At 42.0% G+C, this 72,089-nt stretch overlaps 2 protein-coding genes and 1 long non-coding RNA gene across 3 annotated transcripts; all 3 read left to right on the forward strand.

Annotated features, from left to right (window-relative positions):
• Positions 1-22,631: 22,631 nt before the first annotated feature.
• LOC133777695 (uncharacterized) lies at positions 22,632-28,587 on the forward strand. The gene is made up of 3 exons (XR_009868775.1): positions 22,632-22,861; positions 22,951-23,010; positions 23,203-28,587. It is a non-coding gene; the product is annotated as an uncharacterized LOC133777695 (long non-coding RNA).
• Positions 28,588-43,029: 14,442 nt separating this feature from the next.
• On the forward strand, positions 43,030-43,460 carry LOC133779534 (uncharacterized). The gene is made up of 2 exons (XM_062219487.1): positions 43,030-43,235; positions 43,292-43,460. The coding sequence occupies exons 1-2, from the start codon at positions 43,030-43,032 to the stop codon at positions 43,458-43,460; spliced, it is 375 nt and encodes a 124-aa protein (XP_062075471.1).
• Positions 43,461-55,304: 11,844 nt separating this feature from the next.
• LOC133780640 (uncharacterized) lies at positions 55,305-56,315 on the forward strand. Its single transcript, XM_062220255.1, has 2 exons — positions 55,305-55,695; positions 55,774-56,315. Exons 1-2 carry the CDS (start codon positions 55,315-55,317, stop codon positions 56,305-56,307), a joined length of 915 nt encoding a protein of 304 aa, XP_062076239.1. The 5' UTR covers positions 55,305-55,314; the 3' UTR covers positions 56,308-56,315.
• The last annotated feature ends 15,774 nt before the right edge of the window (positions 56,316-72,089 follow it).

Here is a 72,089-nt window from a genome sequence, read left to right on the forward strand (position 1 = left end):
AAATTCTGGATTTTTAAAATAACCCTTTAGACAACCATGTTTGTGAATGTTTTTCACTAAGTAAAAATTATCCAAATGACTTAATTTTGCGTATGGACAATGTTCACTTACCTTAATATAGACCTAATAAATTTCAAACATAAATAATGAACCAATTAGATGTTATCATCTCTCAAAATTTAAGAAAAATGTTAAATTTTTTCCTGGGCAATTTTAAAAGATTAACTTTGAAAATAATTTTCACCAAGTAAAAAGGATTATTTTTGTATACAATTTTGCAAGGGACTTTTTGGAATAACCAAGTTTAATATTCAAATTTTTGGAATTTTTAGAGTAATGGTTTTCAAAATATAATTTTCTAAAGTTGGCAACTTAGAAACTATAATGACAAGTTTCATACTTAGTAGAAAAATGGGTGTTTTTCTAAAATTTTAGATTTAATCTAAATAATTATAGATTTAAATTTAGGACACTAAATAATTATAAAGGTTAATTTGGATACTATAAATTTATAATTTTATTAATAAAATTTTTTTTAAAGAAATTAAAAAGGGGTCCAAAGCCCTAATTTGTAAGAAAGTGGAATATATTACCTTTTTAATAAAATCAACTTTATCCTAACTGTTATCCAGATTTCCGGATAGCGTTTAGATTGATGACCTCGGGGAAGCAGAATTATCGATGTCTTTCACGGTAGGTGACCAGAGCTCGCGGATGAACAGAAAGGCTTCGCCTCTCCCGTTTAGTGTCCGGATTACTCTTCCAAGCAAACATAATACGGAAACTCGTCAACTCTCCCGGACTCCCGAAGGGGTATCCTTCGGGGAAGCTCCTTCCAGGAGAAGCTCTTCGAGTGGTCTCCCCGGAAGCAGTTCCGTGCCTCGCACGGAACAAAGCCAAACGGTCGAGTCCTGGAGGAGGCATATTTGGAATGATATCCGCCTGACACAGGATCCCGCCTGACACGCCCGTCAGGTCAAAGCCGCACACATCCCAGCACGCCTAAGGGTACCTTTTCGCCTACTGTTCCGCTGACAACTTGGAAAAGACGGCTGACTTTGTGTGTTCCCCATACTTTCACGTAAATATACCCACATAGAGTCTTGTAGCCATGCTACTACAGTAATTGTATCCCTATTTATGGCTGGTGTAATTAAGACTCATGTACGTAGAGAAAAACCCTAATCCAAAACCCTAGCTATAAAGACCCCTTCATTTTACAAGAAGAGGGACGAACAAATGATATAGCGAAAACTCTACTAAAATCTCTCTAGCTTCATCTTCTTCAAGAGAACCCGAGAGAAACACTATGAGTGTGTGAAGTTCTTGTGCACCAGCCATCTTACTGTAACCTTTTCCAAGTATAATAACATCGACTCGTGGACTAGGGCTTGTTAACGCCTGAACCACGTAAAAACACTGTTTGTTTAGTTACATTTCAGCATTTCTACAGTTCTTATCTTTTTATTATTCTGTTAGTTATTCGTTTCCGAAAAACTCGGTAAACATTTTGGTGCTTTCATTGAGAGCTGTAGGAAGTTGTTAGTCAGCTCTTTTTCTGTGTACGTTTTTTGTATTCACTTCGTGCTAAAGAGATGGTGACTACGAGAAAATCCGCTGTTGACAAAAATGCTACGGTCAACCCCGATACCGTGATGGAAGATGTGGTGCAAAGCGAACCCTTGAACTACCAAGGTGAAGACCCGACATCCCGCCAGGATTGGGTCAGTACCGAAGATACAACATACTTAGAAGACGAAGAAGAGTATGTCCAAGATGGTTATTACAAGGACGGCTGCTACTACGAGAAGGACCCAGAACTGGTCCAAGTAGCCGAAGAACTGGTGGCCACCAAGGCCAAGCTTGCTGAGCAGGAGCGCGTCTCCAAAAGAATGCAACGCATGATGGAGCGCCTCCAAAGTAAGTTCGGAGACCTAGGCGACTCGGACGAGGATGCCTCTGTTCTAGGTGGTGCTGATGCCCCCATGACGGATCCAGCCGCTGTTGGACCATCCAAAGCCGCCCCTAACAAGGGCAAAGGAAAAGTTGGAGAGCCTGTGCGCGCTGACGCCCCTGCACCTCCTAAAGGCGTGAATCACCAGGCCGACTGCCCCCCCCCCCCGCGCGTAGAAGGTCTCTGGCGCTCCTAAGCCCAGACGTCCTTCAGCCCCAAGGGGGCACTCTGTGCCTAAAGGGCCCGGTGCTAAGGCACCCAGGCCTAGGGGAAGGAACAACCGCCCCAGTGATTCCGTCAACCAGGACGGTCGGGCTGCGAACTCGCACTCCGAGGATAGCTGGTCCACGGTGGACCTAAGAAGAAGGTTGGAGGCCAAGTATGAAAAGGCCAAAGGAGAAAAGGCCCGGCCTCGCGGAGATGACCTCCGAAATCATATTAATGACAAGCTCCGGGGACGTGACCTCCCGGAGAGTGATACGAAGAGGCTCGAGGAACAGATTGCTGCCTTGACCAAGCTGGTCCGGAAGCAAAGTGGGGCCCTGTCAGACTCTGAGGAGGAAGACCCGGAACCATGTATTCGGAGGATCGCAGAAACGTCCCTCCCGGATAACTTCAAAATGCCTCACATAGAATTATATGATGGGAGGACAGACCCGCGTACCCACCTAGCTAAATACAATAAAATGATGCAAGTGGCGCGTGTCAGTGAGGACGCCAAATGCATGTGCTTCTCACTCACCCTTACCAAGTCCGCGGAGGACTGGTGGAAAAGATTAGCTCCCGGATCAATCCACAGTTGGAAGGAGCTACAATCCGCGTTTAGGAGGCAGTTTATTGCTGCCCGCGACCACGACATGGAGGTTGGTTCCTTAACCAACATCAAGCAGCAACCCACTGAGAACCTCAAAGCTTTCATTCAGAGAATGATGGAAGCTGCTGCAAAAACCAAGGTCAGCGATGACATGAACCTCAAATCATTGGTTGCTTAAAAGATTGAACAAAGTATTCCTTACAATAATACTAGTGATACCCCACACCTCCACTAGATCTTTCGTTTTCCCACTTTTCTCTCTTAGCACTCATATGGTCATGTGCTCATCCCTTCATGAACTTTCCAAGGAGAAACTCAAACTCCCATGAGAGGTGACACCACCTCTAAGTTCACATAGGTGAAGTTCTTACAACATTTTTGTTACCTTTATAGATTTTTGTTCAATTTAACTTCATTAAAAGCCCTAGGCTTAACCCTCACTCGGTTGCAACCAACACTAAACATTTTGGAAGGAGCTCACAAAAGTTTGAAGGTTGAAACCATTCACTTATCAATGATTGGTTCTTACCCATTGAACTTTTTACCTTGATGTTATCAAGGTTGGCGTTGGGTTGCCATCATTGGTGAATCTCTTATTCTAAGAGTTTAAATCCCATCCCTTTTGAAATATAACTTAATAACCTTCTACAAGAGGTATTGTAAATGGATTTGTTAAGTTCTCATTTGTCTTAACATATGAGATTGATATGATACCATCTTAAATCAATTGTATCACATATTCATGTCTTAGACTAATATATCTATACTTCCCATTGTACACACTATTATATGCTATAGCAAGAGTGGATTGACTATCACAATGTATCGAGATCATCGATACCATATCCACAGTAAAAGGGATATCCAACATGAGATCCCTAAGCCACTGAGCCTCTTTGCCAGTTACCGCTAGAGCTATAAATTCCTCTTACATTGTTGAGTGTGATATACAAGTTTGCTTCTTAGAACTCCAAGAGATAACACCTCCTCTACGAGTAAACACCCAACCGGTGGTGGAGAGATTATTTCCCACTCCCGATATCCAACTAGCATCGAAATATCCTTCAAGTATCCTTGGAAAATTTGAATAGTGAATGCTATATTCTTTGGTACTATTAATGTATCCTAGAATCTTTTCAATAGTCTTCCAATGTTTGATACTTAGATTGCTAGTAAACCTACTAAGCTTACTAACCGCATAAGCAATATTCACTCTTGTGCAATGAGCGGCGTACATTAGGCTCTCTTTTGCACTTGCATATTCCAATTGAGCCACCGCCCTTCCTTCATTCTTTTCAAGCATCATGTTTGAATCAAATGGTGTATTTTCCTAATTGATTTTGAGATTATTATAATTGTCAAACACTTTCTCGACATAATGGTTCTGACGCAATACAAAACCCCCACTATTTCTTCTAACTTTGATGCCTAGAATGATATCTACCTCTCCAAGGTCCTTCATCTTGAAGTTAGAAGATAGAAACCTCTTTGTTTCTATTATACCTCTCGTGTCATTACTCAAAATCAACATATCATCTACATAAAGACACACTAATATGACATAGTCACCACAAGTCTTAGAGTATAAGCACTTGTCCGCATTGTTGTGTCTAAATCCATTTAAAACAATGACTTTATCAAACTTATCATGACATTTTTTGGAGCTTGTTTCAAACCATATAATGATTTTACAAGTCTACAAACTTTATGTTCATTTCCTTGAAGAACAAAACCCTCCAGTTTTTCCATATAGACGTCCTACTCGAGATCTCCATTTAGGAATGTTATTTTAACATCCATTTGGTGAACATAAAGGTTATATAAAGATGATAAGGAAAATAACAATATAATAGATGTAGTTCTTGTTACTAGTGAATAAGTGTCAAAGTAATATGTTCCCTTCTTTTGTTTGAATACATTGCTACTAATCGAGCCTTAAAGGTTTGTATGGGGCCATTGGTATGGTACTTTCTTCTAAATACCCATTCGCACCCAATTGGTTTAGACCTCTTTGGAAGGCTAACCAATTCCCAAGTGTGGTTAGACATAATTGAATCCATTTCATCATTCATTGCCTCCTTCCAAAAAGTGGAGTCCCTTGAGGACATAGCTTCTTTTAAAATTTTTGGATCATCCTCTAATTGAAGTACTATTGGATATTGCCAAGTAACTTCCTCATATTTCCCTCTATAAGGTATAGTGTTTCTATTTGAGAACAATTACCACTTGATCCTAACTCTTTGAGCCTTTGGCTTCTTCTAGGATATAGAGGTTATTCACCAACCCTTTTAGGAGTCTCCTCTTGAGGCTCTCTAATTTGAGTTGGTTTTATCAATTTGTTGTCATCTCATGGCATGTTATCAAAGAACTCAACCTCTCTTGATTAAATTATCAAATTAGACTCCAAGTCTAATAATCTATAAACTTTGCTATATGAGGCATAGCCCACAAATACACATTTTATAGCCCTTAAACCCAACTTGATCCTTTTCGGATTTGTGTTCTTGTAATAAGAAAGACATCCTCACACTTTAAGATAACCAATGTTTGGTTTCTTTCCTTTTCATAACTAATATGGAGATATTTTTTTTTTCTTCATGGGAATACGATTCAAAATATGACATGCGAATAGCAAGGCTTCACCCCGCAAATTAAAACTCAATTTTGAATGTAATAGCATTGCATTAATCATCTCAAGAAATGTTCTATTTTTCCTTTCCGCTATACCATTTTGTTGTGGAGTATAAGGGGCGGTACATTCATGTATTATTCCATGCTCTTCACAAAAAAAAGTTAAAATCATTTGAAAAATATTCACTACCCTATTACTTCTAAGCACTTTTGTTTTCATTTCTAATTGATTTTCAATTTCCGCTTTATATGCTTTGAACACATCAAATGCTTCATCTTTGTTCTTAAGAAAATATACATATGTGAACTTAGAGAAATCATCTATGAAAGTAATAAAGTATCTACTTCCTCCTCTAGTCAACTTTCCATTTAGTTCACATAAATCACTATGTATAATATCCAACAAGTTAGAATTTCTTTCAACACTAGGAGAATGTTTCTTTACCATTTTAGATTTAACACATAGTTCACATTTATCATGCTCAACATTATCACAACCAATCAATCAACATTTAATTGTTCTTTTAATTGTGCTAAATCCTATATGTGCAAGCCTAACATGCCACAAAGTAATAGAATTTGAGTCAATCATATAACAAGAAGAACAAGAAGATTTATTGTTCATATTATCAATAAGGGTACAAAGTTTGACCATGCCATCACAAGCATATCTTTCCCAACAAATCCATTCCCCTTTGACAATGTAAGCTTGTCGGAATCTATCGCAACATTGATTTCCAGTTTACCAAGAAAATTACCACTCACAAGGTTTCTACTCATTTCGGTACATAGAAAATATTAGTGAGTAGAACCTTCTTGCTGGGTGTGAAGAATAAGTCAATTGATCCCTTTCCTTCAAATTTTGACCTTTTCTCATTGCCCATTTGAGTCTCACGCCATTCCTTTGAAGCTTCAAAGGTCTTGAATAAAGATCTATCATAGGTAACATGGATGGTAGCACAAGTATCATACCACCACCCATTTACCTTTCCATGTATGACATTTATTTCGCTTAGTGTTGCCGCTGGCTCTTCTTTGGTTAAACTGACTCTTGCTTCATTGTAGTGATTCCTCTTGAACCTACATTCTCTTGCAAAGTGGCAATTCTTGCCACATACAAAGCAAGGAATTTTGGAAGTTTTGAATTGTCCCTCATTCTTCTTAGGCCTCAAAGGTTTTTGACCCTTGCCTTTATTCTTGCCAATTCCTTTACTTTTGTTGGGAGGATTAGCCACCACATTAGCCTTAGATGTCTCACCATTAGACTCCTCCTCATTCTTATCTCTAGAACAGGATTCCTCATGTTGACCCAGATTTTGGACAACTGACACGGATTCAAAATATGCTTGATGTGAATGAATTTGTTGAAAAGAACGTAATGACAAAAAGTAATAAGAACACGATATTTTATAGTGGTTTGGCCCCAGGATCTGGTAATGACCTACGTCCACTTAGATTGTTATTGATATGAGAATCAAAGGAGTGATCAATGAACAAGGGTTCAATGGGTTTCACTAACCTCTGAAGAACAATACAATATTTCAAGTAGAATTACTCTAGTCTCCAATAATTCAAAAGCCAGAAGTCCCATCCTTGAGCTATCTATCTCTATTTATAGGCTCAAGGGGGGATTACACGAGATTGTTACAGATATTCTCTCCTGAATAATTAGATACTCAGGAGATTGTGCGAGTTAATTTCGGGATTTACAAAGATCTTTATTGTAACATTATGTTGTATGTGGAACCATCGACCAGACTGGTCGCAGGAAAGACTGGGCCGCCTCCTACCTATAATGTATCTTCTAGTCGATACACTAGCAGAGTTCCTCCAGGTGTCAGCCACGTGTCCAGGGATCACTTGCCACGTCACCAATGCCAATTTTTTGGATAACATTTGCCCCCCAAGTTTATTTATTACGAGCAATAAATAAACTTTTGAGCGAACGACTCTTCGGTAACCCCACCATACGTGTCAGAACCCTTCGTGTGTTCTTGGAAAAAGCAACCTACTCCTGTCTAATCATGACTTTTCGGTTCCCCAGTAATAATTCGACGGCTATTCCGCTTCCCCATACTTCGAAAAAGAGAAACTGATGATTACACCTTTTTAATGCCACAGACAAACTTATATAACATCTCCGAAGTTTTCTTTTTCTTTTTACGCACGCCATTACTCATTCCAGAAACCCTAAAACCAGAGCTTTCGTCTTCTCTCAGAGACCGTTCTTCTGTACTCTCAAGATTCAGCTCGAGAGCTCCTTGTCCTCCGAAGACTTTTTATCATTCTCCACGATCTTCTTTCTGGTAAGTCTTCGAATCTTTATGTTTTGTATTTTCGTAATGCATGCTTCTGTATGTCGACTGTTTGAGTTCATCTTCTTCTGGTTTGAGATGCTTGTCAATAGAATGTCTTGTAGGTGAAAAAGGTTACAAGTTAGTTTAATAGTTGGGATCATACTTTTAGGACGTAAAATCGAAGTAAAAATTTGATCTTTAGGCTAGTTGGAAAATAGGTTTTTCCCGCCCTAAGGGGAGTTGAAAAAGCTTTTTTGAAAAACTTTTTACTTTCACCCTTTGATCCATTTCTCAAACTGTTCGTGTGGAAAAATTTAGCTTTTTGTTAGAATGCTGCTGTATAAAAGCTTGACTTTTATACTCGATCAGCGTTATTCTAAAAAGCCTTTAAAAATTCTTTATCCTCACCTCCCCATTCTTCTGTTTGCAGACTTGGATGCCAGATTTGTGGGGAGGTGAACGGCCCATCGACGACGACCTTCTCGCCCAGCTGCTCGAAGGCGAAGAACGACCGAATTCACGAGATTCCCTTTTCATGATCATCCTCCAGACCTCATCCTTCTCCTCCTCAAATGGCTCGTTCCAAATCTTTAGGCAAGAAAAGACCTGAATCCGACAATAGTCCAAACCCTCCTGCCCAGCCTGATTCACAGGCTAGGGTTCCTTCGACCAGTGGCCGAAACAATCCTGCTCCTGACCCTAACATCCAAACTAGAGCCCTCCTTCGCCATCAGAATCTGCCTGATGTCGAGTGGTATTTCTCCCCGACCAGCCTGGTGACTCCCAGGATGCTTGCCAACTATCTCAGGAAGTATCCTCTCACAGGGGTCAACCTCAAAATTCATTCTGCAGACCAAAGGGCTAACCTCCCCGGAGGTGTATACAGTGCTTGGTCTCGGTATCACATAGAGGCGGGGGCTAGCCTCCTTCTACATCCTTTTTATCAGGGGGTGGCCAATTATTTCGATGTCGCCCCCTTCCAAATTACTCCAAATGGATATAGAATGCTGGCCGCACTCTATATCTTGTACAAACTTAAAAAGTGGCCAGAACCTACCCCCCATGAGGTCAATTTTCTCTTCGACCTCAAGTCCAACCCTCAACAGTATAGGACGGGCTTCTTCCATCTTTGTCACCAGGAAACCAACCGGACCTTCCTGACCGACACTACGCACATATCCAACGTGGGGCAGTACATCAAGGAGTACTTCCTTACGCCGGACATGACCAGCAACAACCTGGACTTTACTCGAGGAGGTAAGTGTTATTTTACTGGTCGATACTCTTCAATCAACGAAATTTCCTTCATCTTTCTTAAAGTGTACTTAGTCCTTCAGGCCCATGGTTACGTCCGACCCCAACACCAGACATGGTGTTGAGGTCCAATGCATTGGCCAGGATGACAAACGTAGAAAAAAGCGTCAAGTCCCTGGTTACTGATGAAAACCTGAGGCTGTCTGGCCTCCTGGCTCCTCGCCATGAAACAAGAGGACCCGTGGTAGCCGATGCTGCTGCCGAGGAGGTTCCCAGCAGCAACCTCCCGCCTCCCCTCCACGAAGGAGGCCAACGGGGGTTACAATCAGGGAACCCACGGGCGATCCTTCTGCAGAAAGGCCCTCTGCTCCCCAAGGCAAAGGGAAACAAAAGGCAAAAGAGCCAATTGTAGACTTGGGGGAATCCTCCGATGAAAACGGTACAGTAATTTCGCTTTTAAATAGCTTGCCAATTCCCTGTCACTTGTTTGACGGGGAGGGCAACTTTACATATACTCCAAATCTAGGGCCAGACTTCTTCGTGCCAGATAGTGAGTGTGTGAATAATAGAGTCAATAGTATAGCGACCAGTAGTTGTAGCTCGGGTATAAACTTTGTGACCTCTTTTCTGTTTTATCGAGAGTCTTTATCTGCCTTTATCTTATCATTTGCATGTGTTTACTCGTGTGCAGATATGGCCACTCCCAACGTCTTCGACTTATACCAAGCTGAGGAGGAAGTAGAAGTTCCTCTGTTTCGGAGAAAGTCGTCTAGGAAACACAACGGAGAAACAAGCCAGGGACCCCCTGCCAAGAAGGGTCTAACAGAAGGTCCTTCCAAGGACGTGCCAACTGGGCAAACTTCTGCTCAGCCTTCGGCTCCTGCTGAAAAGGAAACAGAATGTTGAGGACGCGGCTAATCAGAATGTTGATAAAGACCCTCCTGCTCCCAATGCCTCTTGAGCTTTTTTATTATTTTTTCTTTCTTTTGATTACACGACCCACGGGTCGTGATTTGAAGACAATATCTTTTTTAAATTTGCTGCATGGGCAGCAAACTTTTCCTTTTATTTGAACAGTTACATCCAAGCAGTGATGCTTGCGGTGTAAAAGATTGCTTTATAATGTTATAATATTTTCATCTACTATAACATCTGTCCGCATGACCGAACTTAGCATAGTACTTTGGCTTGATTTAACAAAATATAAATTTTGAAAAATACTCTAAGTACCTTAGCATGCTTTCACTCATTTTGTTCATGTGTTTACATACCTCATGGTATGCTTTGCTATCGATGTGCCTTATATGCCCCCCAAGTGATCGAGGAGCTTTAGTTCCTTGGTCACTTGTCTTGACCATGACCTGTTCGAACATTTCTGCTCGGGTGAAAGAGTAATACTTGTAATACAGCAAAACAACACACGTAATGAACAAATACTTGTAAATATAAATTTACAAAGGTTGGCAAGAATGACTGGCTGCGCACAGTCCCTTATAATCTCGTATTAAAAATGGACTAAACATGTCTTTACGAGTGATTCTAAAATAGAATCTTACATATACAAGCGATTAGCCATACAGCGTGGCTAACCCTCTTTGCTAAACTTGTAAAAAAAAAATTAATACAAGCCAGTCCTTTAAAAAGGATTGTTTACTGATAGTACTTGCGCAGGTGTTCTCCATTCCAATAACGTGGAACGAGATCTCCGTTTAGGCGTGCAAGTTTGTAGGTGCCTGGATGAAGGACTTCTTCAATCTGGTAAGGTCCTTCCCAATTAGGTCCGAGTACTCCAGCAGTGGGGTCGCGGGTATTTAAGAAAACTCGTCGTAGCACCAAGTCACCGACGTTGAATTTTCTTTCTTTAACTTTGGAGTTAAAGTACCGGGCAACTTTTTGCTGGTAAGCAGCAACTCGGAGTTGGACCTTCTCCCGTATTTCGTCAATTGAGTCTAGGGACTCCATCATTAGTTGGTTGTTCTGGTCCTGGTCGTATGTTAGGTGTCGATGTGAGGGGGGAACTAATTCGACAGGTAACATAGCCTCATATCCGTAAGCTAAGGAGAATGGGATATGACCTGTCGCTGTTCGGTGAGACGTTCTATATGACCAAAGGACTTCAAGCAGCTGCTCTGGCCATGCTCCTTTAGCATCTTCAAGCCTCTTCTTCAGGGTATCTTTAAGAGTTTTATTCACGGCTTCGACTTGCCCGTTTTCTTGGGGATGCGCAACTGAAGAAAAGCTTTTAATAATTCCATGCCTTTCGCAGAAGTCGGTGAATAAGTCACTATCAAATTGGGTTCCGTTGTCTGAAACGATCTTTCGGGGCAAACCATACCGGCAAATAATGTTCTTGATGACAAAGTCAAGAACTTTCTTGGTCGTGATTGTAGCGAGCGGTTCAGCTTCGGCCCATTTGGTGAAGTAATCAACTGCCATGACTGCGTACTTTACTCCTCCTTTCCCTGTAGGTAGGGATCTAATCAAATCTATCCCCCAGACCGCAAAAGGCCATAGGCTTTGCATCTGTTTCAATTCGTTTGGAGTTGCTCATGGAATCTTGGAAAACCTTTGACATTTATCGCATCTTCGTACAAACTCCATCGATTCTTCGTTCATAGTCGGCTAGAAGTAGCCTTGCCTCAGAATCTTCTTTGCCAAACTCTGCCCCCCATCGTGATCCCCGTAGAAGCCTTCATGCACCTCTTTCATGAGTTCCTTAGCTTTTTCTGGTGTAACGCATCTGAGTAGTGGCATTGAATATCCTCTTCGGTACATAACACCATCGACCAGTATGTATCTAGCGGCTCGCCTTTGTAGAGTTCTGGCTTTGTTTCTATCTGCTGGTAGCACACCGTTCGTCAGATACTCCAAGTAAGGTGCCATCCATGTATCCTCCATTCGAATCTCCATATTGGTCTCAACCGCTTGTATGCTTGGCTTACTCAGTCTTTCTACTGGCACAATGTTCAAAGTGTCAGCATCCTTCGCGCTCGCGAGTTTGGCTAAGGCGTCTGCGTTTGAATTCTGATCTCGCGGATTTTGCTGGAGGGTGTACTCCGTGAACTGGGCTAGCAGTTCTTTTGTTTTATTCAAGTAGGCCACCATTTTTAAGCCCCGCGCTTGATATTCTCCTAGAACTTGGTTCACCACCAGCTGGGAATCACTGTAAATATCAAGCGTCTTTATGCTCATGTCTTTCGCCATTCTCAATCCAGCGAGGAATGCTTCGTATTCGGCTTCATTATTTGATGCGGTGAAGTCAAGCCTAATGGCGCAGTGAAATCAATGCCCTTCCAGCATTATCAATATCACTCCCGCCCCTGCGTGGGATTCGTTGGATGACCCATCTGTGAATAACTTCCACGAAGGATCTTTCTCTTGAGGCTCAGGCGTACTAGGCGATTCGCACTGCTCGCTGTCTGGGAGTTCTGTGAACTCTGCAAGAAGATCGGCCAAGACTTTTCCCTTTAGTGCTGCTCGTGGTGAATAAGTTATATCGAACTGCCCTAGTTCGACTACCCATTTTAATAATCGCCCAGCCGCCTCTGGTCAGTTAAAATTGTGATAGGGTGGGCTTGGAAGTAAGGGCACAACTTCCTAGAAGCCAGGATTAAGCAATATGCTAACCTCTCGATTGGTGGATATCTCAATTCTGCCCCGATCAGTCTCTTGCTAACATAGTAGACTGCTTTTTGTACGCCTTCTTCTTCTCGTACTAGCACCGCGCTAGCAGCAACTTCAGTAATTTCCAGGTAAATAAACAAAGTTTCTCCTTCGATTGGCTTTGATAAGATGGGAGGCTGTGCCATATGAGCTTTCAAGGCCTGGAATGCCTACTCGCAGTCTCCTGTCCATTCAAACTTCTTATTTCCCCTAAGTAGATTGAAGAAAGGGACGCACTTGTATGTTGACTTCGAAATAAATCTACTTAGGGCTGCGATTCTCCCAGTTAAACTTTGTACATCTTTGATCCTTTCTGGCGATTTCATGTCGATCAGGGCCTTTATCTTGTCGGGGTTGGCCTCGATTCCTCTTGAATTTACAATGAACCCCAAAAACTTCCCTGATCCAACTCCGAAGGAACATTTGAGGGGATTTAACTTCATCTGGTATTTTTTTCAATACATCAAAGCACTCTTGTAAATCCCTTACATGTCCTCCTGCATTTTTAGACTTTACCAGCATGCCGTCCACGTATACCTCCATGTTTACTCCGATCAGCTCCTTAAACATGTTGTTGACTAGTCGTTGGTAAGTTGCACTTGCGTTTTTCAGTCCGAAGGGCATTACTTTGTAACAGTATAAGCCTGTATCGGTCCGAAAGCTGGTGTGATCCTCGTCGGGGGGATGCATGCTAATTTGATTGTAGCCCGAACAAGCATCCATGAACGAGAGGATCTCGTGTCCTGCAGTAGCATCGACCAGCTGGTCGATTCTTGGGAGTGGGAAGCAGTCCTTTGGGCAGGCTTTATTGAGGTCTGTGAAATCCACGCAGGTTCGCCATTTTCTGTTAGGCTTGGGAACCAGCACTGGATTGGAGACCCATGATGGATAAAATGCCACCCTGATGAACCCATTCTCCTTTAATTTTTCAACTTCTTCCTTTAAGGCTCTCGATCTATCCTTATCGAGCAACCTTCTTTTTTGTTGCACGGGTGGAAAAGTCTTTTCTATATTCAGGACATGGCTGCTAACTGCACAGTCTATCCCAGCCATGTCTTTGTGTGACCAGGCAAAAACCTCCTGGTTCTTCCGCAAAAATTCCACCAGTGCGTGCTTCGTGGTGGGCTCTAGGTTTTTCCCGACCTTTACAACTCTGGTCGGGTCTTTTTCATCGAGTCGGACCTCTTCCAGGTCCTCGACGGGTCCAACGTTTTCTTCAAAATCCCCAAAGCGAGGATCTAGATCTCTATCCTCACTTTGGGCAACACCCTATTTGGTGACTCCATTACCGGATTGGACTTGTGTATCAACTGCCATCTGCAACCTATCCGAGGTAGTGCCCTTTGGTGTTCCATTCTTTGCTTTTGTGATTGAGGGGTTGTAGCACTCTCTGGCTTCCCTCTGGTTCCCCAATACGCGTCCTACCCCTGCGTCTGTTGGGAACTTCATGGCCAAGTTCCACATAGAGGTGATGGCTCGAAGATCAACCAGTATAGGCCTTCCAATGACGGCATTGTACGCCGAAGGACAATCGACTACTACAAAAGTAGCGAGTAATGTCCTGGTAGCAGGCGCTGTACTTGTCATCACTGGTAGTCTGATCGATCCGGTGGGGGCGAGCCCTTCACCAGAGAAGTCGTATATTGTTTGGTTGCAGGGCTCCAGGTCCTTAACGGACAATTTCATGCGTTCCAATGAAGACTTATACAGGATATTCACTGAACTTCCTGTATCGACCAGCACTCTCTTTACCATCATGTTGGCCATTTGGATATCCATGACCAGCAGATCGGAATGTGGTAACCAGACATGTTGGGCGTCGCCGTCAGAGAAGGTTATTCCGCAATCTTCTGACCGAGCCATTTTTGGTGCACGGTCCTCCACAGTCATCATCTCGATGTCCTGGTCGTGGCGCAGGGTGCGAGCATATCGTTCCCTGGCCTTTCCGCTATTTCCCGCGAGGTGCGGGCCTCCACAAATGGTCAATAATGTGCCAGTCACAGGGGCAGGCTGTAAGGGTGGCGAGCGTTGGCACGTGGGAGCCTGCTCATTGCTACCCAGAGCTTCTCGTTGGGAATTTCCCGAGGCCCGTACGTATCTTCTCAAGTGTCCTTGTCTAATAAGGAACTCGATTTCGTCTTTCAGCTGGTTGCATTCGTTGGTGTCATGTCCGTAGTCGTTCTGATAATGACAGAACTTTGTAGTGTCTCTCTTCGAAATATCCTTTCGAATGGGGCCAGGTTTCTTATAAGGCACACTAGAACTTGTGGCCTGATAAACTTCTCCCCGAGACTCAATGAGGGCAGTGTAGTTAGTGAACCAAGGTTCATAACGGTTACCCTTGGCTCGTTTATTGTCGGAGGTGGAAGGCTCATTGTGTGGCCATTTTCCACCATTCTTCCCATTGCCGTTGCCGTTCCCGCTGCCTTTGCCATTGCCGTTAGGTTTGGACCCATTGGAGGCTTTGGCGGGCTCAGCTGCTTTCTTGTCCTTGCCTGAGGGCTTTCCATCATCGGCAATGGCTTCCTCGAGCTTGATGTAACGATCAGCCCGGTCTAAGAATTCCTGGGTAGTTCTAACTCCATCTTTGCGGAGACTCTTCCAGAGGGGGGAGCGACGCTTAACTCCTGTGGTTATGGCCATCATTTTTCCTTCGTCCCCCACTATTTTCGCTCCAGCCGCTGCTCACATAAAACGCTGGATGTAATCCTTCAGTGATTCTCCATCCTGCTGGCGAATTTCAACCTGCTGGTTTGCTTCGGTCGGATGCACACGACCCGCGTAGAACTTTCTGTAGAACTCCCTTACGAACATTTCCCAGGAAACTATGCTTGTGGGAGGGAACTTAAAAAAACCACTCCTGCGCGGCCTCAGAAAGTGTTGCAGGGAAGATCCTGCATCGAGCGTCTTCGGACACTTTCTGAATATCCATCTGTATCTCAAACTTATTAACGTGAGATACCGGGTCACCGTACCCATCAAAATTCGGTAACGTAGGCATTTTAAATTTGCTAGGAGTCTCTACCATAGCTATCCTCTGAACGAAAGGAGTGTCTTTCCTCCTATCGTGGTCGATGTAAGATGTCCTTCCCCCGACTAGCTGTTGCACCGCCTAGTTGAGGGCATCTATCTGAGCCTGTACAGTGACAGGAATCGCTGTGGCCTCTGTTGTTGGGGGGACGTTCTCGCCATGCTGCTCGCGGCGATCGTTGAGTACGTCTCGCAAATCCTCGTCTCTTCTCTGTTGCTCGCTACCCCCGAGCCGGTTGAAGACACTATTCTGCCTGGGCTGCCCCCCAGCATCCCGTCCATTGGGTTGGTCATCTTGAGGTATCTGGCTGCTGCCTCTACCTCTTTCTTCATTCCTCCTACCAACATTTCTCTTGCCTGAGTCGGCCTCATTATACCCATGGCCATCTCTAAACCTTGATTGGCTGTGGTGGAATCGACTGTTCCCTCGATTTCCATCCCTGGCTTAAACATCCCGAGCGTTAGAGGGTGGCCTGCGCTGGTCATTATGTCCCCGGGCATTGTCATGCTGTGGGGGACCTTGGACCGCAGAGCCTAACTCTGAGTTCCTCCTGTTACCAGGAGGATACTGACCTCTGTTCGGTAGGTTTGGCTCATCGCCCCTACGGCGTCTAGGACTGCAAGGCTGATGCTCGGTCCTATTCTGCCTCTGTTGCAGGGGATTGCCGCGACCTGTTTGGAATGGAGGCTGTGCCTCAGGGTCCAGCGGGACATCGTCATGAGGTACCTGAGGCTGCTCGGGCCTTTACGGACTCGAGGGCTGGATTAGTGGGCTAGGATTAGGACCCCTCTGGGGTGGCCCATTGACAGGTTGGTCAGGCTGCGAGACAGGTGCAGCCTGATTCCTAGCCAGTTGCAAGGCTACCTCGAGGGCTGCCATGGCTTCGCTTTGGTGGCGGTCCATCTCCGCCTGCCTTTCACTTAACTCCGCGCGCTGCCGTTCCATCTCCTGCTGCTGCCGCGCCATAACTTCGGCAGCAGTCTCTTGACTGGCTCTTAGATTAGCCAGCTCTTCCTGCAATGCTCCCAGGGTACTTTTCAGCATTGCATCATCCATCTCTTCCTCCTCAAAGTCTAAATGTGGCTCATCCTCAGCCACGCTTGCAGGGGGAGGAGGAGGTGGGTTTGATGGTGCAGCGGCAGCCGCCTGTCCAGCTTTCCTTGTAGTTTTTGCCATTGGTTTTCTCAACAATGATAAATCAAGCTCTCAATGAAAGCACCAGAATGTTGACCCAGATTTTGGACAACTGACACGGAGTCAAAATATGCTTTATGTGAATGAATTTGTTGAAAAGAACGTAATGACAAAAAGTAATAAGAACACGATATTTTATAGTGGTTCAGCCCCAGGATCTGGTAATGACCTACGTCCACTTAGATTGTTATTGATATGAGAATCAAAAGAGTGATCAAAGAACAAGGGTTCAATGAGTTTCACTAACCTCTGAAGAACAATACAATATTTCAAGTAGAATTACTCTAGTCTCCAATAATTCAAAAGCCAAAAGTCCCATCCTTGAGCTATCTATCTCTATTTATAGGCTCAAGGGGGGATTACACGAGATTGTTACAGATATTCTCTCCTGAATAATCAGATACTTAGGAGATTGTGCGAGTTAATTTTGGGATTTACAAAGATCTTTATTGTAACATTATGTTGTATGTGGAACCATCGACCAGACTGGTCGTAGGAAAGACTGGGCCGCCTCCTGCCTATAATGTATCTTCTAATCGATACACTAGCAGAGTTCCTCCAGGTGTCAGCCACGTGTCCAGGGATCACTTGCCACGTCGCCAATGCCAATTTTTTGGATAACACCTCCTTAATCCTCAAATGTTTGAGAATTTCCTCCAATGAAATCTCCTCACTCTTGAGGAGGATTTTCCTCCTATAACCCCTCCAAGATGAAGGAAACTTAGCTATTATGGAACTAACAAGGAATCACTCTCACAATACAATATTTAGGGTAGGTAGCTTATTCACAATAATTTGTAACTCATGTATTTGGGGAAGAAAAGCTTTCATATAATAAAACTTAAATTCTATATATTGAGTGATAAGGAATTTCTTTGTACCTTCTTCTTTCGCTTTGTACTTTTTCTCTAAAGCTTCCCATATCTCCTTGGCGGTCATTATGTTGGTGTAGAGATCATACAACCGGTCTGATAGCGCATTGAGAATGTGACCCCTACATTTCAACTCATCTTATTCTCGTTTCTTCCTTTGCTTGATGACTTCTTGAGTGTCATCCTCTTTTGCGGGTTCTATAACTTTTAGATCCTTATCAAATACATAGAAAACCTTGAGATTGGTTAGCAAAAACCTAATCTTATCTTGCCAATGAACAAAGTTAGTCCCATCAAATCTATAATCTAACGAAATCTTGAGTCGTGTATTTAAAGGGCAAAAATGAAGAGGATTCTTCCATGATGATGTATCTCAGATAATAGAGAATTAGAATGTTGGGGGAGAGTAAGATTACACCACAAAAATATTACGAATCTACACAATATCCTTGAGAGAGGCCAGCAAAAGATTGAGTTATAGGATGCAAACCCTATTTTGTAGACAAAACTTCTTCTATCTTCTTGAAGCTTCAGAACCTTACTAGAACACCACCTTGAACTTCTTCTTCAACAAAACACAACCAAGGCTTATACACGATAAGTATCGCTATCCTAATTCTCTATTTTCTAGCTCTTGATGGATGCTTGAGGCCTTTCTAAGAGGAAATGGCAATTGGGATTGAACAAGCCTTTAAATTCACAAAGACAAGCACTTTCTTTATGAATTTTCTTAGAGAAAACTTGAGATCTTAAAAGCTAGAGAGAGAGAGAGAGAGAGATTTGATAGAGTGATCAAGTCTATCAAAACTATATGAGTACCCATTTATAGAGTAAGAAACTTCATTAGGTATAACCAATAGGATTATAGTCTCAAAACACAATATTTGGAGCTAAAACACGTGTTTGTACAGACACATCATCTGCTAGTAGGCGAGCATCGCCTGCCAGGCGATGTGTTGTCTACCAGCAAGCAACGCATCACCTGCTGGCATCGCTGACATCCTAGGCTTTCAGGCAATGCTACGCCACAAGGGTGGCAACGCAATGCCACCCTAGCAAATCAAAACGTTCAAAATTGACCTTAAACACCTCGAAATGCTCCCAAATTTTTTGGGCATTCTTAGATACCTCACAATATCACTTTGGACACAAAAACACAATTTTTAAGTGCCTACAATTGAAACTCGAATTGTACATCTTCTTTATGTGAAAGTATTAAGTGTTTTACACCTAGCTTCTGTAATAACACTTAGTTTTTGTATTTTAACCAATCATAACTTGTCTGCATAAGGGCGACACATCGTCTGCATGGCTGCATGCATGCAGGCGATACATCATGTGGGCTATCCATGTGGAACTGTACAGTTACGTGTTTTAGCTTCAAAACTTATTTCAAAATGCTCTAATCTAATTGGATAACACTAATAAAGGTTCCTACACTATTTAAGGGGTTTGTATGAGATTTTAATGATTTGATCACTCTCCACTCTCTTTCTCTCTCTTTAAAACCCTCTCTCTCTAACTCATCAAGATTACTAGTTTTCTCCAAGATCTTTATCAAGAAAGCTTGACTTGTATGAAGACAAGAACTTATTAATCCCAATCTCATTCCACCATTGTAGTAGCTTCAATCAATCTCTTATGGGAGGCTAGGAATATAAATTTTTGGACAACAATTCTAATTGTGTCAAACCTTCTTTCCATCTCCATTGTATCTCACATAAAGCCATCACTTTTATGATTTTATGTAACTAGGGTTTCTCTCTTCAAAAATTTAACTATGTGAATCAATTTAGTGTTTTACACCTAGCTTATGTAAGACCACTTGAGCTTTGTATTTTAACCAATCCTAACAGAAAATACACCATTTGATTCAAGCATAAAGCTTGAAAAGAACAATGGTAGATCAGTGCTCAACTTGAGTATGCAAGTGCATTAAGGAGTCTCATGTACCCCACTCATTGTACAAGAGTAGATTTTGCATATGTAGTTAGTAAAATAAGTAGGTTTACTAGCAATTCATGTATCAAACATTGGAAGGCAATTGAGAGAGTTCTTGGGTATCTTAAGAGCACCAAGAGCTAAGCCTCCAATATTCAAAGTTTCCTAAGATACTTGCGGGATACTCTGATGCAAGTTGGATATCAAGAGTGGGAGACAATCTCTCCACAACCAATAGGCTATTTATGCTGGAAGGAGGAGCATTTTTTTGGGGTCCAAAGAAACAAACATGTATTTCACATTCAACCATGGAGGCCAAGTTTATAGCTCTAGTGGCAACCGATAAAGAGGCAAAGTGGCTTAGGGATCTCATGTTTGATATCACAACTATCGTGGATGAGGTATCGATGATCTCGATACATTGTGATAGTCAAGCCTTTAATGGTATATATAATGTGAAGTATAATGGCATATATAATGGGAAGTCTAAACATACAAGTCTAAGACACGAGTATGTGTGACAATTTATTCAAGATGGAATCATATCGATCTCATATGTGATAACTTAGTGGATCCATTTACAAAACCTCTTGCGAATAGGTTAGTAAGTTCTACATCTAGAAGGATGGGATTGAAACTCCTAGAATAAAGAGATTAACCAATGATGGCAACCCAAATCCAAACTTGTGATCATCAAGGGCAAGAGGTCAATGGGTAAGAACTAGTCATTGATAAGTGAATAGTTTCAACACTACCATAATTGTGAGTCCCATCCAAGGATTGTTAGTGTTGGTTGCTACCAAGTGAAGGCTAAGCCTAGGGCTTTTAATGAAGTTTGGTTGTGTGCAACAAGTATCTTTTAAGGTAGCAAATATGTCGTAAGAACTTCACCTATGTGAACTTAGAGGTGGTGTTGCCTCTCATGGGAGTTGGAGTTTCTCCCTAGAATGTTTATGAAATGGATGAGCACATGACCATGAAAAGTGCTAAGCGAGAAAAATAGAAAAATGAATGCTCAAGTGGAGGCGTGTGAGTTATTACCAGCATTATCACTAATGAGTACTTGGCTCAATCTTTAACACAGTAATGACTTCGATAAGCCTTTATAATGCTTTCACTAAGGTAAAGCTATAATTAAAAGATACTTTACCTTTTGCACTAATACTGTCTGAGCTAAGAAAAGATGATTATATTTATCCAAGTGGGGGAATGTTGAGATTGGTTAACTTGTTTACACAATGCGATGCAAAACACTTAACGATTTCATTTAAGTTGAAGTGAAAAGATGAGATTTTTTTATAGGCATCTATAATTGACTTTTATGGGTCTAAAGTAATACAATGAGGTATCTAAGTATTTTCAAAAAAATTGGGAGCATTTAGAGGTGTTTAGGACACATTTTGAGAATGTAAGTTAGGTCTAGAGGCGACGCATCCCATGGCTGAAAACTTTGAGAAACCGCAACATGCATATCGCCTGTCAGTCGCCTAGTGCCAGGTGATACGTCGCCTAGAATGTCCGTACAAGTCTATATGGTTACGTGATTTTGGCTCCAAATGATGTGTTAAAATCTATAAACCTATTGTTTAGACTTAATGACGATGCCTACAATATTAAAAAAAAGGTTATTAGAGTTGTAAAGTCTTGATCACATTTTTCAACTCTCTCTCGCTCTCTAACTCTCAAAGATCATAAGTTTTCTCCAAGAAACTCACCAAGAATTGATTGAATTTTTTGAGTTTCAAAGGCCTTTAAAATCCCAAATCTCAATCTAATTTGGTGAAGCTTCAAGAAACTAATGGGAAGGCTTGGAATAGAGATTTGGACAGTGATACTCCCCGTGTATAAGCCTTTAGATGTTCCTTAAGTTTGAAGATTCAATTGCTCAATTCAAAGGTTGCATTTCTCTAAACCATAGCTTTTAATTGTGTTTATATTGTTAGTATTTATGATTAAATGTTTTTAAATTCATGTTATAATCATTTAATCACTTAATCTTTGATTAGAAAGATTTTCATTTATACTTTAAATATGGTTATTTAACTATCAATATTTGCATTCATACTTTAAATATGGTTCTTGATTATCATTTATGGTTTGTTATATTGAATTATTCCCATTATTAATTTTTGATTTCGAAAGTGTAAAGCCAAAAGTTCCCAACAAATACATGTAGTAACCGGCTAGATTATTAGACTTCATCTAATCATTATATTTCTCATGTTCATCATAGCCATCTGATAAAGATGGAAACTATTGTAATATCCGAACGCGTATTTTATTTTATTTTAATTGTTGTTGTTATTTATTTTAATGATTGATTTAATGTTTTGAATTAATTGTATGTGATAAAATGTGTGCACATGAGTGTGTGACTAGCCTACTTAGGCTTGTAGTGTGTGAAAAGGATTAAGAGGTGATTACATTAATTTTTGGATAATTAATGAAAAGAAAGAATGACAATCTTGGTGATTCAATTTCAACTGACGAATTAATGTGATTATGATTTTATTAGGAATTTGTTAGTTGGCTTAGAACTTGATTTGGTAACTCAATGTGTCTTTATTAAGCTAATTTTTGAAAATTAATTAAGGGATTATTACCCATTTATGTGTGATTGATATCAAGGCAATAAATGATGATCAAATGGTGATTTTCCTTTCTATTGACAGTGATTTCAAAATTAAGATGATAAAGGAAAGGATTTTGAGAATCATGGTGATTGAAAGTGGATTCATGAACTTGGTGCAACAAGTAGGCTAGGTTCGTAGTCTTTATGATAGTAATTAAGAATGGAATCAAGTGTGTTAATTGGTGATTAGACATTTAAGATCAATTAGCATTCATGGTTGATTTTTAGTTAGTGATTTTGAAATCATGGGGATTGGAAATCAATCAAGAACTTGGCTTTAAAAGAGGACTAGATTCATGAGACAAATTAGAGAAAATCGTGGGAGTGATCCATGCTAGGAAATCAAGCTTTTATGATGATTTGGTAATTATGATCAATTATTATTTAATTTAGAATTGGTGCCTAAGGCATTTGGAGCCTATATAATGAGAAGAATCACTTCTCTTTTTCTCCTTCACATGAACTAGACAAAAAGAGGAAAATAGCAGGCATGAGAAATAAAGAGAAGAGAGAGAGAGAGTGGAGGCCGAGAGGCGGAGCTCAAGATCTAGGGCTCAGGTTTGGACACAAGGTTTAAGGTAAAATATTTATTTTATGGTTTATCTTCAAGTTCGTTCTCTTCTTGTTCTTTTGATGGTTATTGGAGAGGCATGGTTCTTATGGCTAGGATTCGAAATCTCTAAGGTGGTGGTGCTTCATAGTGGTTTGGCCTACACATCAACTTAAGGTATCTTTGTTATTTCCAAAGTTTGATTAGTGTTTGTGTTAGGATAAGTTTTATTTATGGGAATGATATATTATTGATTTATGAAATAAAGCTACGTGTTGCATGGCTCATGAAAATGGGTTTTTGGGCGTGTAACTTAGCTATTTAAGCATGATATTTTCTAAATAATGTTATTATTATTTTTATGGATAGGCTTTGATCGTTAAGCAGGATCACTTTCTTTTTCTAATACTCTACACACACGCCAAGGGAAGAAGGTTAAACATGTTTTCTTGATTACTAATGTTTATAGAATGCATGTTGTATGCCAAATTCTTTAGGACATGTACTTGGGAAGGTAAAAGGTGGACAAAGGTTGCCACAGTGTTGACCATAGTGGTCGTAGAGAGGACCCAGTGCTTCATCATAGTTATCTCTCCCATTAATGTGTGTAGTGCGTGCATAGGTTTCTGTATGGTGATTCTATGTTTTGTTATGATATTTTTATGAGAATGTTATGTGTTTGGTTTACTCTCCTTACTGGGTTGTTTAGCTCATCCCTCTTACCTTTCCCCCTGCAAGAAATTAGTGAATGTCTTGTATGTTGTGTGGTGAGTTGAGATCGATCCAGAATAGAAGTGTGTATCCTGTGGTGAGCTAGATGGACGAACAAAGGTTGAGAATGCCATAGAGTTATAAGCTATTTTTATCATGATTGTAATTTTGTAATGTAAGACCAGTGTATGTCATTTTCTTTAAAGTTCATGAACTACATGTTTGTTTTAAACTCAGATCCGACCTTGTGCATGTTTTGAATAAAAGATCCACTGGATATTTTTATCATATTATTGTAAATTTGTTAGCTTTATTTAAATATTGTTCATATTTAAAAGTTAGTCAATTTAGGGTGTTAGAACAATGGAGGTTCTTGGTTAATAACATCCCTTAGTCCTCTTATTTCAAAAACAATCAACATACCCAAAAGCGAAGCAATTGTTCTGTTTGTTTCAAACCTTATTGTGTGTAGGAATGTATCCATATGGTGATAATTTAAAGAAATTTTATTAACTAGAAGAAAATAATGTATACACTTTTAATTATAATCCAAATAAATATCATAATTTTTTAAAAGTGAATATGAAGCATGAATACAAAAATTAAAACATATAAACATAGCATTTACTATTCTACGATAAAACTACCCATCAATTAAAATCCTGCCTTAAGGTTGGTAAAATTAATTTCAGACAATCTATAAGACAATCTTATCCTTATTAATTTAAAACTTAAAACATCTCATATTTTCCATTTTAAAAATAAGGTACTGTTGGTTTGTTCAAGACATAATGACCCACTGCAAAAGCTTAATTATGTCTTTGTGAGTGTAACCCATTATTTTGGAGTCCACGACTTAACTTAAAAAATGTCATCTTAGGGTTGGTCAAATCTAAAATACATCACTTATCCATATCTATTTAAAGAAGTCAACCATGATATTGATATGGCTCAACACCTTCCTTAGGGGGATGGAAACAAAGCTGCCTCGAGGCCCATACTATATCTTACGGTGTTGTACTAATGATAGAGACCATAGGTCACATTGAGATGTCAACCTTTTTCCACTCTCTATTTTATAATTAAATGTGTTTATTAAACTAATCAATTATTTCCAAATTAATTACTAGTTTATTACAATTCTATGAATGTTACATAATTAATTAATCCAATTAAATAGACCTATGTTCAATTTAATCTTAAGAAAGAACCTAAGTCTATAATTAGGTGAAATTAAAAAATTAATAATACCATTACATTCATCAAACTATGATAAAAGTTGGTTATTTTAATAGATATAGCCTTTAGAGTGGCGTGTTTACCAAATTGGACTAACATAGCACTTTATATGCAATTAATTTCACTAAAATAATTCATATAAACAAATAGGACAATTCTAAATAATCATGTTTCTACATATGAGATGCATGATTAATAAAACTGTGTAGAGTTTCATGTATGACATGTATTTGACTAATGCATGATCATGTTGTCAATCACATCAATGAACATTTATTTAAATAAATACAATAGAAAAATAAAAAATGAACTGAAAGCTGTTAAGTATTTTTAAATTTACAACCCTTTGAAAAAAAAATAGAAATCAATAAAATTACAAATTGGGCTTCAAATAAACATTTTTCCAAAAAGACGACCTTCTACACTCGAGGCCCATCTTCATAATTTTTAGGTTTTAGGCCCAACCCTTTAATTTAATTAAATCAATTTTCTAATTAATTAATCAAATCCATTTAATTTCTCTAAAAACTTATATGAATTTACATAGTCAAGAAAAACAATTTTAAATGACTTTTTAAACTTGAAATAAAAAAACACAACCAATTTAAGGATATTTTAATTTTATAACAAAATCAAAATATAGTAATTAATTTAAAAATTAATTAATCAAAGAAATATTTAGGGTTAGGGTTTTCGTAGCATCCCAAAACTTCTAGTAGAATTAAGTGCTTTGATTAACATGTCGGTATGACACGTGAGGTAATTATGTGTTAAATAATTGATTTACGTGACTATTTGATTTAGTATGCATGATTATGTGTATTAAATGTGTTTAAAGATCCGCTTTTGTTAAAAAGGGGCATTTTCGTAATTTTGACTCGTTGAGGGTATAATTGTAATTTATATGTGTTATGTGCTTGGGACCACACTATTATGTGGATATTCATGATATTTTGCATGAGGTGGTCCATTCGAGCAATTTAGCAGAAAAGTCACAACGGAGATTAATACACATCTTTGAGTGAATCATGGGGTATTTTGGTAATTTTGTATATTTTGGGATTTAGTAGTAAATGATATATATTGGGAAAAATATTTGTATATGGAAGACTAGATGATTTAATTGGGGATTTTAGGTAAATTTGAGGTTTGGTGGGAAATAGAGGTTAATGACAATTTTTCCCTTATGGGACCTTAAGGAGAGAATTCAAAGAGGAGGTTAAAATGGTCATTTGACCAAAGGACTAAGTAAATGGGCCTCAGCCTTTGGGGAAGCCAAACTCACATTACTCTCTCCCTTTCTCTCTCATACTAAACTTAGGGTATAGGTCTAATTTTGCTGCTTGGGTCAGCTATTTTTGTAACTCTGGATATATCTTTATTTTATGTACTGTAGCCTCTCGGAATTTTACTTAGCTAGATAGTAGTAGTAGTAGCAGCTAGTAGTAGCTTGTAGTATGTTAGTTTTCGTGGATTTTGGTTCAAGCCAGGATTTAGTTGGAAACTCATAACAACACTTATGGATTTTATAAGTTTAGCCTATAGTTTAAGAATATTAAATATAACATAAGGTTTGATTAATATTGTTGGTCCTAAAATATTGTTTATTATAACTTAAGGTTTAGATAGAATTAATAAGAGCGTGACACTTGTCACAAGCATGTTTATTAAGGAATTATGTATTTTTGATGAATAATCTAATTAAAGGAAGATCTAGAAGCTCTAGTATCTTCTAGTAGTAGTTAGGATCACGTTTTTACTCAGTCAAAGTTGTTTAATCAATCAAAATATGCTGAAAGAGTGCAAATACGTGTTTGATATATCAACGTATGCCGATATATCGCAACTATATGGGTCGATATATTGCCTACGAGAGATACGGAAAACACGTCGACTTCGCACGAACGAAACCACGAAGACTCGGGGTATAGGTCCAGGTGATACATCGCCTAGGGTGGGCGATATATCAGCCCCTGGGAAACATTTTTGAATTACTTGAGGATTTAAGATTTAAAAACAGCCTTAACCACTTGGACTTGCTCTTGAACGATTTTGACCGAGTTTTGGGCATCTGTTGAACGAAAATTCAAATCTTTTTCATTTTATATTCATTTATTTATTCATTTTAAAAGGGGTTAGTTTCACTCCTTGAACTCTATAAATAGGACCTAGTACTCAGCCATTTCACTCATCTTTCAAGCATTGTTCAGAGCCTCCAAGCTTCTAAGGTTACTATAGAGAGAAACACCTGGATTTTGGGTTAAAAGCTTTTCCAATCTAAGCTTTTCTAAACACTTGGGAAGTAAGATAGAGTGTTATTTTGGTATCGAGGTGTAGATCAAAGTCATAGTTCATCCAAGGTATTCTTATCCTTAAGTTCAATTCTTCATGGTTCTTTAGTTTTCTTTTGTTTTCATTCAGATCCTAACTCTTTGTTATGATTCTTGGTTAGGTTTAAGTTCTTGAAACTTAAGGTTTTTGGTAAGTTTCTACTTTGATGGTTTAGTTCTCTTTTTCATCTCCTTTTCTTTAGAAACTCATGGTTTACTGTTGATTTTAGGAGTATTCCAAATCTCGTTCATGTCTCCATATCCCAATTTTTTGTAAGGAAAATAGGTTAGATTATATGTATTTATATGTTTATATTATGATATGTTTTATGCTACGATATGATATGTGATATGATATATATTTTGTAGTCACTAGCCACAAGAATTTTCATCATTTTCGTGGTTTAGAGTTATGATTTACCCTACTTCAATTAGTAGACAGAGGACCTAGATGGGTTATCATATACTATAGTTGTGATCTAACTTACCTCGATTAGTAGACTGAGGACATAGATGGTTTTATAACATACCACATTAATGAGTTAATGGCCATTAATATTGTAGTCCTATATGATATACGTTTTTATAGTCATATATTTAATAGTATATGCTTTATGATATAGTCTTATATTTTATGATTTATGACATTGTTGACGCGGTTCTTCGCCAACAGGTAATTAAGAAAATAAGAGGAAGGGATTAGTGCTTATGTTGAACCGAAATAGATGAATGATCTTTTAAGAAATGGGCTGATGACACAATTATGTTTTTAGGTGGTTCAAAGGTTAAAATCCTTCTACTCCACCAGTCAATATTATTGCTATATGCTTGGTATTCTTTTACAGGGTATTTCTTGCACAATAGAATCCAACCCTTTGCAACTCCCAGGGTCTCCATATTTATAGGAGAGGGCACCTGGGAGTTGGTAAGAAGGTCATCCCGTGACCTTTTGTACCTATCATGTCAACTCTGTGACATTCATGATTAATTCCTAAAACCTGACACATGAAGTGTGGTCTAATCAATAGGTAAGGGGGATAATGGGTCGCACGGCCCAACCCAGTCGTGGGTGTCTAAATGCGCACATTCATGCTACGTGTCCGAGAAGTCAGGGATATATCAGACATGTGATGTCTGATATATGCACGTTTACCTTGCGTGGTTGACTTTATAAAGGGTCACAGCCTCCAACTCCAGCTCGTACCATGAGCTGGATGCTTCCCTCGACCTGTGGCCTTCAAAGTCCAAGCTCAGTCTAATCTTGGCGAACCCTTAGGTTACCTCGAGCTGAGGAGGTAGGATCTTTCTATGGCAGCTCCGGTCTTGGGGATGTCCACGTGGTAGACATGATTAGGCCGTATCTCATGATTAGGCCGTATCTCAGCTTGCTAACAGCCCGTGGGAAAACCAAGGCATACAGACATATATGTTTTTAGTTGATTTGCCTTGCTGGGCATTAGGATCATTCCTTTCTTTTTAGATGGTGCAGGAAAATGAGCATGGAAGGCGGGAAGGATTCGTGGCAACTTGGCATGTGTGTTGAGGATGAATGAATTGAATGGCCTGCTGAAAGATCAAGGATGACATTGATTTTAAGTCTTTTGATTTATGTTTTATGTAATTCTGGACTTAGTATTTTTAAACAATTGATTAAATTTATGTTTTTATGTTTTATGTACTAAACATTGGGTACCCATACTTTACTTTGTATTTGGCACAATATTTTAGGTTTAAAATAAAGTTATGTTATTTCTTATATATGAATTCAAATTAGTAGTTATGTTTAGTAGTTTTTAATGGTCCGAATTCTAGCTTTTGGGATCCTTTGTATATATTTTAAACCTTTTAATGAAAAATTCAATTCCTTTGACCAAAATTTTTAGTACCTAAACCATAATTTAATCTTAATTACACTTTTGAGTCCAAATGACTCACTCAATGAGTTAAACACCATTTTAAACACACAATGTAACAGTCCTAGATTAGTAGGGCATTACAACTTGGTATCAGAGCTGCCAAGGGCTTATGGTTCCCAAAGACGGCTGAATATGTACGCTTGTTGGTAGAGACAAGCTCGACTCATGTTTCGTTAACTAATGAGTTGAATAGTTTCTAACTGCTTAATTGAAATATATGCCTTACTGCATGCTAGAGTAGGAAGCATGGAATATACTGATAGGGCATGGCCCTTAACTGCTATGCGAATATGAAAAGATATGCTTATTAGCATTACGGCTATATGTGAAAATTGTAGAAATGCTTATTAGCATTATCATTGCATGGGTATGCTTAATTGCTTGGTTTTGGACTATGGGATGATTTTTGGATAACATTAGCATTGCCTAATAAGTAGAGTCATTGATTGTAGACACACTTGGGGAGTTATGCCTCCAAGGAGATCATTGCAACTAGCCGGCGCTGATATCGAGGCTAAAGATGATAATTAGGGTCATAACCCTCCACAGGCCCCTCAGAATTGGAAACAAATGTTTGCTGATATGCAAGCAAGACTTCTGAGGTAGGAAGAAGATATTAGACAATTGAGATAGCAGGTTCCCCCATGGAACGCTACCCCGCCCGCGCCACAGTTTTGGGATAGCCAAAGGTTAAGAACATGCGAGAACCAATGTATAAATGCTTTAGGAAACAACACCCCCTGACTTTTGAGGGAAGCCCAGATCCACTCAGGGCTGAGCAGTGGATGAGTATGACTAGTTCCATCCTCGACTTTATGAGGGTGGTGGGCAATGACAGGGTGGCCCGTGCCACTTACATGTTACGGGATGATGCACAAATATGGTAAGAGGTAGTATCCCATAATGTAGCCATGATGGACTGGGAGGAATTCAAGGAACTGTTTAATGAGAAATACCACAACGATGCAGTTAGAACTACAAAAGGTGGATGAGTTTACTAGTCTAGTTCAGGGCAACATGATAGTGACTGAATATACTCTGAAGTTTGATAGGTTGGCCAAGTTTACCTCTGACTTGGTGCCAACAGATGTGGCTAGGAGAGAACATTTTTTTCGGGGGCTAAACACCATGATAGCCCATGATGTTAGGATTACCTCTGTACCTGGATTCACTATTTATGCTCAAGTAGTAGAGAAGACCCTTACTGCTGAGGGCGCAGAGGATAAGATATGGCATGAGAGTGCTGCTAGGTGCAATGCCCGAAGGGTGGTACCTCCATCTATTGGATCTAGTAGGGGTGGAGGCCCTAGTGACCAGAAGAGAAAGGCTGCATATATATTAGGTACCCCTAGTTCAGACAAGAGATTTCGAGGTACTCAGGGTGGCCATCAGGAAGAAAGTGATATCTGGAGAAACTATCCAGAGTGTGCCAGATGCAGGAGACACTATTTGCGATAATGCCATGGTAAGGCATGCTTTTTGTGTGGCGTGGTGGGACATCTTAAGAAAGACTGCCTGTAGTTGAAGAAAAAGGAACCGAATAAGGGCAACAATCTGGTTCCAGCTCGAGTGTTCATGCTAACGCAGTCAGAGGCCGAGACTAGTCCATCGGTAGTGACAGGTCGATTTCTAGCATTGTCTCTTCTTATACAGTGTTGATTGACTCTGGTGCTACGCATTCATTTGTATTCAGTAGGGTGATAGACACACTTTGTAGACCTTGTGATTTGTATGCTTTGGGGTTTGGGACATTATTGCCTACAGGGGAATCGGTAGTCTCTAGGAGATGGGTCAAATCACTACCAATAGAGATACATAGTAGGGAGCTGTCTATAAATTTGATTAAATTGGCGATGGAGGATTTTGATATTGTAATATCCGCTTTCTTAAGGAATTTATATTTTGGTTACTTGGACAAATCAAGGGTATGATGGTCATTATGTGAATTACATGATTTCATATATGTATATTTATATGAATTATATGTGATTAAGACATGTCTATATGTGAGAATGGGCATATTTGTAAATTGACCCACTAAGGGTATATTTATTTTACGACATGTATGATTATTGTAATTTATTGATTTTCAACAATAGTGGGTCTTTCAAGCATTAATAGTGGAATGTCACAAAGGGAAATATTCGACTTGGGTGAGGTATGAATTATTATTTGAGATAATTAGTAATAGTGGTATGATTACCAAATTATCATTGATTATAACTAAGTGGGTAAATAGATGAGAGATGAATTTTAGTCATTTGGTGAATGGATAGAAAATATGACCATTAGCTTTTCCCTTTTTATTTTCAGCGTATGTTCTTCTTCTCCTCTTTTTTTTCTCTCTAAGCTCTCTTTATCAAATTCTCGACTCTTCCATGTTGCTAAGGGAATTTCGAGATTCTTAAAGGATTAGATTGCTGCCAATCACATCACCATCATCTAGGATTCGAATCTCAGAGAAAGGTAAGGGAAATTATACTTTTGTTCTTCATATGTTCATGATGAGAATTTGGGGGTTTTGCTTGATTTTTGTAAATTGATGATCTTAGGTTATTCAGATGAGTGTACAAATGATAAGAACATGTTTAGGAATGTATTTGAGGTTTAGATTTACCATTGAATTTGTTGGATTTCGGAATTGGGGAAAAATGGGTCTTAGAACCCTATAATTTCAATTCTTGATTAGAACTTGAAATTCGATGTTTCTATGGTGATTAGTGTTGGGAAAACTTATACATGATCTTATTTATTTTCATGTAAATCATATATTAAACACATTACTATAAGACAACCTAGAACATGTTTCTATAATTGAATTTAAACAGAGATAATGATAAGAACACTTCCATTATATGCAACAGAATGTGTTAGTCCTTCCATCAGTTTCTCTAACCTTTGAATCCTTTCTGTCGCAGGGTATCACCAAGAAACTGAACCGATCTTCAAATTTCTTCACAGTCTTCCAAAGTATCCTTAGAATCACCAAGACTAGAGGACGAAATTCTCAACACATGAGATAGATACAAAGAGAAAAATAATAGAAGAGAATATTGAGGCTTAGAAAATGACTTATGCTGTAGAGAGAATATAAAACCTAGAGCATCAAGAACAGATCTTCTCATCTTCTCAAAATAAGAGATTCAAAATCTAATTTTAAATCTCACTTAGCATTCCTTTTATAGGCTCAATTAGGTCATTTATTTTAATTAAAAAAACAATAAAATAATAGATAATATCGGCCATTAGGTCAAAATTCTCATGGGCTTTAGGCCCGTGAAATTTCACATTTAATTATAAGCTCGTTGACTTAAAATCAAGGCCTGTATTATTTTCTATTAATTAATTAATTATTTAAATCCTTTATCAAATTAATTATTTATAATTTGAACCTTGATTTAAACTTATTTATTAATTTAGATACCAATTTTTCTTAATTAATAAATCTGCCCTAAATTCTCTTTTCTTCTCTAAATTGTATAACTCTGTGAAACTATCCAAAATTGACCTGGTCAACTTTGATAATTCTAATTGATAATTAAAGTAATCAATTGAGACTATCTTGATGATTTTATCCAAGGTACAGTGGGGATCATGGACCTATGAAATCAAGCTCTAATAAGTTATCATAAATTTACTAACTTATTAATTCCTCATGACTCCACTAAAGACTCAGAATTGCACTCTTGAATTCATAGAATGCTCTATAATAAATATAGATGCATTATTAATTATGCACTGTTACAATAATAATTATCACTCAATCCTCTATAGACGTTCTACAATGAGATGAGACTAAAATATTGGTTCACCCCTCATTGTATTTTATCCTTAAAACACTTAGTTCCTTGTAAATGATATTTCAGTAAACTAATATTAATTACTGAAATGAGATCTCTATCATTTAGCACTTTGAACCAAACTAAAAGGAAACCATCATTTTACTTCTTCATCAGAAGCTATAAATGTTCATATATATGATTAACACTCCCACTCAATTTACTACCGAGTTCCCAAGATGTAAGTATGGGCTAGTCCGTAGCATAAGGTGGTAACGAACAAATCAAATAACTCGAAAATACAATCAGTTATAATACTAACCACTCAGAATTGAGATTGAATTGACCTATGGTCAAATATATGATATGACTATAATAGATAATAACAGTATGTTTATTTATCCTGTCTACTGTCAATATCGGTCCAGTCTGATGTAACAAATACATCCGATCTTATCTACTTTGCTAATGTTCTAGAAAGAACATGACACTACAATGTGTAAGTAGATCATATCGTAGATTGGCAAGTCAGTGTAAATCCTGTGCACTGACTAATCTTAGGACTAACTTAGTTTTAACATATAATCCTATTTATATTCCACTGTGATTACGTCACTATAAATATGATTAGCTATATGCTCGGGATTTAATAGAAGTTTATATTAAAAAAATAATCATGAAAATAAAACATGTTAGAAAAGTGATTGACCAAGTCAAAAAATGATTTCTATTCTTTTATTAATAATAAAATGAGATTACAAATAAATGGCTTTTAATTAGGGCATAAAACCCCAACAATTAGATGATGCATATTAAGTTGTATAATTTTTTTAGAGTCAATATTGTACTTAGAATTGAATGGAAATAGGTTTGGGGTCGGATCGGACGAGTTGGGAAAACTATACCTACACTTTATTGATTGTGACTTAGGAATGCTTAAGGACACTTGAAAGAGATCACACTTTGGTCGTTGTCAATTAATTGCTAGAATTAAGGTAATAAGAGTGGACATTTGTATACAAAGGGCATGCTTGGTATTTGTTCTTGTTTATAAACTATGTTAATGTTGACGTCAACATTCTACACCCAGCAGAGACCGTGACTCATGTCCATAGCTCCTAGACAATCAAGTATGAATATGAGAAATTATCCGTTAAAGCATTTATCGATGAAGGCGCAAGGCCATAGAAGAAAAGGTTCTCGTGTAGCGAGGCCCGCGTGTCTAAACCATCAAAATAGCCAAGCGCACAAGATCCTTATGGGTGAGAACCTCGATAGAGAAGCCCAACTCGCCTTAGGCATAAGGCCTCAGCATAAGATTCTCGCCTAAAGAAGAGGACCTCGCATAATGAGGCCCTATATACCCAAATGTCCCGTACGTGAAGCCACAACCTATGAGTGCCTCGCACAAGGGCCTCGCTATGTGAGAGCCCCTCTATCCGAGGTCTCTCGCCCTAATGAGTGTTGCACTAAGATGGGCACCTGCACCATTACCCTGACAATGTACCTACGTACGTTCTTGTCCCTTGGAACCGCCATGTATCAGGGACCCTTAGAGCCCAACTATAAATGAACCTCCACCCCTCAGACTAAGGGGTTGGAAAATTCATTGTATATAGAGACAGTCAAGCAATATGTGATATTTTCCTCCATTGTTGTTATGCATCTTTCTTTCTTAAGATTTTCCTAAGTTCTATGTACGCAGTTTTCGTAACAAGCTTTGAGTTTTCCATCCTTATATCGTTGACGAGCTCTTGCCTTAATAATTAGCCCCCGTCTGTGGAAAGAACAAGTATCAAGTCATTGTTCTTCCATTAATTTAAGTAAGAAAATAGGCCAAGGTGTTCAAAATGTCTACAAGACCACCAAGAAGTGGTGGTTCACCTAGATGGAACCCAGCTAAGGGTGTCCATAAGGGATCCTCCCCCACCGACGAATGGAGATGCGACGGATCTGCCCAGAGAGAATGGCAAAGAGGAAGAAGTATCATCCCATGCCATTCATCCTACACTATACCCTATAGCACATGCCACCACTCCAAGGGTTGTACAACTCACCCTCCGCCACGACCATCGGTGGCCCCAAGTCCAAAACATCAGGACTCGGGTCCCTCCAAACAAAGACATGGTAAACACCCACTAGTACACTCAGTGAGTTTAGTTCCCAAACTTGTCGCTACAAAGATGAAATACGCAACCTGCATTTGAAAAACCAAAGGTTGCAGGCCACTGTGGAAAACATGCAAGAGGTACTCAATGACCTGTTACACGAAAACTCTGATGCTCCCCTCTCTAAGAATAAAGAGAGGGAACATGTATGAGGAGAAACCACCATACCTATGGACGGTGGAAAAACACAACTCCCCACTAGTCATTCCCCTCGCCTAGGATGCAAGGAAGATTCTACACCAACGGCACAACCTGGCACGAACCCCACCTATGGGAGGTACGAAACCAAGACTGCCTCCAAAAAAGATTTACCCGACTTGAGGGAGAAACTTAACTAGAAAGGGTCCGAGGTAAAAACCACATCCCCTGTAGCCTCCAAAAGAGCTTCACCTGACTTGAGATATAAAAACCACACCCCATGTAGATCCCTTGATGGACATAGCCAAAGAAAGGGTTCACCTTAAGAACCCACGAGACTCCTTAAACAAAAAGATAAGGGAATTAGACGTCGAAATGCAAAGCCTTCAAAGCAAGATTATCACTGCACCATGGGGGCACAGAGATGACAAAGAGTTCGACCACAAGTCGCTCTTTGCAAGGGAGGTCCAGGTTGACAAAGTTCCCACAAACTTCGAAGAGCCTCACATGACTCCGTATGGGGGCACTATGGACCCAAAGTGTCACTTAGATTCCTTCAATGACTTGATGAAGTTAAGGGGAGTCAACAGTAGAGCAAGGTGCCATTGCTTTGTCATAACACTCAAAGGAGCTGCGTATAAGTGGTTCAAGAGGTTAAGGCCAGAAATAATCAAGTCGTGGCAACAGTTCTCTGGTGAATTTCTTCAGAAACACCATGCGGTCCATGATTATACTATGTCGAGCACTAGCCTCGCTAATATAAAACAAGGCGAGAGTGAAAGCCTGAAGAGTTATATCCATAGATTCAATATGGAAATAACTAAGCTAGGAAGTTCAACTAAACCAGAGCTTAAGATGGCTATCATAACCAGAGTTTGTCCAGGAAGCAAGTTATGGGAGAACATGCTCAAGAGGGAGGTTACAAACCTAGACGACTTCTTCAAAAGAGCAAAGAAGTATATACGTGTGAAAGAGGGCCACGAGAAAGTGCATGCTGGGGAGAGAAAACCTTCCTCCAATCTCCCTTCTACCAATACGTTTGAAGACTCCGCGTAGAAGGGGTCATTGTGATAGAAAAGTCGCAGATCAAGTTGAAAGTTGGAAGAGGTCTACAAGAAGACTTCAAGAAGAAGCTAGTAGGATTCATCAAGGATAACCTTCGATAAGAATCCCTTTATGTGTGTCGCTTAGGATCCAAAGAGGTCACGTAGTTGACTCTAGGATGTATTCTAACAATGAAATTGTGCTTACCCTTGCACGTTTCCTGCTATTACTAATATTAAGCACCTAACTTATATGTTACATATCTCATATCCAAGGACACTTATATGATGCACATACTGCCATTGTCGATTTGAATTGTCAAAGCGCATCGAAAAGAATGAAAAACAAAGTGCTTGGCAAGATAGATCCCATCAACCACTTTGGAGGTATTATGCCCAGCTTCAACAGGCACCTAGCCATGTGCAAAATAGGTGCCTAGCCTTGTAAGCCTCATCAGGCACCTAGCCATATGCAAAATAGGTGCCCAGCCTTGTGAGCCTCAACATGCACCTAGCCATATGCAAGATAGGTGCCCAGCCTTGCGAGCCTCAATAGGCACCTAGCCATGTGCAAAATAGGTGCTTGGCCTTGCGAGCCTCAACAAGCACCTAGCCATGTGAAAAATAGGTGCCCTGCCTCACGAGCCTCAACAGACACCTAGCCATGTGCAAAATAGGTGCCTAGCCTCGCGAGTCTCAATAGGCGCCTGGCCATGTGCAAAACAGGTGCCTGGTCTAGTGAGATATATATATATAAAAATACTTACACATGAATAAATATGTTCATGAGTGGTGAACCTTATAAGATACCATTTGAATCTATAAGGACTAGCTACCCTTATAGAAGCTAAGAAAGTCAAAAGGTCCCTAAAAAATGACTTCCTCACAAACACACCCACCCTATAAAGGGATCGCGTTGTAGAATACAAAAGGGGAGCTCAAAGAGATCCCTATGTCTAGATCAACCAAGTCTCCTAACCCATGGAAAAAGGGGCCTAAAGGAGGTCTTTGCAAAAAAACTCCCTCGCAATCAATAAAAGGGCCTTGAAAATGGGCGCTTGCGAGACTTCTCAAGTACCATCTCTCTATAAGGGTCCCAACCCAAGGGAAGATCACATCAAGGACCAAAAAGGGTCCTTATAATAATCCTAGGTCAGCCAAGGTCACCAGCCCAAAAAGGGTCTCAAAGAAGACGCTTACAAAAAATGTCTCGAAGAAGACGCTTGCAAAAAGGGTCTCGAAGAAGACGCTTGCAAAAAGGGTCTCGAAGAAGACGTTTGTAAAAATAGTACTATGAATAATAACAAGAAGGACGATTCTCGAACAAAAATAAAAATTCAAAAGAGCGAGCATGACGAATATAGAAAAAAAGGATGGGAGATACCCAAAGGGTCAACACATTCTTAAAATAAACCAATGTGCATACATAAGAGGAGCTCAAATGCTCCTTCGATAAGCATGAAGAACAAACAAGACACCAAGTGTGTTTCTTCAATGAACAAGTATTGGTAGACTTCGCGGTCAAGTCGAACTGCTGCTCTGATAGTGAAGAAGAAGCCAACAAGACGAAAAGACCACAAGAAAGGATTGCCAAAGCACTCTCCACTATAAAATCTTACAAGCATTGGATACGTACACATCACCCAGGGCAACATCTTAGGAGCACTGCATGAGGGCTCATCTTGTCTAAACGATACTTCTTGGCCCCTCTGGGTAGTGTGCCTCAGGCCCCTTCATGCAGCCTGATGTTTTATACACCAATGACACCCGTGGGATTTGTAAAAAGGAATGGCATTAGTTAAACTTCAAAGTAGTCTTGAGGATCACCATTTATGAAGTATGTTTTTCCATATCTCATAAACAAAGAAACACACTTGTACTTTACATGTCATAAAAATGGCACAAAAAGAGTCTACGAGAACGCCTAAAGGCCTACTTATAGACTGGGGGGCAAGTGTGGATGCCAAAATTCTACACCCAATAAAGACTGCAACACATGTGCAAATCTCCTAGATAATCAAGTGTGAATATGGTAAATTATCCCTTAAAGTACCTATCGATGAAGGAGCAAGGCCATAGAAGAAAAGGGTATCGCGTAGCGAGGCCTGCGTGTTCGAACCCTCGAAATAGCCAAGTGCGCAAGATCCTTATGGAGGAGAACCTCGATAGAGAAACCCAACTTGCCTTAGGCATAAGGCCTCAGCAAAAGATTCCCGCCTGGGGAAGAGGGCCTCGCATAGTGAGGCCCTATATGTCCAAATGTCCCATATGCGAAGCCACGACCTATGAGTGCCTCGCACAAGGGCCTCGCTATGTGAGAGCCCCTCTATGCGAGGTGCCTCGCCCTAGTGAGTGTTGCGCTAAAATGGACACCAGCAACCTAATGAGTATACACCCAAAATCTCGAGTGTTGCGCTAAGATGGATGCCTCGCGACCCCTCATCGGCTAGCGCCTCGCGAGACCCATAATCTTGTGCCAAACAGTTGTGCCTCATGAGACCCTCGTCTCGTGCCTCGCACTCCAAGCAATTGCACCTCGTGAGACCCTCGTCTCGCACCTCATGAGACCCTTGTCTCATGCCTCGCGAACCAAAAAACTACACCTCGTGAGATCCTTGTCTCGCACCAAGCAGCAGTGCCTCGCGAGACCATTGTCTAGTGCCATACACACTGCCTCTCGTTACCATCAACTCATGCCTTGCGACACCCTTATCTCATGCCATGCAGCCTCACTACATGTGAAGATACATGCTTCGCTGACGAGGCTATGCCTTGCTTTCCATGGTAGGTGTCACTAGCGGAGCACATCTCCCATACATATGTCTACCTCCTCCTTCGAACTTTTGTTTCAAGGAAACCCTCTCTACCTTAGAGAAGAACCCATTAGCTTTCCAACGCTTAGAAAATTACAAGGAAACTTGGAGAAAATATGTATCTTTGAAATGTTAGAAGGACCATCCAATATGAAGCACGCGTATGGGTATGAGATGTACGACCCTGAGGAGGACAAAAGCATGACCCTGACATCCGTATTCGACAAGTAGTGGTGGTACGAACTCGTATGAAGAATGGAGGCACCACCTGAGCACCCTTGACCATATACCAGTGCTGACACCACGACCCTCTGCACCACTATTCTAACAATGTACCTACGTACATTCTTGTCCACTGAGACCACCATGTATCAGGGGTCATTAGAGCCCAGCTATAAATAAACCTCCACCCCTCACACTAAGGGGTTGGAAAATTCATTGTATACAGAGACAGTGAAGCAATATACCAGATTTCCTCCATTGTTGTTCTGCATCATTCTTTCTTAAGTTTTTCCTAAGTTCTATCTACGCAGTTTTTGTAACAAGCTTTGAGTTTTCCATCCTTATATCGTTGATGAGTTCTTGCCGTCAACAATTATGATTTGAATTCATTTGATTCATACTATGATATGTATGGATAATGATATGCATTGGATTGTTCTTGATACATGTTTGTTAAATATGTATGGACTGTTATGAGCATAATTGTGATTATGTCTTGATGCATATGATGATATATGCATGTATAGAGTACTTGAATGTGCTTGTGAGTGCTGTGGATTTCCTTGGGTAATTGGACTTGAGAGACTGTCAAAGAGGACAATATTATTACTACATGCTTGCAAACACATGTGGATTAAGTTGGGTGTATAGACTCAAGGGGCTCTTGCAAGGGCATTATTGTTGTATTATGGTGTGATGCATATGTTGTGTTGCTATACATTGAGATATGCATTATGATTTTGATGATATGATGCTATGCATTTTGAATGTGTTGATATTAATGTGCTTTTAGATTGATTATGCTTAGGCTTGAGGGTTGTGTCCTATATAGCTCTTCTTGTTGGGCCTTGCTCATAAGTGCTTTGTATATAGGTAAGGATATAGGCATGCAATGAGTTGGAGAGTTGCGGTGGTGTGAGTACATGTTAGGGACAATGTGACTATGGATCAAGCCATTGGATGTATTATGTTTTGGTTAATCAAGTATTTTTTTGTAAAATAACTTATGAGATTTCAGAGTCTCTATTTTCTTTTGAACAACGCTCTTTTGAATAGTAATTTTTTGTCTTTTAAATCAAGTAAAAGTACCTTTTTGGTCTTTTGGTTTAAACTCAGTATTTTTATGTCATGTATGTAACTCCTCGGAATGTTGGGGTGTTTCAGATATGATCTTAGGTATGGATTGGTTGGCTAATTATGGGGCAACCATAGATTGCAAAAGGAGGATGGTGACTTTTGAGTTGGAGGGAGGGGACCCATTTGTATTTGTAGGTGATGTGAATGGGCCTTACATGCCTATGATCTCGACACTGAAGGCTAGAGCCCTATTGGAAGGAGGTTGCATAGGATTCCTAGCTAGTGTGGTGGATACCACTAAGGCTGTACTAGTCGGACCATAAGACACTAGACTTGTCTGTGAGTTTCTAGATATATTTCTGAAGGATTTACCGAGATTTTCGTCGCAACAAGAGATTGAGTTGGCACTAGGTACAAAACCAATATTCAGGGTACTATACAGAATGGCACCAGTGGAATAAAAAGAATTGAAGGTACTATTACAAGAGTTACTTTATTTGAGGTTCATTAGACCTAGTTTCTCTCCTGGGGTGCACCAGTGTTGTTTGTGATAAAGAAGGTTGAGATGTTGAGGATGCGTATTAACTACTAGGAACCGAATAAAATAACATCAAGAACAAGTATCCACTGCCAAGGATTGACAACTTGTTTCACCAATTGCAGGGTAAGGTAGTGTTTTCGAAGATTGATCTTTGATCTAGTTATCACCACCTAAGGATCAAAGAGGAGGATTTTTCGAAGACAACCATTCGCACGAGGTACGTGCATTATGAGGTTTTGGTTATGTCCTTTGGTCTAACCAATGCCCCAACAACGTTATGGATCTAATGAAAAAGGTGTTCAAGGACTATCTAGACAGGTTTGCGATTGTGTTCATTGATGACATTCTGATGTACTCTCAATCAGAGACAGCACATAAGCAACAACTTCGTTTGGTATTACAGAGGATGAGGGGACACATGTTATATGGCAAGTTCAAGAAGTGTGAGTTATGATTGCCTCAAGTGATGTTTTTTGGTCATATTATTAGTAAGGATGGGATTGTGGAGGATCCGACCAAGATAGAGGCAGGGAGAGATTGGCTAAGGCCAAGGAGTGCTTCACATATTAGAATTTCTAGGTTTGACGGGATACTATCAACATTTTGTTGAAGAATTCTCAAGGATTGCAACACCTTTGACTGAATTGACATGCAAGAATTTGTAGTTTATTTGGTTTGATAGGTGTGAGAACAACTTTCAAGAGTTAAAGCGTCGATTGATTACTAAATCAGTGCTTAGTCTTCCTTCACATAAGGAAACGTTTGTGGTTTATTGTGATGCTTCGAGGAAAGGGTTAGGCTGTGTTCTGATGGAGGGTGGTAAAGTAATTTCTTATGCCTCAAGATAGTTGAAGGAGTATGATCAACGATACCCTACTCATGACCTAGAATTGATGGCATTGGTAATCGCACTGAAGGTATGGCAGCATTATCTGTATGGGGAGAAGTGTGAAATTTACGTTGATCATAAAAGTTTGAAGTACTTTTTCACACAGAAGGATCTGAATATGAGACAGAGACGTTGGTTAGAATTGGTGAAGGATTATGATTGTGAGATTCTCTATCATCCAGGGAAAGACAATGTGGTAGTAGATGCTTTGAGTCGGAGAGGTCCGAGAAAATTATTTAGTTCGAAGCAAATATGAAGGGAGTTGGCAAAAGATATGACCGGAGCGAGAATAGAGTTGGTGGTGGGTCAGTTAGCCAACATTACACTACATTCTACACTCATGGAGAGGATAAAGGAAGGTCAGATGGGTGACTCCCAATTGATGAAGCACAAAGAAGATGTTCTAGCTAGAGTGGTTAAGGACCTTACAATATCTGAGATGGGTATACTGAGAAACAAGGATCAGATTTGTGTTCCGATAAATGTTGATATTAGGTGGGAGATTATGGATGAGTCTCATACTACTCCATAATCATAGCATCCAGGCACCACAAAGATATATCAGGGTTTGAAATCTTTGTATTGGTTGCCAAGAATGAAAAAGGATGTGATTGAATATGTGCCGAAGTGCTTGACTTGTCAGCAAGTGAAAGTTGAACACCAGAGGCCAGTAGGGTTACTACAGTTGTTAGGTATCCCTGAGTGAAAATGGGAGGACATTACCATGGATTTTGTATTTGGGTTGCCTAGGATAGTGGGTCAACATGATTCAATATGGGTGATCGTGGATCGATATACCATGTCAGCTCACTTCTTGCATGTGAGAACAAATTTTATCGTGGATCCATATGCTGAGTTATATGTGAGAGATTGTATGTCTCCATGGAACTTCAAAGTTTATAGTGTCGGACCGAGATCACACTTTTACTTCCAAGTTTTGGGGACGCCTGCAGAGGGCCATGGGTATGCATTTGAAGTTCAACACCGCTTCCATCCTCAAACAGATGGACAGTCTGATAGGACAATTCAGGTGTTGGAGGACATGCTTCGGGCATGTGTATTAGATTTTGAAGGGTCTTGGAGTAAATATCTTCCTTTGAGTGAGTTTACCTACAACAACAGTTATCATTTAATGATCATAGTAACTCCAATTGAGATGTTGTATGGTAGGAAGTGTAGATCATCCATTCATTAGGATGAAATGGATGAGAGGAAGTATTTGGGTCCTGAAGCAGTCTAGAGAACTAGTGAGTCCATTGAGAAGATTAGAGCTCGAATGCTTGCCTCACAGAGTAAACAGAAAAGCTACGTTGATCATAAGCATAGAAACATGGAGTTCCAAGTAAGGGACTACGTTTTTCTCCAAGTTTCATCATTGAAAGGATTAAAACAGTTTGGGAAGAAGGGCAAGTTGAGCCCTATGTTTGTGGGACCTTTTTTGATCCTAGAGACTATTGGACATGTAGCTTATAGATTGGCTTTTCCCCCATCCCTGTCAGGATTTCATGATGTATTCCATGTATCGACGCTTCAGAAGTATGTATCGGATACGACACATGTACTGATTTATGAGAATCTGGTGTTATAATCAGATTATCCTACGAAGAGCAACCGGTTCACATATTTGATAAGAAGGACAAAGTCTTGAGGAACAAAACTATTCCATTAGTTAAAGTGCTATGGAGGAACAACAAAGTGGAAGAAGCGACTTGGGAATTAGAGTTGGATATGCGAGAAAACTATCCAGAGTTGTTCAGGTAAATTTCGAGGACAAAATTTCTAGTAGGAAAGGATAATTATAGCGTCCTGAAACTTCTAGTAGAATTAAGTGCTTTGATTAGCGTGCCGAGATGACACATGGGGTAATTATGTGTTAATTAATTGATTTATGTGATTACATTATTGAGTATGCATGAATATGTGCATTAAATGTGTTTAAAGACCTGCTTTTGTTAAAAATGGGCCTTTTCGTAATTTTGACCTATTAAATGTTTAATTGTAATTTTTATGTGTTATGTGCTTGAGACCACACTTTTATGTGGATATTCGGGATATTCGACATGAGTCGGTCCTTTCGAGCAATTTAGCAGAAAAGTCACAGCGGGGATAAATATTCGGCTTGGGGTGAGCCAAGGGGTATTTTGGTAATTTCGCATATTTTGGTAAATGATATTTATCTAGACTTGACCCGCATGTCGTCCACATAGACCTCCTCCATGTTTCAGCCCAACTGGTTCTTGAACATCCTTTTAACCAGCCTCTGGTAGGTGGGACCAACATTCTTCAGCCCGAAAGGCATCACGATGTAATAGTAGACACCCTTATTGGTCTGAAAACTAGTATGCTCCTGGTCTGCGACATGCATGGATATCTGGTTATATCCCTAGTATGCGTCCATGAATGACAACAACTCGTAGCCAGAGGTGGCATTGACCATCTGATATATCTTGGGAAGCGAAAAGAAATCTTTCAGACAAGCTTTGTTGAGGTATGAGAAATCAATGCATGTCCTCCATGTGCCATTTGGCTTTGGCACAAGAACATGGTTAGATAGCCACCTGGGTATTGGGCTTCTCGGATGAATTCGTTGGTGAGGAGCTTATCTACCTTAGCCTTGAGAGCCTCTTTCCGAGTGTGATCATACGTTCTTTGCTTCTGCTGGACAGGAGCAAAGTGAGGATCAACATTCAAGGCATGGCATATGATGTTCGTATCAATGCCGGTCATATTAGAATGCGACCATGCAAACACATCTTGGTTTTCTCAGAGGAAGTCCACCACTACCGTTTGGACTTCTGTCTTCAAACTTCCCCCAACTTTTATTTTTCTATCGGGGGTGGAGGTATCAAGAACTACCTCCTCTACCTCCTCTATTGGTTCAATGGCCCTCTCCTCTTGAACCCTCGTGTCCAACTCACCATGCCCAGTCTCCTGGACTGCCTATACCTCCAAAGCCTCAAACTGCTCGGGGACTGCTGTCTCCGCCATCATGACATGGGTCTTGAGAGACACATTGGAACAATGTCTCCCTTCTTTCTAGTCTTTGCGAACGGTACCAATCCTCGCCTCTGTGGGGAATTTCATGCATAGGTGGTGGATGGAAGTGACGGCTCCAAACTCTACTAGGCAAGCCGTCCCAGGATGGCGTTATATGCCGAGGAGCAATCCACCACCATAAAGGTGTAGTATTTGAAGGCCTAGCAAGGGACTTCTCCAAGTGTTACAGGAAGCTTTATTTGCCCCCATCAAGATGTGGGCTTCTTCCGAGAATCCTTAAAGGGTCGAGGTGCATGAGGAAAAATCTACGGTGGTCAACCCTATTTTCTCAAAGGCTGATCTAAACAGGATGTTCACCGAACTCCCGTTATCCAGCAGAATCTGTGCCACCATTTTGTTGGAGATTTGGCTCTCAATTACCAATGGGTCATGGTGGGGGAAGTGTATTCTTTGAACATTGTCTTCGGAGAACTTTATGACTTGGTCAGTCATTCGAGGCATTTGGGCAAGCAACTAAGCCCACTGGTGGCACGGGCACTCCATCCGTGGGGAGTTGGGCCTGGCGCGCTCCACTCTTAGCATATTGGTGGAGATGTCCCAACTTGATGAGGTTTTTGATCTCATCCTTGTGCTGGCGGTACTAATTAGTGTGGTGCTCTATGTCATTGTGAAAACGACAAAACTTGCCTGGGTCTCGTCTTTCCCTGTCCCTTCAAATGGGTTGTGGCTTTCGATAGTGAACATGTTGTTCTATGGCCACAAAGATGTTCTCTCAGGAGTCCACTAAGTCAGTGTACTTGGAGTACTACAAGACATACTTCTCACCAGAGCTAGCTCCTTGCTCTGTCAGTGAGTTTCCATTTCCCGTGGGCTTCCGGCCTTTACCTTTGCCCCCACGTCTACTGCCCTTGGGGGTTCGGTTGGGTGTAGTAGACTGGGACAGAGCGGCAACTCCATCAATGAATGCAGGTTGAAAAACACTGTATTCATTGGGCGCTGCTCCATATCCTATCGAGGAAACGCTAAAACCAAGAGTTGGCACGACACTAAAACCTGCGGGCGGGACGCTCAAGTTAGGCTGGACTCCTCCCAAGCCTAGTTGGATGGGAGGAAAATGGGAATATTGGATTCCCGAAGCCACGGGGCCAGATGTGGTCGAAGAAGGAAAGGTAACGAGTCCTCTTAATGCTCCAATCTAGGCATCCTCCCAATTGATATACTCTTGCGCCCAACGAATGAAGTCGTCAAGTCTTCAACATCCTCTCAGCTGGAGGTCATCCCAATGCGGGGACCCCACGCGGATGCCAACCTGCAAGGCTAGCAACTGCTAGCTGTCATCAACCCTCTTGGTTCTCGCCACCTCCTCCTTGAAGCATTTGATGTATGCCTTGAGGGTCTCAAAGGGCCCTTATTTAATGTTGGCCAAAGCATTGACCTCAAAGCTCACCTTCTAAGCTCCTATGAATTGACTTCGGAAGGCAGATGATAACTGATGCCAAGAGTGAATGGATCCTTGTCGATGCTTCTTGAACCATTCATCTGTTAGTCCCGTTAGAGTGATCGGGAACACGTGACACTTAGCGTCATCAGAGACGCAATGTACCAACATCAACCTGCTGAACTTAGAAAGGTGGTCAGTGGGATCCCAGCTGCCATCATAAGGGGGGGTGGTCGGCATCTTGAAACCATGTAGCAAGGGGGCTTCCATAATGTGGGGAGCACATGGCTCCACTTCTTCATCATCCGAGTCTGAGTCATGGCCTTGCCGTCTGGCCATTCTTAGCATGATCTTCTTTAGGCTCTCTAACTCTGCACAGAGCAGATCTCGATCTCTATTGATGCTCTACGCTAGGCTATCTTTTCTTCAAGCGTTGAGGTTGTCCCGTAGGTATGATAGACCTTTCCTGGTGGATTCATGTCCATTGGCCTTATTACATCTTCGGGCATTAAGGTTGTCCCGCAAGTCAGCTTGACCCCGGGACGTGTCGTTATCCTCGAGACGAGCCACCTTGGTTTCTCCGTCGGACTCAATATTCTCATCATTTACTGAGATATTGATGCCACGTTCTCGGTTCTATGAGATGTTCCTTGGGTGGACCCCCAGACCGTTGTTCCTATGGGGTTGATGAGGTACCGAGGGGACACCACCTCCAGGCCTGGTACGATCCGTATGAGCGTGTTGGGGCAGAACGCCCTGAGCTCCATGGGTGCTAATAGCCTAGCGATGTCCTCGGGCCCCTAGGCCATTACCTTTACCAGCCTTTCGGGAAACCTGGTGGCCCTTGGGGTCTTGACGAGCCCTCTTCTTCTTTGGAGCAGGATTATCGTCAACTTTTCCTTTACCGCAATCCTGTGGTGGTACCGGGGTTCCAACTCTAGCTGGGTGCTTGGTGGGCACCCCAGCCAGTGGATCTCGCACCTCTGCAGCCAGGTGCTTGGGAGGCACTCCAGCTGTATTGATAGGTGGCACTCCAACAAGGTGCGCAAGTGGCACGCCAGTTCGGTGTCTAACTGGTAGATTGTCATTGGGGTCCACTCGCAGCCCCTGGGTTGCAAGAGTGGCCTTCATGGCAAGTACCATCTCCTGTAGGGCGGCGATGCTACCCTCTTAAGCATTGATCTTTTGTTGCTAGGTGGCCACCTGTAATGCCCTAATCTCCAGGGACCATTATGGTGTGCATTTAAACAGTGCTAAACTCGCTAACAGAGTCGTTTGGCCATAATCGTGTAACTAAGTGTGATTAGCAGTTTAGGGTTAAAAAAATTTGTTAAGATACAACATTTCACTAAAACATTTACCATATACATTGGGATCCCAAAAATATAATTTAAAGGTTAATTACAACAAAATATTTACAACCAGCCGACCTAAGCGGCAAAATAGGGTTTAACCCTAGTTCCTCTATAAACACTCTGTCGTGGCAGTCGAGCAGCCGCATATGTACACATTGTCACCTAAGCTCTCCAACTCAAGGATGGTCTAGCTTTCTTTTGCCTTCACCTACACCACATAGCACCCGTGAGCCAAAGCCCAGCAAGAAAACTCAATATGATCATGAATAGTAATAACATGTTACTAAATCATAATGTGCATGCCTAGCAATAATAGCCCTATTCATGCATGCAAATAGGTTCAGATAGTGATGGGGGATCCTGCCCTCCTGAATGGATGACTATCAAGTCAATCCTAATCAGATGAGTGATTTAACACTTTAAGGTTCTATTAACCATGATGGAGTGTGTAGCCCTAATCAGATGAGTGACAGAGGAGTAAGTCACTAACATGGGTTCTGTACCCTCAGATGAGTGACTGATGAGCAAGTCACTAACTAAAACCAGATGAGTGACTGATGAGCAAGTCACTAACTTAAACCAGATGAGTGACTGATGAAGGAGTCACGACAGAGGCTCAGCACCCATAGCCATGTGACGATGCAGTCACGTGGGCCTTCTGTCCATGGCTCTAAGTGACTAGCCATAGGCTAGACAAACGCTTTTAGTTTTCATCGAACTTGAGGTCAGTAAGGCATTAATGCTCATGATGAGTCATTCAATGCTGATGTCGATTAGATCTAATCTTTTCGGCTTTGCGTTCATGACGCTTATGTCGCTCTTGACTCATAGGTCAATAACACACGACCAGTGCTCAATACTGTTGTCGAACTTGACTAGTAAGTCACAGCTTCATAGTTAATACTGACACCATTGCCGATTTCTGACTCATGGGTCAATTCCATTCACAAGTAAGCAATGCAATCAGGTATATATCATATGTAAAATATCCAAATGTAGGGCATTCAACATGCTTACTTAACAATTGCTAGCATAATTATGGTCATGCACAAACACTGAGACTCAAGCTTCGATCAATCTCATATTAAACATTCATGGCATGCCCTAATCACATGTTTCTCATGCATCACATTCTGGGTGAAGTTTTCTTACCTCTGGTTCGAGCGAGAAATAAAAATTGAACGACCCTTGAGAACGATCAATCCTTTAATCCCTTAGTGGTCACCTAGTCATAACCAAATATAACCTCCATTAAAGAAAATCAATATTAATAGGTTCTTGACCTAAACCTCACTCCCGGGACCATGAATTGTACCCAAACGGTGAGTAGATTTGATCCCAAGCCTTAGGAATTGAAACCCCGAGCCAAAATCCCTCAAAAGCTCCCAAAATATGCATCAGGAAAAATAGGGCAGCGCTACAGTGCTGCCCCCTAGCGCCCCAGCGCTACAGGCAGGGAAGTTTTGCCCTGTCTAGCGCTGTAGCGCCACCCTTTGGGCGTTGTAACACTAGGGCCAGGCAGAACTGCCCTGGTTCTTCCCTCCTTAGATTCCTCCATTTCAAACCTTAAAAAGAAGCTTCCAAACTCCATCCAAACCCCCAATTGAACCCAAAACCCATCTACACTTGATCTAGGCATCATAACCTATCCAAACTTTGCCAAAAACCCCATTGAATTCTGAACTTTCAAACCAAAAACCCAACTGAAACTCAATAAGAAAACAGAGCAAGAAACCAGAGATTCTATGGTTAAAAACTTACCTCAAGCTCAGAATTACACCCTCTTCAATGGTAGGACATAACCCAAAACCCTCAAGGCTTGGTTCCCTAGCTTGGTTCCTTAAAAAGAGCTTCAAAAATCAAAGAGAAAAGAGGAGAAGAAGATGAACGGGAGAGGAAGATGAAGTGCTTTGTTTTGCTTAACTTTCCACAGCCTTCTAATGGCTAAATATAACCTAAGGTGAAAAGACTCAAATTCCCCAAGCCTATTTAAAACCCTTAACATCCACCAAGGGCAAAATTTTCCTTTTCTGCCTATCTCGTTAATCATAATTAACACCCTCCAATTCCCATTACTTCCAATATTCTCAAAGATCGAAACTAACCTCGTTATGACTACACCGATAACTTGCATTCAAAGATCGTCTCATGCCGAATGGCTCGAACAAATCCACATATAATGTGGTCTTATTCACAATTCACCAACATGCATGAAAATACACAATTACGCCCTCAACGGGCCAAATTACCAAATTCCCTTATAATTAAAAATGGACCCATATGCATGCATTTATCATCATATTATAATATAATTCACATAAACATGCATATAATCATTTAATTGCATAATATATAAAGTATGGCCCTCCCGGCCTCCTAATCAAGGTCCTAAACCTTATTATGGATTTTGGGGCATTACACCACCTGCTCACGGAGCACCACCACCTCCTGTGTCTCCTACGCATCCATGGGGTTAGGCTATTGTTCCTCATAATACCCCTAGTAGACACCGTCATCTTCGTTGTCATATTTGGCGTCTTCGTCACAGTCCTTCACCATTTCAGGCATGTCCTGAGGTGGTTGCCAATTGGGTTCCCCTCCTTCAACTCCGGTAGGGGGGAGTATGTCATCTGCAACATTTCTTCAAGTAATTACCATGGCTGTAAGTGTTCCGAATGCTTTCTTCAATCTCTCAATGAAAGCACCAAAATTTTGACTGCCTTTTTCGATGTCAACCTTAAAACGAAAGATTAAAGAAATAATTAACAAGAACACAAAATGTTTGTAGGTGGTTCTAGATATAAAAGAGCCCTAGTCCACGAGTCTCTAGTATTAAGAAGATTGTAAGCTAATTGATGCAAGCTCCAATGGTGTATTCTCAGGTAGCGTTTAGATTGCTCTGAGTACAATGCATTTTTCTCTCTAAAGTACCGAACCCTTTACAATGAGATCCCCAGCCTTATTTATAAAGGATGGGGTTATTAATTACTCATCATTTACAATTAATACACACTAGGCTAATTAATGTACATTCTCCCCATTATTGAGGTATTAATACCACTTTAATGCATTGGACTACATTAACTAGAGACCACGGCCCAGGCGACATTCGCGGGGCCCATTGCAGAAAGCTACCTACTTTATGGGGAACATGCCCCTGGAACTATCAGGGCATACCACACGTATTTCCTTGTTAGGCTACGTAGTGGGAGTGTGAATTATCGAGTCTTACAATTGACAACACTATGGACGGATCGCCAAAAAGGTTGTCAGGCGATCCTTTGTCGCTAAAAACCTGCATTAGTTGACACCTGGCTAACCTTCTAGGTCCCAAGGACAAGGTCTTTGGCCTAGAAGATAACTGTTTGCAAAGAAAATAAGGACTGCTGACCAGTTCTCGAGGCATGTCCTCGGAGAGACATCCGTGCCCTACCCTACTCGGATTGCCACGTGTCCCTAGGTGAAAACACGGACAAGGATTATTATTATTATTATTATTATTATGTGATAATAATATACAACAATTATATATAAGAATAGTAGTCTATTCCTGATAGATGGTTAATGAAATTCTCAATTCAATTTTTCTCCTCACACTCTCAAATTAAAATAAAGAAAAATAAGATTTTCTCTCTAGCCTTAAATTCAAAATCTCATGAGTTGAGAACATCTTGTGATTCAGAAAATCAATTATTGTTCTCTATGTGCCCACACACATCTTGAGGTGTAAAGAATGTCTTGGAAGATCGTGGTTTGAGTATTCAAAGCAAGGATAGGAAGATCATTGATTTTTCGAAAAGATTCAAGGATTCTTGATAGGCTACAAGAGGTAGTCATTTAATCTTGGTTTTATACATATATTTATACATATTGTTTGTTGATTAACATATTGCATATTGATGGATCCGCATATAAAAAAGTTTGTGTGAATTTTTTTGTTATATACCTATGTCACCATTCCACAATTTCTGCTGCGCACTAGGACCGTTGCTTACAGATTCATGCCTCTTTTTGGTGTTATCAAAATTCAGCTTTTCCACTTTCACATGTATTAGTTTTAAAATCTGGTACCTTTTGATAATGTGACCCGACATTTGAATAGGTAAAATTCCTTAAAACATTTTTTTAATTAATTTATATTATGCTTGTCTACATAAGAAAATCTAAAAAACTATATACAAATACTTAAATGTAGCAACTTCAGTTAGCAAATAGATAAATACACACACGCATACACATAAACTATCAGGCTATTTTAAATTAGAGTTAAATATAAAATTTGTAAATATTATATACATTATATTTTAACAATAATATAATTAGGTAAAAAAAATAATTGAAAAAAAATTTAAGAAATCATTTATGTGGACACGGTTTTTCGCCAACAGTGTATAAAGAAATAATAAGGTTGATTAGTGCTTAGTAATAAACCGTAACGAAAGATGAAATGAATTCACAAGAACACAAATCTTTTATGTGGTTCAGTGGTTAAAATCCACCTAGTCCACAAGTCTATATTATTGTTGTTTCTCTCTCTATTTTGGCAGAGTTTCAGTATTATAGAATAATCGTCCCCTTCCCTCTCCAATATTTCCAGTATTTATAGAGAAATTCCATGGACAGGTTTGGGTAACCGTGTGAGTCAATCACAGATTTACATATTTATTACATTTAATACAAATAATTCTCATTTATACTGGGATATGATTTGATCACAAAATAAATGGTATCCTAATATTTGGGACATTAAATATGACAGGTTGGTCATAAATAATCATATAAAAGTACCCGAGTCTTTGGGGATCTGCGGGTACGCAATATATTTGAATTATCATGAGTTGAATATCTCTCCTAGCTCGTACATCGACAACTGTTTGAATATTTTGAGCTCGTGCTTCACAACCTTCATGTTTGTAGCTCAGGTTAAACCCAGGACACCTAACACCACACGTTCCCATGTGAAACTAGAGTTGCTTACGTGGATAGTAAAAAAATATCATATCCTTTGTTATTTCTCCGTACATTTATTTGCCAGCTGTACTCGAACTAAGTGGATGACTCGAGCTAAAATTAGGGTACAACATTTGCCCCCCAAGCTCCTGCTCATGTATGACGTCATCATTTTATAACCTACACAATAGGGGCTTTTAGTTAATAGTTACACAAAATCATGCTTGCCCACTACTCGAGTACTGGACACGTGGTGTACTACAATTGGCGTCTGTTTGGGTTTCGAGGACTGCAATAATTGTCTTGTCACCTTTTTGCCACTGTTTTGTCTGTTTAACCGTGGCCCTTTGATCTTGTACTAACCAAATCGGATAGCCCAAATTAATTTATGCCATTTGCGTATAAATAGGGTAGGCAATTTTCAGGTTTCACCACCTTTAATTTGAAATTTTTCTATATTTTCTCTCTTCTGTATTTCCAAATCCTTCTTTCTCAGAAAAACCCAAAAATCATTCGTTGCACCCAGTTACTCAGTAGTCTTCCAGGAACTTTCCCCTACAAAGTCTACTTCTTTTTATCGAAGAACATATTGTAAGCACCTCGTCTTTTGCTTTTGAAGAAATTTTTATTTTACTGGTTTTTTTTTTTTTTTGTTCTTCACCATGCTCATTCATACTTCACCGTAGTCAATATTAGGCCATTTCCCAAATGATTTTAACGAATAGGCTTCAACTTAGATTCAATGAGTAGTCCTAAAATATTTTTAGAACTACAACATTCATAAAAATGGGTAATTTCTGGGTAAAGTTGGGTAATCCATGGAGAATTTAGAAAATACCAATTTGGGATATAGGAGATGAAAAGTTTTTTAGGGTTCAAACCAGGTTGCTTAGGGGTCACACTCCTTGGGTGGTTTTTGCACTAAACCGCCTCCCAGGGATAGTAGTGGTCTGATTTTCTGACACACGGATCCCTAAATATCAGGGGTCTATTAGGAAACCGAGGTGCGTAACTTAGGGTAGCGTGTTTCATCACGTGATGGGGCTGAGGCTAACTCAGCTCATACATCAAAAGTAAACCATTCCCCCTCCGTACTTCCACTTCGTAACCTTAAAATCCTCTTAGGTTGCCTAATAATTAGGTTGTTCTGTTCATTAGGCGATCTGATGGCTCCCAAGAAGAATGCAACTAGTTCATCCTCTCAGCAAAAGAAAAAGGGGAAGGAGGTCACCCCTGAGTCTCCCATTCCCCACCTCGGTCCGGTGGTGGAAAAGGAGGTGGTGGTTGACCCCGACGCCTACTTCGAGGCGGAAATAATCGCATCCAAGATTATGACCCAGGGGAGGGTAAACAAAATCTGCTAAGCCACAACATTGAGGTCGGGACCGGAGTCCTCATTGCTCGACCTGCTTTTGAAGGGGAACAGAGCTGCTCCCCTTTCCAATAAGATTTCACAGCCTGGAGTGACGAACACCTGAAGGCATGAGCCATCCTCCCCTTGGACCAATGCTTCATGGATTTTCTGAATTTCATGAAGTTGGCTCCATTTCAGCTCCCCCCAAATTCTTATAGGCTTTTGGCGGGGATGAAATACTTGTTTTTGAAGCACAACTGGGAGGTCCCCCTCCAGCAGATATATTATATTTCTTCTGCCTCAAAGCCAGCTCGAAACAAAGAGGTCAAGGTGACGGGTTCTACTATCTCACTAGATTCCCTAACTCTGCTCCCGTCATCGATCTCCCAAATCACCCCAACGATTATAAAGACTTGTTATTTATGTCGAATGGGCTCTAAAACTACGAACACAGATACTTCAACTGTCCTCGTAAGTTCTTTTAATCTCTGACTTTAGCTCATGAAATTTTATTCTTTCCAAGATATTTTTCTTGTACATGTATTGACTGAGTTTATTTCTCGTGCAGCCATATTTGCGAGGACGGCGAAGTCTGCGACCCTTGGGGGTCAGTACGAGAAATTGTCTGGGCTGTCCCTCAGTGAGAAGGACTACCGCCAGATCATGAATGACGTCATGATGCTGGCGTGTCAATTGATTGGCGAAGGCCAGACATTGACCTTAAGGACCCGGGCTACCCTTCCGGTAATCCGCGAGCTCACATCCTCTCAAGAGGAAGCCTTGCCAGCCACCGAAGGCGAGGATGAGGAAGAGGACGAGGTGCCTCTTGTGCAGAAAAGACAAGTTCTCGAGGCTGTTCGGGAACCTTATTTAGATCATGCTGAGTCAGGGGCAGCAGCCAGCCCCTCCGGCCAAGGTAACCCATACCCCTATAGGGAACAAGATAGGGTTGTTGCTAATTTTAGGTTAGTTAGGTTTAACCCAAATCAGCTCACCCATCGTCATCCTCATGACCCAGAACGTAACATAACCCGACTCCAATGTGTAGACCACCTAGTGGTGTGTCATGACAATAGTTACCCTACGGGCACCATTGTTGTTGACAATACCTTAAATTTTAGGTCTGCCATCTTTGAGGAGTACGAGACCAACCGTAGGACCTGGCCTTCTCTGCTCTAAGGCGCCTTTGCCCCTGGATTTAGGCAGTACGTAGATGAGTCCATCCCCATGGTAGAACTAGAGCCTGAACCTCCTAGGATCCAAGAAATACTAGTCATAGACTCTCCTTCTCCTCCAGTAGTCCTGAGGCCGGAGGTCGTGATTATAGACTCCTCCCCTAGCCCAGAGGGTAGGATCTTTATTTATTTTCTTTCTGTGTATGTTTTTTACTTTATTTGAGAACTATTCCCCTCTTGTTCTTTTTAGGCAAAGATATGGACACAAACTGGAGCTCCTGACCTCCGTACTGCTTTCTAGGCCGGGAAAACCGGCTCAGGCCCTGTTGTGAAGAGGCCCAGATTTATGAAGAAGGCCCCTCCTGCAGCGGGAAATGTCTCAAAATCTCCTGCTAAGGGGAAAGGCACGAGCTCGATAGCTCTGGTGTCTTCCATTACTGAGAGGAGGATTCCTCCTCCTCCTCCTCCTCCACCTTGGTTCATGCCTCCTTGGGATCAAGTAATACAAGCTGATCCTACAGCTCCCCCTGCCCCAGCTGCGACTGTCGGAATACCAGTAGATCCCCAGGATCTAGAGAAGCTCCCGGAAGCCTTTTGGGGAATCCTTTATGAGATAGCGAGCCACATGGTGGGGCACGCCTATAAGGCCAGCTCGAGGGACTTAAGGACTATCGAGGAGCGGAGCCCAGAGAACGTCATGGAGTCAGCCCTGGGGATGAACCTTACAGTAAGTTATCCTTCCTTGGTGATATCTTTCTTTTTATCGTGTCTAAGGATATATCTGACTTGCCCTATTATTTTGCAGTCTGCCTTGGCTCAATATCGCAGTATAGCCCAGGCTAGGACTAGAAATGATGAGCTCCAGGCTAAAATAAACGCCGCCAAGGCTGCCCTGACAGCTGCTCAAGAAGGTGAGCAGGCCGCCAAAGCTGCCTTTGTGGCTGCTCAAAAGAGCGAGTATGATGCCAAGTTTTCCCTCGCCTCATCCCAGGAAAGCAAGAAGGCTGCAAAGATTGCCTTGGTTTCTCTCCAGGCTCAAACTGCACAACTCCAGGCCGAGGTTGATGAAGCCAAAGCAAAACTGCTCGAGGCTGAGGCTGCAGTCAAAGAAGAGAAGGCGACCTCATTGTCGTCCATGGAGGATATGTTGTACCATTGTTGGGCCTTTAACCAGGATGGGAACTTTTCTTTCATGGATCCCGCGTTGTGGGATCCGTACCTTAAAAAATTCAAGGCTCAGATTTTGCAAGAACCGTCAGAAATAGGAGATGCTTCTGCGGCAGGCAAGCAGGATGGCGAGGAGGTTACATCCTCAGAGCGACTTGGAAGAGCTCAGTGACAATCTTTTTCCTTTTGTTTTTTATAAGTTTTTTGTAAACAATTGCTTTTGGGCTCAGTTTGAGGTTTTTCCCCTCAGGACAATTTTATTTTCAATTTATACGTCTAACTTTTTATCTATTTATCCTTCCTTTATTATCTCTCATGTTTATGACTCCTTAGATTTATACATTCGAGATTTTAGGAATCGATTTTAGATCGGGATAGATATTTTGAGCTCGGTTATATCCAAACTTTATGTGTTGATTAATATCATGCCTGTTAAGAATCAGTCCTTGAACCCAGTTATATCTAGGATTTTAAATATTTTAAACTTAGTTCGTGTTAGGTTTATTGATAACTCGAGCTTTAAAAAGCCCTTGATTTTAAACAATTTTCCCAACTTTCCAAGTTTTGTACCTAATTGTATCCAGGGTTTTAAATGATTTAAAATGAGTTTATGCTAGGTTTATTGACATTTTGAGCTCTTAAAAAGCCATCGAATATTCAATTTTCCAAGCTTCTAAGTTTTGGACCTAGTTGTATCCAGGGTAGTTTTGTACCTAGTTGTATCCAGGGATTTAAGTAATTTAAACTTATCCAGCGATCTTATTCTAATCCACCTCGAGTTATATGCCCCCCAAGTAACCAGAGTGTGGATACTTTCTTGGTTGCTTTTACAAACATCAATACACGAGCTAATACAACCTTAACAAGAAAAATTATTTAAAACCACCTTAACAAGAAAAATTATTTAATAATCCATATATTATTTAATTAAATGGCTTTTATAATTAAGCCTTACATGGATGACTGTACTATTGATAATACATTTTTAAATGCAGGGTGTTCCAAGTCTATGGGACTATCTCCCCATTCAACCAAGCTATCTTGAAGGTTCCTTCACGCAAAACTTCCACGATCTTATATGGTCCTTCCCAGTTCATGCCTAAAACGTCGTCCTTGGGATCCTTATTCGCCAGAAAGACCCTTCGAATAAAAGTAACGAGTGATTTTTTGTTGATAATGGGCGAGCTATAACTGTGAATCCTCTCGTTTCTCATCAATCAGGTCAAGAGATACGCTAAGTAATTCATCATTCCATTCCTAGCTAAATGTCTTTTGCCTGTGAGTGGTTACCATAGCTTTGCCTGAAAGGACGGCTTCGCTTCCAAAAGTTAAGGAGAAAGGAGTGTGTCCCATGGAGGTTCTGTGAGAAGCTCGGTATGCCCAAAGTACTTGCGGGAGCTGTTCATGCCATACTCCTTTGGCCTCGTCTAACCTCTTCTTAAGGCATGCCTTTAGGGTTTTGTTCACAGCCTCGACCTGCCCATTGGCCTGTGGATATGCTACTGAGATGAAACTCTTAATAACGTCGTATTTTTCACAAAAGTTAGTGAAGAGATCACTGTCGAACTGGGTCCCATTGTCCGACACGATCTTTAAAGGAAGCCTAAACCAACATACAATATTCTTCACCACAAAATCCAAGACTCTCTTTGAAGTGATGGTTGCCAAAGGCTCGGCCTCTACCCACTTCATGAAATAGTCGATTGCCACCACCGCGTAACGAACTCCTCCCTTGCCCATTGGTAGGGACCCTATTAGGTCAATTCCCCACACCGCAAATGGCCACGTGGATGAGAGCATCGTTAGCTCGACTGGAGCAGCTCAGGCAACTGTGGCGAAGCGCTGGCATTTGTCGCATTTCTGAACATACGAGATGGAGTCTTTCGTTAAAGTGGGCCAAAAATAGCCCTACCTCAATATTTTCAATGCTAGGCTTTTCCCCCCAGCATGATCTCCACAAAAGCCTTCATGCACTTCTTGCATAATGGTTTTAGCTTCCTCAGGCAGAACACACCGTAGAAGAGGCAATGAATGACCACGTCAATATAATGTCCCATCCACTATCACACACCTCAGAGCTTGATAGAGTATTTTTCTTGAATCCTTTCTTTCCTCAGGTAGCCTTCCCATTGTGAGGTATTCCATTATGGGGGTCATCCAGGTCGGTCTTGTGTCGATCATCTCGACCTCTACCATTTTTTCTGTCACGCTCGGACTCTCTAAGAACTCTACTGGCACTACATTCAAGGTCTCAGCTTCCTTGGTGGTGGCAAGCCTTGCCAAAGCATCAGCATTAGAGTTCTGCTCGCGAGGTATTTGTTCAACAGTACTGTACTCAAATTCGAATAGTTCCCCCTTCACCTTAGCTAGGTAAGCCGCCATCTAGGTGCCTCGAGCTTGATACTCCCCCAACACCTGATTAACCACGAGCTGAGAATCACTATAACATTGGACGACCTTTGCTTTAAGCTCCTTCGATACCTCAATCCAGCTAGTAAGGCCTCATATTTAGGTTCATTGTTAGATGCTTTGAATCCGAATCTCAAAACTGTATGGAATTGATGCCATTCTGGGGAGATTAATATGATCCCAGCTCCTGATCCGTTCTCGTTTGATGATCCATCTATGAATATTTTCCACAACTCTTGCACCAGTTCCTTCAAAAGCTCCTCTTGAAATCTGGTGCATTCAGCCACAAAATCAACAAAGGCCTGACTTTTGATTGAGGTCGGTGGCACGTACAATATCTCGAATTGGCTGAGTTCAACTGCCCATTTTAAAAGACGTCCCGACATTTCAGGTTTTTGCAGCACCTGCCTTAAAGGTTGGTCGGTCATGATGTTGATTGAATGGGACTAAAAATATGTTCGGAGCTTCCTGGAAGCCAATATCAGACAGAATGCCATCTTTTCTATCAGTGGATACTGTGATTCTGCTCTGAGAAGTCTCTTGCTTATATAATACACCGGTTTTTTAGCACGGTCTTCTTCTCAGACTAACACGACACTGACTACATTTTCTATCACGTCCAAATAAAGGAATAGAGGTTCTCCAGACATAGGCAGGAAAGGAGGAGCCCCACGCGAAGCCCCCAGCTAACGACGAGTCGAATGTAACGAAGAAGAAAAGGGCGTACGATGGGGCAAGAGATGACCAGCAAAGGAAAAACAAACGAGGGAATGATCATAGGCAAGCAGCTTATACTTACTATACGAACCTCACGGATACCAGGGAGCATATTTACCTCACCAACGAAGATCGAGTTCCCTTCAAAAAGCCCCCACCAATGAGAAAGGATCGGTCTAAAAGGGACCCCAGTAGATACTGCCAATACCACAAGGATATCGGTCACACCACGGCAGAGTGTATCCACTTGAAGGAAGAAATTGATGAGCTCATCCGCTGGGGACACCTGGGCCGTTATGTCAGGAGAGAAAGGCCAAAGCCAGAGGACGAGCCTACGGCACCCCAGGCACAAGGGCGAGCCCCAGAAATGAATTACTAAGTTTCATGGATGCCTACTCAGGATACAACCAGATCCCAATGAACCCAATAGATGAAGAGCACACATCATTCATTACAGACAAAGGGCTCTACTGTTACAAGGTGATGCCCTTCGGGCTGAAAAACGCGGGTGCCACTTATCAGAGGTTGGTGAATAAAATTTTCGCTAACCAGTTAGGGAGGAATATGGAGGTGTATGTGGATGATATGTTAGTGAAGACCAAGGAAGCAACAGAGCTCGACAAGGACCTTGGTGAGATGTTCAACACACTTCGGAAATACCGGATGAAGTTGAATCCCGTCAAGTGCACCTTCGGTGTATCCTCAGGCAAATTCTTGGGCTTCATGGTCAATTCCAGAGGCATCGAGGCCAATCCTGATAAGATAAAGGCACTAATAGAGATGAGCTCGCCAAAGAACAAGAAGGAAGTGCAGTGCCTAATGGGAAGGGTGGCAGCCCTTAATAGATTTATCTCAAGGTCCACCGATAAGTGCCTCCCCTTCTTTGACATCCTCAAAGGGAGAAAAAAGTTCGCTTGGGATGAAAAGTGCGAGGAAGCATTTGTCAAGCTGAAGGAGCATTTGGGGAAGCGACCCTTGTTGGAAAAACCTGAGAAGGGCGAGAAGCTGTACCTGTACTTGGCAGTGTCTGAGCATGCCATCAGCGCAGCCTTGGTTAAAGGAGAGAAAAAGCAGCAATAGCCCGTGTATTATATTAGCAAGCGTTTAGTGGACGCGGAGAACCGATATCCATAGATCGAAAAATTGGCCTATGCGTTAGTTGTGGCGTCGAGGAAGTTGAGGCCTTACTTCCATGCACACACAATTGAAGTCCTGACGGATAGTCCTTTGAGGCAGGTCTTACATAAACCTAAGACCTCAGGGAGGCTGATGAAATGGTCGATCGAGTTGAGTCAATTTGACATTGTATATACCCCAAGAGCTTCCATCAATGGACAGGTGCTGGCGGACTTTATAGTAGAGCTCACCCATCAGCCGAATGAAGGAAGGAATGAAGAAGAGGAGCAGCCTGTTATGGAGGAAGAGCGAGGGGATTTATAGGAATGGAGTATGCATGTTGATGGGGCGTCTAATGAAGGAGGATCCGGGGCGGGCATCATGATGACCGGGCCCGAGGGACACAGAATGTATTGCGCGATCCGGTTCGGGTTTGAGGCCTCCAATAACGAGGCAGAGTACGAGGCGCTCCTGGCTGGCCTGCGTTTAGCCCAGGAGCTGAGAGTGACGCGCCTTCGTATCTTCAGTGACTCTCAATTGGTATTGTACCAAGTAAAGGGGGAATACCAGGAGAAGGGACCCAAGATGGCAGCCTACTTGGAGAGGGTGAAGGGCTATCTGGGATGGTTGGTGGCATATAACATAGAGCAAATCCCCAGAGAAAAGAATACCCATGCAGACGCACTCGCGAAGCTAGCGTCTACCAAGGATGGTGATATCTTGGAGTCGATACCCGTGGAGTACTTACCCAAACCCAGCATCGAAGACGCGGACGTGCATATGATTAGTGTCCCAAGGGAGTCGTGGACTGAGCCGATCAAAAGGTACCTGGAAGAAGGAACCCTGCCTGCAGACAAAAATGAGTCCCGGAGGTTGGTGTACAGGGCCGCTAGATACACCCTGGTAGATGGGATCCTTTACAAAAGAGGATTCTCAATGCCACTCCTACGGTGTGTAAAAGAGGAGGAGGCGTTGAAAGTGTTACATGAGATACACGAGGGAGAGTGCGGCAACCACGAGAGCGGACCCTCCACAGCTAGGAAGGTCATGAGACAAGGATACTACTAGCCCTCCATGGAGAGAGATGCGCATGACTTCGCCATGAAATGCGACAAATTCCAGAGGCACGCCAACTACCCTCGGAAACCCCCAAGTGAACTGACCAGCATGACTAGCCCCTGGCCCTTCACTATCTGGGGGATAGACTTGATCGGCGCACTTCCTACAGGCAGGGGAGGAGCGAAATACGCGGTGGTGGCAGTGGACTACTTCACTAAGTGGGTAGAAGCAGAACCCCTTGTGAAGATAACCGCCAAACACATCACCTCTTTCGTCAACAAATTCATTATTTGTAGATATGGAGTACCCTACAAAATTATTTCTGACAATGGTACCTGTAACGACCCAAATCCGCTAATAAGGCTTGAGGGCCTTGATTAGCGTGCCAGGAGGGCATGATGGGATTTATGTATGATTTTAATGATTTAAATGCATGGTTATGATTTAAAGCATGTTATATGACCATTTGTTTATCTGAGATGCATGACTATGTATGTTAGTATGCATGTAGGCCCGGATCGTGTTAGAAGGGCATAATTGTAATTTTGGCCATGATTGGGCGTAACTGTATTGTTATGTGTTGAATGTTGAGGCCACAGTGGTATGTGGATGTATCTGTGCTTTGTGACTCGAGGCGATCCCAGTGAGCAGGCTAGCGGAAAGTGTTGACAGGAATTTATACCCAGCTCGGGGCGAGCCTGGGGGTATGAACAGGAATTCAGAGAAATGGATTGAGATTTATTTTGATGATGGGGGATAATTATTTGGTGATTTATCAGGTATTGGGAAGCAACGGGAAATATTAGAGACACTTGAGGATTAGCGGGAATTGGGTGAATGACTAAAATGGCCTTACTTGAACAAAAGGATTTAGAATCTATAGGGAGGTCATTTTGGTCATTTGGCTTTTGGAGATAGGTTTTTATAAGGCTTTATAGAGAGAGGGAATGCTGAAAGAAAAAGAAAAGAAAGAAGAAGGAAAGAAAGAAAAGAGAGAAAACAGGGGGGGTTTTCTCAAGGAACGGTTTGTGCGTTCTTGCATCGTTCCTTTCCGTTTTTCTTGGGGAAAAGCTCGGTGGAGAGCTAGGATAGGATGAGCATCAAGGATCTTGGGTTAGACTTGAAGATTTGGCAAGAACACATCAATGTTTGAGGTAAGTTTTAGAGATTTTCGGTTTTAAGGGTTTTGATGGTTTGAGCTGTGTTTTGAGCTGGATTGATGGGAATCTCAGGGGATTTCTGGGCAAGCTTTGAGGGAGAGCAAGCTAAGGAGGCCTAGGGTTGAATCAAGGTCGAAATTTGCAGCAATGGTAAGATTTCTAAGACTCTATCTTTGTGGTTTGCATGAATTTCTGGTTTAGGGTTGTTCATGGTAGATTTTGAGGTTTGGGATAAATGATCTTGGGATTTGAGGATTTGGGATGCTTGGGATGAATGGAGAGTGTTCATAAGCTTGATTTTGAGTTTGGTAAAGATTTGGGGAAGTTTGGTTTGAGATTGGGAGAAAGAAATCGCAGAAATGCGATTTTGGGATTTCTGGGCTGCAACTAGCGCTACAGTGCTAGTCAGTGGGCGCTGTAGCGCTAGTCCCTGTTTCTGGGGGGTGCATTCTGCTTGTAGCGCTACAGCGCCCTCTTTAGAGCGCTGTAGCGCTGCACTGTTCACAGAAGGGAATTTTTGGGTTTTGATGAGGGATTTTGACCTAGGGTTCGGGGCTCGGTTCCGCCACTTTGTTTTGGGGATTTAGGACTTCCCGGGGGCTCGGGATTGGTCCCGAGGCTAGGTATTCGGACTTGGGGTTCGGTGTTAACTTTGACCTATGTTTGTGCCTAGGTGTGCGCTAAGGCTCGAGTGGGATCGTGCTCAAGGAGTCAGGTGATTTTAACTATCGAATTGTCAGGTAAGAAAACTATAACACCCGTAGGATAGGGCGTGGGCCCATAGTGTGATTGCGGGGCACGGCCCTATATTGCATGATGAGATGATTGCCGGGCATGGCCCTATATTGCATTACATGTTAGGGTGTAGACTTACATGTATTGATAATTGTATGAATGCTGTTTGATTTATGCTATGTATGATCATAATGAAATGAACGGCAAGGGCCGAGTGCGGCGTAGGCCGGGTACGGCAGCGGAGCCGGAAGTAACACTAAGCACATGGGATGCTTATGGTCAGGGCAGGGCCCGGGACCCAGGGGATACGTGTGATATCCCTGCGGTGAGAACCGATACCCCAGGGCTTCGGTAAGGCTTCTGGGGCGGCATGGCCGTATTTGCTTAGTCTAATGGTTGACTTGTTTGCATGTGGATTATCTGTTATGATAAAATGTATAAATTGCATATGTTATGTTCTGCATGAGTTTTCTTGCTGGGCTTCGGCTCACGGGTGCTCTGTGTTGCAGGTAAGGGCAATGACTGAATCAACCAACCATGAGTACGGAGAGCGTGAAGCGACGCGTACATGTTTGGCCTGCCCGACTGCTTTGGTTGGGGGTTTATACGAAAATGGCTGTAATAATCTATGATTTTATGATTTATCAACTGTAAACTTATTTCAAGATATAAATAGCTTTCAAACTTTATTTTGGGATCCCAAACGTTTATTACTAGAAGTTTTAATGAAACGACGCATTTTCCAAGATTACAGCCTTAAATTTTAATTAGTCACACTTTTGTCTCAAAACCTCGGTTAGCGAGTTCATTGCACACTGTTTTGTCTTAAAAATCACTTAGTAACGGCTCTAAGGAAGTAGGGCGTTACAGTACCCAGTTTGAGGGAGGAGCTTTCAAGGAATATTGTAGGGAAAGAGGCATAAGGAGGAGTTTCTCCGCGGTCGTGCACCCCCAGGCCAATGGACAGGTGGAGGCCATAAACAGGGTCCTTAAGAAGAACTTGAAGACAAAGCTAGAAAAGATGAAGGGAGCCTGGGTAGATGAGCTACCAAATGTGTTGTGGGCTTAAAGAACCACCCCACGCACGACTACTGGGGAGTCCCCATTCTCCTTGGCCTACGGATGCGAGGCTGTACTCCCGGTTGAGATGCGGGTTGAGTCCCACAGGGTAAAGGCGTATGGAGACGAGGCCAACCACGTAGCTCTGGCCGAAAGCTTGGACATGCTTGAAGAGAAGAGAGAAAAAGCACAAATGAGGGTGGCAGTATACCAACAGCGCGCTACAAGGTACTACAATTCGAGGGTGCGAGAGAGAACTTTCAGAGTTGGTGACTTGGTGCTGAGGAAGGTACTCCCTAACACACGAGACCCAGGAGCAGGAGTGCTGGGGGCGAACTGAGAGGGGCCCTACCAGGTTGCTCAGTGCATAACCCCGAATACTTACAAGCTGGCGCGCATGGACGACACCATCATACCCCGAGCATGGAACGCAGAGCATCTAAGGAAGTACTGGCGCCCACGTCCGATGATAAAAGGACAAGTGTTGCACGCTATCTTAATATGATAGGGAGGAATCAAAGAGGTTACTTAGATAACCTCCTGAGTAGGTGTGAGTCTTTTTATTTTATTTTCTATGAAAATCTCATATGTACCGTTGCAACTGTTTGCATGGAACTGTTTGTTATGAATGTGATGAATGAAACTGCATGGTATGGGTGAAACTGTTTGCAACTTCATGTGTTATTTTCCTTCGCTACGTGGGCATCAGCCAAAGTGCCTGCCGAAATAAACTCCACCAAACACTTGGGGGGCAGGATAGGAGGCAACAGCATGCGGCTAGCAAGGGGAACCTAAAAAGGGCCCTCTAATGAAGGATCCTAAAGAGGATCCCTTGCCCTCCTAAAAAGGAGGCCCCTAAAAGGGACCCTCTACCAAGAAGACCCCTAGCCCTCCTAAAAAGGAGGCCCCTAAAAAAAGGACCCTCTACCAAGAGGATCCTAAAAAGGGCCCTCCATCAGGAGGAAGTGACCCAAAAACAAAAGGACCCTTTGATGGGGGATTCCGGAAGAACCCCCTATACTAGGGCCTTAAACAAAGTCCTTACAAGGCATCCCTTGGGATCACAAGGATTAGCTACCCTTGTGAACACCAAGGGAGGCCATAGGGACTTACAAAAAATGTATGGTAACGACAATAATAAGTCTAGAGCGGCCACCAAGCCGCCTAGCCAAAAAGGGTCCCAAAAGAGACCCTTGCAAAAATAGTACTATGAATAATGACGAGAAGGACGCTTCTCGCAAAGAAATAATAAGCGCGCGCAAGAATATATAAAAGGATAGCTAGGACCCAAGGGGTCAAAATATCCTTATAAAAGCAACCAAGAGGCACCAAAAGAGGTTCCAGTGAACCCTTTCACAGGGGGCTAAAGGACCTCTAGCCTGGTAAATAAAAGAGGGGAACCAACCAAACCCCATCATACAGGCTTAAAAGGGCCTCAAATGCAATCGAATAAGAGATAAATAGCAACACACAAATATATACATTGAAAAAAAAAAGGTCTTGGAGATAGTACAAGAGTTACCAAAGGAAAGTAGTAGTGACAGTCATATTACAAAGGCCCGAAGTACAAAAAACAAAAAAAAAAAAAGGAAGAAAGCATACACCCATGGAAGGCTAGCCAGCAAATGCTATGAAGTAACTACTTCAGGGCCTCCTCATGTGGGCGCTCCACAGGGCCGCTCGAGCAACGGCATGTTCACCAAAAGAAGAGAAGTCAAAATTAGGATCCTGCCTCCACACATTGTAAAGGGCACGGTCTATGGACCTGTGCTCGGAGGAAGCCCTCTCTGCCTCCAAGGAAGCCCTCTCCGCCTCCAAGGAAGCCCTCTCCGCCTCCAAAGAAGTATTCCTCTCCTGTGCTGACTGTAGTTCGGCCCTGAGGGCCTCGACTTTGGCCTCCAACTGGGTAACTTTCTGCTGCGACGCGGCCGCAATGGCCTTGGCCTCGTGGAGTTCACGCCTCACGCGTTTAACCTTGTCCTTCAGCCCCTTGGTCTTGGCCTTTACTTCCTTCCTCTTTAGTATCAAGTCAGAAAATTTGGTCTGGACCTTTGACAACTTAGCCGTAGTCTCATTAAGCTCTCCCTCGAGCTCCTGGACCCGGGCTGCAAGGTAGTCCTTCTCAGCAGTAGACGCGGAGAGGTTGCTGGACGAGTCAGCATACCGTAGAGACACGGTGTAGGCCTGCACAAGAAAGTTAACGGCATCGACAATAAGTAACAAAAAGAAAAATGCATGTACATTCATACATAATAATGACCGACGCAAGGTGCAGGAACTCACCCAGGCCGTGGCGCGCCTTAGGGTGTCCCCAAGGTCCGACTGAGTCACGTTCCCAAGACCATTCCAGTCAGATACAGGGAGGCTTGAGGCAATTTGAGTGTATCGCTGTCCGTAAGATGTTGCCATCCGAGTCACCCAAGGCTCCCCCTCCGTACTGGGGGCACCTAGTTGGAGGAGGACAGACGACCCGCTCGCCAAAGCGGGAGGGGGTGCAGTGAAAGGGAAAAACTGAGACCCTGGTAGATTAGAGGGGGGCTCCGCAAGGTCGACGTAATCAGCCCCCGGTGATCCAATGTTAAGAGGAACCTGAGGGAAGGCGTCGCAGGCATCAAGACCAGGGGAAGCATAACATCCCGGTGCGACATGTTGGTCCTGAGGTTGGAAGGCCATGTCCTGGTCGTAGGAGCCATGAGGGGGGCATCCCCCGGGGGATAGGGGGCGCTGGTGAGATCCCCCACATTCAAGGGGGGCTTCCTCCAGCTCCTCCTCGACCTCACCACCGTCTAGGAACGGCTCGGCCGGCGTAGCCATAGTCTTCTTAGACCCAGTAATTGACCACAGGAGCTTGGGGTTAGAGACCGGGGACACTGGGTGGTGGTTGAAATTTGCCATAGTAAATAAGAATGCCGCCCTCTTCATGGCGGAGTCAGCATTAATGAGATCATTCACGGCCTTCGCCTCCGACCCAATGACCAAAGGAACAGCGAATTGCTCTGCATGATCCACGCCAATGTTAGTACAAGCATGAGTACAAAACAGTAAGTTCTAATAAAAAGAAAAGAAGGACCAGGGTACTTACTGGAGGTGGCACGAAAGTGTTCACGGACGGATAGAGGGCCCTCTTCGAAGAAAAAGTCTTGCTTCCAAGACCCGGTGTTGGATACTGAACCCTCTATCAAGGGGAGCTCGTTATTGGCCTTCTGCAGGTAGTAGAAGCCTTTGGACTTAGGGGATCCCATGAGGTTGTACAGGAAGTGCACCTCTTGCGTCGTCGGGGCGCGTTCAGCCTGCTCCTTGAACCAAACAAAAAGACAACTTAGGGTCAACCAACTGTTGGGTGACAGCTGAAGAGGGGCCAGGTCGAAATAGTTGAGAACCGCTACGAAAAACGGGTGCAAGGGAATGGTGCCACCCGCCTTCAAAATATATTCACTCAAAGCCACAAGACCCTTCCTAGGGCGGTCAGCCCGGCATGCCTCCTGAGGAGCATATAAGGCGTATTCCGGGGGAACACAATAATGCTTCACTATTTCCTTCAATTTTTTCGCGGACACATGCGACACCAGACTGGACGCCAGTGAAGGGGCGTCGTCCTCTTCCTGGATAGATACCTGTCGGCGTGCTTTCGGCATATCTGCAAAATCAAAAGAAAGATGTGAGGAAGAGACAGAACACTTGACCCTCCATTTTTTCTTCCTAGCAAGAGTTTTCCATCGAGGGAGCGATGGCGGAAGCGCTAAGCTAGGAAAAACTGAGACTAGGGGCTGAGGAGAGGCGGTAGCAGCCCCATAACCGTCATCAGACGAGGAAGGGTTGGGAGGTTCTAGCGGAAGGTGTCCCTCCATAAACTCTAACTCCCACTGCAATTCAAAAAGGGTCATCCTAAGGCGCGCTATATGGTCACTAAGGTCTGGGGGTGAAGGTCCTCCGTCTCCTCTCGACACCGAGTCAATTTCGCTCTCCACTACCCAAATTTTGCACCTAAGTTCAGCAATGTACTCAAGGTGGCGGATGCGGGCCTGCCTTACGGAGTCATAGTCTTGGTGAGGATTGCCCTCAGGGGACTCTGAGTCTGAGGACAGGTCAATAAATTCAGCCCCCGGAGGTATGTCGGACGGGCCGTCACTAGCCATGAGACCTCATTCCGAAAGCGAAAAGGGGGTTCGCGTATAAATGAGGGGATGTCTACAAAACACAGAGGAATAGGCTTAATATCTCTAGATGCAAGCGTCCTAAATGGCCCACTACAGGGTATAAAAAAAATAGGGGCATGTATATGGCCAGATTCACTACAAGCTCAGGCTAAGGTACCCCATCCCGAATAATGCTAGTTTTGACCCGATAAAAAAAAAAAAAGGGAGAGGGAGAGAAAATATACCTCAAGCAGTTAAGAGAGCGAAGTTGGGGTCAAAAGGAGGTCGAGGGGCGAAAAGCACCAAAGGGTCGAAAATACGCGTCTGCAAGAATGGACCAGAAAGATGTGTTAGCCACCAAATAGATACTCCAAAAAATTAGCCCATATGTAATAAAAAAAAATAATAAATAAATAAATAAAAAGTGATGAAAATGAATTGAAAAAATAAAATAAAAGAAGCTATGGCAAAAATAAGGTTGTGAGGGATTGAACCCCTTACCTCTTGAAAAAGGAACGGCTCTCCAAACCAATAAGCCAAGGGAGTGAGGTGAAAATATTAGGCCATGCATGGAGGCCTATTTATAAGAATCAAGGTGAATAGTCTACAAGAGCACCTAAAGGTACTCTCCTAGACTGGGGGGCAAGTGTGAACGCTCAATATTCCTCGCCCTTAAAAGACTCAACATGTATGCTAGGCCCCATAAACGACCCAAAAATATGGCTGGGTTGGAATGACCCCGAGCCACTGTTGCCACTCGCGCGGTAACCCAGATGGCCTCGCATGCACCAGCACCAGGCGAGGCCCCTCGTCACGCGTGCGCCTAGCACTAGGCGAAGCCCCCTCGTCCCGCGCGCGCCCAACACCAGGCGAGGCCCCTCGTCTTGTGCGCGCAGGCACGGCCCCGTGGCCTCGCATCGCATCCGAAGCAGGCACGGCCCCGTGGCCTCGCGTCGCATCCGAAGCAGGCACGGCCCCGTGGCCTCGCGTCGCGTCCGAAGCAGGCACGGCCCCATGGCCTCGCGTCGCGTCCGAAGCAGGCACGGCCCTGTGGCCTCGCATCGCGTCCAAAGCAGGCACGGCCCCGTGGCCTTGCATCACGTCTGAAGCAGGAACGGCCCCGTGGCCTCGCGTCACGTCCGAAGTAGGCACGGCCCCATGGCCTCGCGTCGCGTCCGAAGCAAGAACGGCCCCGTGGCCTCGCGTCGGGGCATGCATTCGGTCTCGCGCCCCGAACGCTCCATGCCGTGCGAGGGGTGTACCCTGGGGAGCCACACCATCAGGTGTCCATGCAAGGGAGGCCTCGCGAAGGGGACTCGCGAGCCGCATAGGAGCCACACCATCAGGTGCCCATGCAAGGGAGGCCTCGCGAAGGGGGCTCGCGAGCCGCATAGGAGCCACGCCATCAGATGGACCCCAACGCTTAAGGGCCTGGGTATGAGTTGAATGGAACGTACTTGTACGTTCCCATGCTGGGTACGGCCCTCAAGACCTTGTACGTCCAAATACGGACACCCGTACCAACGGAGGAGTGGGAATGCAGGGATAAGAGTGATGGCCCGAACGTCTACGGTCAGGAGTCAGAGTCGACACCACTACCACCTGCGCCACTATGCCTGTCACCACTCATCAGACATGGGTATGGACAAGTAGTGGAGGCATCCTCCTGACACCTGCCCCTGTACTGGATGTACGACCACAACCTCTAAAGCCACTCTCTTAACAGAGTACTTATGTATTCCTTTGGTCCCCAGGACCACCATGTACCCAGGGCCATTAGAGCCTACTATAAAATGAACTCTAACCCCACCTGAAGGGGGGTTGGAAGTTTTATGGTAGCAAAAGGCTTGAGAGTGAATGAAAGATTGATTGATTTCTCCATTGTTATTCTGTCATTGTTCTTGAGTTATTACTTTGATTTCTATAGCTTTTTTATTGACGATCCTAACTTGATAATTTTTTCCAACTCAACTTAGTTGACGAGTTCTCACCGTCAACAGAAAGTACAAGCAGGAGGATTGAAATTAGCTTTCTTTTTGAATTTGAACAATGGGGTTGAATCTGAGATGGAGTTAGCTCCTTTCGTATGGATCACTTTAGCCTTCTTGGACTACTTGGTGCTTGCGGCCTTGTTTTTTCGCTTGCTCTTAATTTTGGGTTTTAGCACATCATGGGATAAGGAGGACTCAGAGAGCTGGACAGAGGGGGCGATCTCCGAATCTATTGAGACAGATTGTCATGGGCTCGGGGCAATCTTCGCATGAACTTCAGATGAAGCGAGTGGAACCACTGATGGAGGGCTCTTTTGCACATTGATGTCAGGAAAGATCACACCTTTGCTTGAAGTGTCAGTTGAGAGAGGAGCACCAAGACCCGAAAGAGCAAGGATATTCTTCCTTACTATTGCTTTTGGATGAGGACCTGGATGGGCTGAGGCAACATGAGGAGATGAGGTCGAGACAGGTGGAACAGAGGCTAGAGCTTGTGGAGTAACGGTGGGAACCTTCTCGAAAGAGGTCTCTTTTAGAGGAACCATTGTCTTGGAGGTGGAACCACGACCTCTGGTCTTCATGACTGCTACAAGAGAGACAAATGGAAACACAAAGAACAAACCAAAAACCCTAGGCTCAAATTAGCAAAAAATTGGAACAAGAAAAACTTAGTGTCGAAAGCCTCAAGGATTCCGAATATATAGAGTATTTGGTGAACAAAGAGGCAATTTGAAAATGGGTAACCAAATAAAAGGGGAAACCAAATCAAGTGATTAATGCAAACTATATATATCTCCCTTTACGACCAAATATCCTCTCACACCAAAAAAGAAATGGGAAACTTTAAAAAAAAAAAAATTTGAATGTATAGAGACAAAACAAAAATCACTTTCCATTTTTTTATTATTTTTTTTGTAGTACATGGTCAGAAATATAGAGAGTACTCTATATAATAATTTATATATATATAGAAACGAAATTTTGAAAAAAATTGTCATACCATATGTGTCCATGTAATTTTCAAGTCCTGTCCAAGAGAAATAAGATAACCAAAAACAAAAAAAAATCGAGAATGAATAATATATTTAGAATATTAAGAGATGATGATAAAATTAATCTAAAAAAGTATATACCAGTCACAGAATATATTTTAATCAAATTAATATGTGTATGAGTCTTACAATAATTCTTACACAGTTTCGACAACAGACATTTGTGTGTGCATGTGAAAGCAAAGAACATTGTGGCGTTTCTTTTTAGCTTTTTTCTGCTAGGGTCATTGCCCATGTTAGGCAATATTAGCCTTTTTCTATTTGTACCCACCATGGAGGCTATTACTGTATACTGATGGTAGCCTTTTTCACTGGTATAGTGTCCTCCAATATAATTGTTAATTTCCTGGTACTGACTTACTCAATGTTGGCTTTCACACATCAATATAGGTGGCAATTTTCCAAAATTGAGCCTGAAGGAGAAACTGAATTAAAAGACAAAGAATGACATAATAATTTGATCAAATAAGAATGGAGGGTCTAAAACATTTTCGAATATATTTTTACACACCACAAAATA

Source organism: Humulus lupulus, chromosome 5 (assembly GCF_963169125.1).
Source record: "Humulus lupulus chromosome 5, drHumLupu1.1, whole genome shotgun sequence".
In the NCBI taxonomy this organism is placed as follows: Eukaryota; Viridiplantae; Streptophyta; class Magnoliopsida; order Rosales; family Cannabaceae; genus Humulus; species Humulus lupulus.

Bases quoted from the DNA above. Each gene is read 5' to 3' on its own strand.
- LOC133779534 (XM_062219487.1), top strand. From the start codon at position 43,030: ATGGAGTTCCAAGTAAGGGACTACGTTTTTCTCCAAGTTTCATCATTG. The intron at 43,236-43,291 runs GTATGTATCGGA...TGTTATAATCAG, and splicing joins CATGTATCGACGCTTCAGAA to ATTATCCTACGAAGAGCAAC.
- LOC133780640 (XM_062220255.1), top strand. From the start codon at position 55,315: ATGAAGAAGGCCCCTCCTGCAGCGGGAAATGTCTCAAAATCTCCTGCT. The intron at 55,696-55,773 runs GTAAGTTATCCT...ATTATTTTGCAG, and splicing joins CCCTGGGGATGAACCTTACA to TCTGCCTTGGCTCAATATCG.